The sequence below is a fragment of the Alosa alosa genome, chromosome 1, assembly GCF_017589495.1.
Source record: "Alosa alosa isolate M-15738 ecotype Scorff River chromosome 1, AALO_Geno_1.1, whole genome shotgun sequence".
Classification (NCBI taxonomy): Eukaryota; Metazoa; Chordata; class Actinopteri; order Clupeiformes; family Clupeidae; genus Alosa; species Alosa alosa.
In genome coordinates, this window is record NC_063189.1 from 31825768 (window position 1) to 31897856 (window position 72089).

The window sequence follows — 72089 nt, forward strand, 5'->3', positions numbered from 1 at the left end:
GCACATAAAATTACAGAGGTAGGCTGAGCATGAACATTAGATAACTGATCAAAGCTAAAAATATCTGAAGTGTTGTTCCAGCTTAACAACTCCCATTTCAAGGGCATATTGGACCGGCATTAGTCTGTCAACATTGGCATATATGTAAGAGCAAAATAAAGGGAGTGGCAGTGATGGATTTTTAATCAAGTGCTTGACCGCTGAGCAAATGAAGGCCAGGTGATTCTCAGGCCCTGATTAATAATTAGTCTTAGTGCACTGCCACCCAGTGGTGAGAGTGATGAATAGCAATTCATATTTTTGTGAACTGAAAAGACAAAAACCTTCAGTAGCTAACAGGAACAAGTCAAAGTAAGCTGGTGGACTAGTAGCATAGTCTTTTTCATTTGTACATACTCAGTGGAAGAGTACTTTGTTATAATATCCATCTCTTAAGTATTAGTACGGTATTTTCATGATCTGCAGTATTCTACCTTGTAGAAGTATTTGATTACTGGGCAGTTCACAACTTACTGCAATATCGATTACTTTCAGCTGGTAAATTCTGAGCATGCTCATTTTAGATGACAATGGAATTGCATTGGTTATTAAGGCATGGAGGTCACTGGCTGTGGAAGTAAAAGTTGTTGAATGAGAAACAGAATCAGGCCACAGGGAACCCTCATATTGTATACCAATATTAAAGCAGCGTGTGTGTTACCTCTATGGTTAATGCTGTTAAAACTTCTGGGTGAAACCTTAAATCACCACAAAAGGTTCCATGACTGTAAAAGGCATCTGGTCAGTGGTGGGTTACAGTCTCTACAGTACTGAAGGAAAATGTCATGTTCCGCTTTAATGTTTGTCACAAACACTTTTATTTTATTTTTTTTAAAAATGAGCAAGGGAGAGAGATACCAACTAATTACAAAGTCTCCAGATCCATCAGGGAAGTAGCTTTCCGTCTCTGAAGTATAGTGAGCTGCACAAACAGAGAAAAGGGGAAGTAAGTTGGAAAAGGTCTACAGGTAATTTCACACATTCCATTTACTGTAGATGATTTCATTTCTATAGTTGAGTTTCCATTCAACTCATTTGCATGAGCATTCATGAAAATTCAGCTACGCTAAACATGAGCCTGTGCACGTTTTCATCCATGGTGATATGCAAATGATTAATGTCAAGGAAGGAATTGTGAGCAGCGGTGGGATCAACAAAAACAACAACTACTTGCATTTATATAGCACTTCATCAAGGAACTTCACAATGAAGGGGGAAACTGACTAACCACCACCAATGTGTAACACCCACCTGGGTCATGCCCCAGAATGCTCAACACATAAGGTTGTCATGTCAGGACAACAGTTCTGGAAGCATTTTCCATACATGCTGGCTCTATGTATGATGAGCCCTACCTGCTGTGAAGCTGAAGCCGCTCTCTGCTCCGCTTGAGAGAGCCGTCTCTGCAGACGGCCGTTCCTCTCCTGGTACTCCGACACCTGCCGCTCATACTGCCCAGCCACAGAACAGAGAAACAACGACCAGATGTCACGTCAGCCACAGACACAGTAGGGTGGACTTCCACTAATCAAGCTTGGCAAGTTTGTATTAGATACAAAGATTAGCACATGCAGTATTGAGCTAGTCTAACATGCTCTGCCATAGCCTCAATGCCAAGCCAAAGTCTTGAGGCCTCAACTGGTACACTGCCAATCTAAACCAGACATACTTTATTTTGCTCCTGAGGATGTAACACACAATAGACATGACACTTGCCTCAAGGGTTCTTTCATGGTCTGCTTCTAGCTGATTTTCAAGCTCCTGTGATCGCTGTTTCTGCCTCAGAAGTTCACTCCTGAAACAGAAATGGGTGAGAATGCTGCTGAGTATCAGTGCAACTACAAATGCTAAGTCCCTCCACAATATCCACATTTGAGTGCTCAGAGTCTGAGATACCAATACACTGAATGGGGGGTTGCTCTTACTTGAGATTGCTAAGCTTGCTCTCGAAGGCGTCTGCTAGCTTCTTGGCCTCGTCCTTCCAGCGCCTGGTGGTCTTCTGCTGGGCCAGCAGCAGGCGTGTGAGGTCAGCGCTGGAGCTCTGCCGGCTCTCCTCCAACTCACGTAGACGAGCGTCCAGGCCCTGCTCCTTCACCGAGAACTCCTGCTCCATGTGGGACACCTGGACGGATGGATGGACGGACGGACGGACACACACACACACACACCCTTCTTCAGTGTCCAATGTCCAAATAAATGCTTGTTTAAGAACGTATACCCATTGTGTTGTTGTGGAAAGAGCTACATACACTTTTAATTATATCCTCCGATCTTTATATTTTACATAGATACAAAAATGTATCTTCCTATATTGAAACCTGGAGGTTTGGAAAAAAAAGTTTGGAGGCCATTTGATGTGTAGACAATTGCCAGAGGTGTGTTGGCTTTGGGCAGATATGTCAGTGAGGATGTCCATGTCTGAAATGCACACGCACACACACGCACAAACACACACGCACACACACACACACACACACACACACACACACACCTGCTGCTTGGCCTTCCTCTGCGCGAGCAGGCTGGCTTTACGTTGCTCCTCCATGTCCTTGCGCAGCTGCTGGTTCTCCTGCTGCAGCTGCAGACGCTCCTCGCTGATGGAGCCGCAGTCGTCCCGCGCGCCCGCCAACGCAGCCTGCAGCCGCCGCACCTCCTCCTGGCACCGCGACAGCTCCTCTGTGTAACTACACACACAAGCGCACCTGTGTCCTACAAAGTGTGGGACTCATGTCCTACAAAGTGTGTCCATGCATACGCCCCAAGACTCATTTTCAATGCGGTTTGTTAAAAGCATGTTAAAGTGTTTGAATAGAACTCACTCCATCTCCATCTTCTTCATCTTGGTCTGTGTGGTCTGGAGAGTGAGGTGCATGTCGTCCTTCAGGCGCTCAGCGTTCAGACACCGCTGATGCAGGACCTCCATCTTACGGAACTCTGGCTCTCCGCTCCGCCCTTCTTTGTACATCTACAATACCACACACACACACACACACACACAAAGTAAACTCTACAGTAGTTGGTTCAATTAGTACAGTGGAGAATTGAAATGTGGCTGTGTAAGAGTAGGATCCAGCCCTTTTTGTTTTGAACTGTGCTCTGGGTCAGGTCAGCCAGCCTGCAGGTCAGTCTAACCTCCTCCGCAGGAAGGCCCCCTGGTGCTCACCTTCTCCAGTTCCTCTTCCACTGCCTTCCTTTCGCGATGGGAGCGCTCGATCTGAGCCTCTTTATCAGTACATTCCTGCGGGCAGCCGAGGAGGACACACAATCAGCTGCACGACCCCCTCTGAGGTTCCACATCCCAAAAACACACACCTACCAGACACAACTAGTGGCGCGGCACATACCAGCTGGAGAGCCGAGAGCTCCTCCGCCATCCGATGGATCTGGATGTTACACTGCTTCCTGACGTTCTCCACCTGGAACACAACAAGGCTGTCACCGGCACAGGGACAAACACGACTCGCCTGACTGAGCTACCCATGGCTGACCGTAATCGTTAATCATAAGCAATCAAAAGAATGTGCTATGCATTGACAGGGTAATTACATAAACATTTACAACTGCACAAATTCTTAACTGAGGCCAAAACCTCTGCAGCAACATTAAATTCCAACTACTGCCTTAAAAATGCTGCTTAAACGCTTTTCCAACTACTGCCTTAAAAATGCTGCTTTGGGGCAGCCGTGGCCTACTGGTTAGTGCTTCGGACTTGTAACCAGAGAGTTGCCGGTTCGAACCCCGACCAGTAGGCACGGCTGAAGTGCCCTTGAGCAAGGAACCTAACCCCTCACTGCTCCCCGAGCGCCGCTGTTGTTGCAGGCAGCTCACTGCGCCGGGATTAGTGTGTGCTTCACCTCAATGTGTGTTCACTGTGTGCGGAGTGTGTTTCACTAATTCACGGATTGGGATAAATGCAGAGACCAAATTTCCCCTCACGGGATCAAAAGAGTATATATACTTATACTTATAAACAACCGCTTACTTCACGTTCTACCACCATCATTTCATCTTTGATCAAATATCTCTTGATAAGCATCTGGCATTCCAGACAAGTCTCCCTTTCATGCCATCTTTACATGGATCCCATCTGCAAGACACCACTATGTAAGGGATAATGTATAGAACGCCGGTCATTACTGGGAAAATAAGTCCTGACAGGGCGAACCGGACCCGCAGCGGAGGGGTCTTGTTCCGCCCTGAAGGGACTTATTTTCACAGTAATGACCGGCATTCTATACATTATCCCGCTTATTATACGGCTACTTGCCAAAACGAAATAATAAACTCCCCACAATATCACTTTGGCCTACATAACCTAGCCTATTTATTACCGTTCATCGTGGCATTTGCTGAGAAACAAATAGTTCGCAACAACACGCTGCTGAACTTAAATCAAACACTCTTTAGAACACAGCTGATCAACCGTCTGCTTTCACGTTTGAATGAAGTTCCAGTCCTTGCGTAGTGATATGAAAGACGTATCAGAAGCACAAAACCCGTTGCCATTGACAGCGGTAATTATATGTTTGCAGCGGTAATTACATGAATTTATTTACAGCTAGAACTTTGGGAAATCCCATTAAAGTCAATGGAGCGTTCTACTAGCATTGTGAAGAGCCGTATAATAAAGATTAATACCACTTGCCTGATTCATAGTGGTGCTGTGACTACTTTCTCTACTCAAACAGCTTAAAATGTTTACCAGGCAAACGCAGGTGAAATTTCTGACCTAGGGACTACATAAATACAAATCCAGATTTACAACTGTTATGAGTCTGCTTCCAATGCACAGATCCCAAGGATCTGCAAAAGCTGAACAAGCACTTGAAAAAACAATACTGTAATTAAGCTGTATTATTGCTCGGCATCACAGTCCATATGGTTTCAATTCCAGATATCACAACCCTAGTAACACTGTAGAAACCCCAAGATGTCCTCACTTATATCACATTAGGATGCTGTGGGATAGTACCATTGGTTTGTGCCAAAGTATCGGCCCTTTCCTTACAAGTTACCATTCAATAGGGATGTGATCCTCGAAACTGATGTTTCAAATCAGCGTCGCGTTTTCGAAGCGCAAGTGTTTCGAAACACTGTTGTGTGACGCTGTGTTTGATTGACAGTGTAGAGTGCGCCTTAGTCATAGTCATGATGGTGAAGCGTGGTTGTTTGGCACATTTTCTCAACTGTGTTTCACTTCGCATTTTATTTCAAAGGTATCATTTCAGATAACATCTGACCAACTTTTTACTTTATCACTAACCACACAGTTTCAACCAGAAGCTCTCAGAATGCTAAAAAAAAAAAACAAGCATTGCAACATTGAGAGTTTTCATGAAAGGAAAATAATTCTGAGAACACTAGTGGCAGAAATAAGCCTCATTTCAGTCAGTGTCACTTAATGTGGATCTCTTTGGCACGGACGGGCCGAGCAGGGCTGAACACTGACCTCCTTGTGGGTTCTGATGGCGGCATCCTGGACCAGCTGTCTCATGGCCTCCTTCATCTTCTCCAGCTCCTCCACCTTCTGTTTCTCTCGCAACTGAGCCTAAAGTCACACCACACCACAGTCAGTAACCTCACTCACCTCAACTACAAACTCAGTCACAGGGAGACACTTGAGCTTTTGCAAATCGTCCCATGGATGACACAAACAAAAGAATGGGTTAATAATCTAATCAATATCTAGAATATAACACAACCTTCCTATCATCTTCTGTAAATGAACATCGAACTGTAAGGCTTAAAGCAACACTAAAAAAGATTTGCCCCTTACAGTTGAGAAGCACAATAATAAAGAAACTAAATAGACATAAGTATGAACTTAACTCCGATACAATATAGAGGGAATGCACCGACAGCAGTCTGTAGAAAGAGCTCTCCGAATTCCTGTAGCATAGCAGCTCTTTTCCATTTAGATCCTACCCCCACCAAACTTCCTATGGCTGTTTTACAAGTTATAAGACCTGCTCATTGCGGCAGAAGTGCTGTTTGCCCTATTAAGAGTTTATGTGCTGTTTTGGGGGGCCTTTAATGGTGTCGGAGTTCCCCCTCCCAGTCCAAATGTGTCCTCTCCTGGGCCTTGTCTCTGGTGCTGCTCACCTGCTCCTTCTGTAGCGAGGCCTCCTCGGCCAGCTGGATGGAGTCGCGCACCTTGGCGTAGGCCTCGTACTTCTCCTCCTCCAGCGTGGAGCAGCGGCCCTGCAGCTCGCCCACCTGCCGCTCCCACGTCACGCGCTCCCGACGCACCTGCTCCGCCTCCTGGGTCGCCGCCTTCAGCCTGGCGGAGCCGCCGCGGGAGGCGAAACACACACACCGGTCTCCATTCATTTGCATTTCTGTAGCCAAAGTTTTACGCGTGCCCATAAAGTATGTGAACGCGTGAAACTTCGGCTACAGAAATGCAAATCTGTGGCCGTTTCCATCCACTATGTGAATACGAATGGAAAGAAATGGCCACAGCACACGGCACGCAAACGGCCAACACAGAGCTGAGCACAGAGCTTAAAGTAAGGAGGACGTCTGTGCCTGAAGTCAACAGAAATCTCCCAAAGCAATTATGTATAGCTATCGATTTTCAAATCTTAAATGGACTGGTCCACAGCTGAATGAATGGCAGTGGCAACTGTTACCACCACCATGTGGCGTACTGAAAAGCACTGCAGGTTTTTATTCCAGTCAGCCTATGAGCATGGACGATTCCAGGAAGATCTCAGCCTTTGAGTATCTACTAAGTGGTCATGTGTCTTGAGTGACGAGTGTGTTGGCGGCGGCGTGGGGGCTGGGTCACACACCTGCTCTCCAGCTGCCCCAATGCAGTCTGCAGCTGCTGAAGCCGCCGGTCAGACGTCTCCTCTCTGCCGTGGGCCTCAGCTGCATCGTCCTCCTGAAACACACACACACAGATTTCAGATGGTCTCACTTTCAGACTGTTAAACAACACAAAGAGCTTGGATCCAGCACCTGGGACAAGCCTGCAGGCAGGCTCTTTGTGGAGGGAGGGAGGGAGGGAGTGTAGGGTGTGAAGGAGAGAGTGTAGGGTGTGAAGGAGGGAGTGTAGGGTGTGAAGGAGGGAGTGTAGGGTGTGAAGGAGGGAGTGTAGGGTGTGAAGGAGGGAGTGTAGGGTGTGAAGGAGGGAGTGTAGGGTGTGAAGGAGAGAGTGTAGGGTGTAAAGGAGTGTAGGGTGTGAAGGAGAGAGTGTAGGGTGTGAAGGAGTGTAGGGTGTGAAGGAGAGAGTGTAGGGTGTGAAGGAGAGAGTGTAGGGTGTGAAGGAGGGAGTTTAGGAGAGAGTGTAGGGTGTGAAGGAGAGAGTGTAGGGTGTGAAGGAGGGAGTGTAGGGTGTGAAGGAGGGAGTTTAGGAGAGAGTGTAGGGTGTGAAGGAGGGAGTGTAGGGTGTGAGGTGTGCAGTGCTCAGGGAGCAGGTGTGCCTCCCACCTTCCTCTGCATCTGGTCCTGGACACTCTGCAGGAGGCGAGTCATCTCCTCCACTTTGCCAGTGGCCGTCCTCAGGTCCAGCTTCGCCTGCCTGAGGGAGAGAGAGGCCATCAAAGACGATGTTTTTTTTTTTAAACAGATAACCAACTACGATTTATTTTATCAAAAACATCTGTGTTTCTCCAATGGTATGACAGACAGGAGTTTAACACGAGGTGTTAAATTCCTTGTGCTATAGGTAGGGCATTTCCCACAGCGGCCAATCAACAATCGGGCCTATTTAACATCAAATACGAAATCACCAACAAAGCAACCTTTGTAGGCAAAAAACATCACCAACAGAGCAGGCTCCATGGGCATTTCTGTGGGGTTATAATTACCTGAATATAGATCAATCATCATACCAACTAACATATTCTATCAGGTACTTGTTTTGTTTAACTAGGCATTCATACTGATCCTCACTGTATCAAGTACACTCTGGCCCAGACGATGCTGCTTTGACAGCCTTGACGCGTCTATGTGGGTTAATGACCCCTCTGAGAACAGGTGTGCTCCCGATGGGCTTACCTGAGCTGACCACGCACCTCCTCCAGCTCCGTGCTCTGCTCCGTCACCGTCTTCAGGAACTGCTGGTTCGTCTGTGTTTGGCACGAGAGACACAGGTTCCGGTGAGGCATGATAACTACACAGTCCAGACAAACACCCCCCTCCCCCTACCCACCTCACACACACACAGGTGAGGAGGGCAGTGGAGGGTCAGTGGGGTAATACTTGTGAGAGAAAAAGTAGAGAAGCTAAAAAGGAAAGACCCTCCCCCAGGAGAAATGGAAAAGGGCCTGAGAGACAGCACCACAAGAGGGGAATGACTGCACGCGAGAGGCCCCCACCCACCAGGCCGGTCATCAAACATTCATCAGTACAGGGAGGTGGATAGGGTTTCCCCCTCACCGGCTGCCCTGCGGCAGAGCAGACCTTAGAGGTGGAGCCGCTCGGGTTCTGGGGCGGACAGGCGCTCAGGTGATCAGGGATCGGTCAGAGCATGAGCAGAGGTAACGTTAAGTCTCTGTCGAGGGACGCTGCAGCACATTACCAACAAGCAGCGTTAGGGATTACCTGTCGTCTGAGAACATTATGCAACAGCAGACTTAAAGGAGAGCAAGATGCCTCCGTGTTTAACAAGCCACAGAGGAGGGTTTATGCTGCAAACACACTTACGAGCAAGTTACCTGATGAACAGGGCTCCGTTAAAGGAATTATACACTTCACATATAAGATGGGATCTGGGAAATCCCATCACATGGTTAAATCAAAAATCCTTGATTACTGCTCCGTTTCAACCCTTTCAGGTGAAATGTCACCAACTTAAGAGTCTGATACCATCTTAGCAACATCCTGGATACCGTTCCCTAGCAACATCCTTGACATCATCGGCTAGGATGGTATCAGAATGTTAAGTTTGTGAAATTTCACCATGTCATGGGTTTTCCCAGATCCAATCACATATCTGTGGTAAATACTTAATGACTACACTTAAGTGTTGACTAATCTGTGACGTTGACTAACATGCTGCTCTGCTTCACAGTACTCCTACAGTTAAACTGTTTAAGCTGTAGGAATACCATGTTGAAGATGACCATCTGAAGTGTACTACCTACGTGTAGGACTAATGACCTAGTGGCAACTTGATATAGTCTTTTCCATTGTGTGAATGATACTTGAAAGCATTGAGGACATAACATGTCTTTGAACATTTATCAATATGTTTCATGGACAGAGAAAGCATCTTACCAACTCAAGCTTCTGATTCATGGTTTGCAGTTGCTGTAGGTGCTGCTGGACTTGCACTAGTTGGTTCTATGGAATATGACAAACATAACAAAACACAAGAATGACACAAGAAGCAGACAGCTATTTGACATGTCAGTCATAAAATTCATTATCAAAGAAGTTTGTAGTACAAATCAGTATTATACAGAGCCGTCTATATATATACAGCTCTGTATAATACTGTACACTAGCGCCCTCCAGTGGCCATAAAATATAATAGCAGCTCAGAGGATACAGTATGGATGATGGTACATTCACCAGACAGATTAGGTGAAACAAATGAATGTTATTTATTTTCATTTAAATACATCTCTGTGCTGTACTTGAAAAATGAAATGAAAGATGATGCAGCACAATAACGGTGCAAGTTTCCTGAATTCCATGAACCACCAGTCTGACAAGCAGAGAGAGAGAGAGAGAGAGAGAGAGAGAGAGAGAGAGAGAGAGAGAGAGAGAGAGAGAGAGAGAGAGAGAGAGAGAGAGAGAGAGAGAGAGAGAGAGAGAGAGAGAAATAGAGAGAGAGAGAGAAGAGAGAGAGAGAAGAGAGAGAGAGAGAGAGAGAGAGAGAGAGAGAGAGAAGAGAGAGAAGAGAGAGAGAGAGAGAGAGAGAAGAGAGAGAGAGAGAGAGAGAGAGAGAAAAAGAGAGAGAGAGAGAGAGAGAGAGAGAGAGAGAGAGAGAGAGAGAGAGAGAGAGAGAGAGAGAGAGAGAGAGAGACTTGTGTTGACATCCTGTCTCACTCTGAGCTGTTGGTGCTGGGCAGCCTGTGCCTGGCCATCCGTCACAGAGCTCTGATGCAACTTCTGCAGCCTCTCCAGCTCCTGCACAGCGGTCTGCCACATCTCCATAGCCCACTGCTTCTCCTGCAGGAGAACGCACACACACAAACACACTTTCATGAAAAAAGGCTAATCTGATATGGACTTCACATTAATAGCCGTCAGTTGTCCTTGGCAATCAAGGTGGCGACCATTTCATTATCCCTGGTTGCCTCCTGTAGCAACAGTGTTACCATTCGGTGGTAACAATTTAAACCTTTTTCAATTCAGATTGGTTTAGTCTAACCAATACTGCAGTGCACACGTGCACACACACACAGACGCAGACACACACACACCTCAAAATGAAGGTGAATAATTATGGCAACCATTAGATGGATTTGGAACCAAAAGCTCATGCCTGTTTGTCAAGCTGACAATCACTTTTTCAAGTGAATTCTGCGCCCTGCTGATGAAGGCTACATGATGTGGGCAAAAAACATAGGGTTTCCATGAACTCACATTTCCGGAATGTTCCAGCTGATCCTTTAGGCTCTTTAGGATCACGTCGTCGGCCACGGACTCCCCATCCAAGCCAGACCCCACTGGCAATGCCTGGAGCTGTTTCTCCACTGACGCGCGGAGCTCCGCATGCAGACTTAACCCCATAAACAAACACACTTTAGACAAATGACAACATTGACTGTGACTGTGGAGATGTACCAACAGCTCACTACAGTCTTTGGAGATCAGTGTATGCAGAGGGGCATTTTTACTTTTAAAGATATGCCAAACTTTGAGGTTAACAGGGGAGCAAAGGTCAGTTGGCTTTGAAACCAAACCATTTTGAACCCCATGAGCTGTGTGTCATGAAATGTCCAAATTCAGGTAAGTTGTGAGGGCATTTTAAGGGTTAATCTCCATAATATTTCCCACACTATCAAATATGTGCAAGATGGAGTAAACAATGCATCAATATAAAGACTAGCATGCTGCAGTGTCTAATTAGTATCACTACATCATCATTGCCATGGGCGTGGTGGAGCAGTGGCGGCGACCGATCGATCGATCGATCGATAGATAAATAAATAGATACTTTATTGATCCCCAAGGGGAAATTTAAGTATTACTTGATACTGGTATTTAATACTGTCTGACCATCAGTCAGCCTGGGTTTGGTTCCCAGAAACCTACCATTGCGAGTCCGCGCCACTTTGGATAAAAAAAAAAAGTGTCTGCTAAATACCAGTTAACTTTGACTTTCACCTTAACATCAAGAACAGTACTGCTGAATACACGGCCCATTTGTGACTCATGAAAAAAGACCATAAAATCTGTTTTCCAATGAGAAAAAGAGATTTAAGGCCAGTTTTGTTCTGCCAGTGCAATCTGCCACGACACAAAACAGACTTCTTTAACAGACTTCTATCATTTGCACTCAAACATGATTTTCACTTTCGTTGGTGACATACCGTTCATTTTCTTGAATAACAGTCTCCAGTTTCACTTTGATGTCAGCCATCTGCCTCTGTGCATACAATAAACACATTAAAGCAGAGTCAGTGATGCACATGCGTTTCACTGCCAACCCTTGCAGTATGGAAAATTACAATGTTAAGATGAATGTTTAAATTTAGCCTGTTTGCACCTGATACAGCTGCAGCTGCCTGGTCATGTCATCGATATGGCGGTCATATTCTGCTATAAGTGGAGCCATGATGCTGTCAGGGACATAGAATAATGTGGTCATGCTTGTATCTTTTTTGTGTCAGGCAATGAAACACAAAGGCTGCATCACTAACCTTCTGTCCATTGACCAAGGATCAAGAGGGTCCAAGCCCATGTGCTCACCATGCTTTAGGGGAAAAGGAAGCATTTTAGAGAGACTGAATGGACATAGATAACTGATGTATCTGGGTAAGTTTGCATTTAACTTGTCATTTCAGTGGCCATATGGCAGACTGTCAGCGGTAGTTCCTGACAAGGGTGTGATGATGCACTTGGGATTTATCAAATAGATTACAAAAAATACCTGTGTAAACATTGCAGAAGAGACTTGAGGATCATGGTACCCACTACCAGCAGATTGCTGGGGACCTGGGGAATGCATCAGTAGGAATAAACCGTATGACCGTATGTTCTCAGTAGAACCATTCAAGTACCAAGAGCTAGATAATCCTGTCTGCACGCAATGTCACTACCAACCCCAAGATGCACTGCTGTAACCCCAAGATGCACTGCTCAGTCTTGCATTTAGCATGTTGCAGGCAGGCTAGGGGATGTCGATTCACCTTTTACTAAGTGTTATTAATAGCATGCCAATCAGGTGAATAATACTTACCCTGCCGAAATTCGTTTTCTGTTGACATCCTGCAACCTGCATTAACGTACGATAAATGTTTTATTGATTATCGTCCAGCGTTAGCTAACTAGCCGATAACGTTACAGTTAATCCAGTAACCAAATCCTCACAAAAGCAGATAGTCAAAACAATCTAAGCAGTTGCAATGCAATATCATCCATGTTAAACAAATTGGTTAATCTGGTATTTAGTAACACATTTAGTAACAAAAGTAACAAACCTTAGCTGGATTAAATTAATGACCTAGTGGTTGGACGCGCGGTCGTGTGGAAGTCGTGATTGAACCTCGTTAGTCCGCTGTCTAGCGCTAGAGATGTACAACCACATACGTTATTAGGGAGACCGCAGCATACATAGCTAAGTAGCTACATAACAACAGGTAAAAAACAAACGCCTCTCCAGGGAAATGAGATGGTAGTCTGCATGCATTTACACTTGCCTACATGCATAACAATAGTCAACAACACGCAATTGATGCAAATAACATAACGTTAACCAATGACTACAATACAGTGTAGGAAAAAAGTAACGTTGTCGTTGAAATGTCATTTCTCACCCAAATTGTCAAGAGAGATAGCGTGGTAGCTAACGTTAAGAATAACATGAGTGGACAACACACAAGCTAACATACCTAGCTGGTTATGGTAAATAGACGTCCAACCCGAATAATAAGGATGCGCCTTGCCTTTGCATCACCGCAACGTTAAGATTAGAAATGAAACATTTTACAGAAAAGTCTGTGTGTCAGCATCTTAAATAACCAACCCATATAACGTTAGCTCGAAATGTTAGTAAACAACGCTACATGCTAGCTCTAAAGGTTAATCTAAATGCTAGGCTTCTGTTTGCAGCAGCTAGTTTCTGCTGATTAACTTTTTGTTGTTGTTCACAAATACTGTACTGCAATAAAACTGATTTTAATTACATTAATTTTACAATGGTAACGTTTAATGCACGTCGTTTTACAAAATACCTGGCACCTATCAAACTTTAAGCCAAACATTTAAAACCCTTCCGCCATCGAGTTTGAACTGACCAGGCTCGACCAATCAAAATAGCCCAAATCGACGTTGTGCGTGTGTCTGGAATTCTCAATCACGGAAATGGACCATTTTCTGGTCCACTGACAGAAAATATGTCAACATTTGTAATAGATGTGTCTGCTGAGACGTAACAGAGCCTGCTCTCCCTTTCCGACTGAAGTATAGGACTAAAGTATCTATCGGTAGCATGAAACAAAGGCTATGTCATTTTTGCACAGCCTGTGACATCACGTGCTAGATGTGTGTGAGAGAATTCCGAAACACGATCCCTAGAATGTGAACCTTACCCATTTTTATGGGTTTATGAGTTTGGATTGTCTCCTTGTGATATAAAAGTCGAACAAGATCCCGTTCTCTATGCTTTGCAGATGCTGGCTGTGGACTGAGGTAACGTGAATTAACAAACTCAGAAACTGTCAGATGTAAATGTTTAATTCAAACTCAGTGTTTAATTCAGCCTTTAAGTGCAGTTCTATTCATGTCTTAGATGTAGGCCTCTGCAATAAGGCATACAAATACATAATACAAATATAGTTACTTGTTATAATATTTCCCCCCTGATCAAGCAGATATGAAGTACCAGATTAAGCATACTTGGGACAGTTTACCAGTCAACCATGATCCAGTTAAAATCGGATTTTCATCTGGTGAAGGGGGCTTAAGGATGGAGGTTTCTGCTCCCTTTTTCAATGATCCGCCAGCTCCACCTGGTCCCCCTGGGCAACCTTTCCCTGGACTGTGGGATTATGAAGGTGCGTAAATTGGCTCAGTGGAAGTAAATAAACTCACCAGTGCTATTGGGTTAGGCTATATATGAACCAGTGTCTTTCGTGGTTGTGTAACCCCTTTATATCTGTGTTGTGTTAATTTCCTCAATCTATGAATGGCAAGAAATGTGGCATCAGTTTCACAGTTTAGGTAGGCTATAGGATTTGGGATGGCTGCAGGTTGGGATTAGCACGGCAATACAGTATTGGCTAATCTTCCAGACTGTAATTTTTTTTGATAAAGTGAAAATACAATAGAATGCTTCTAAGAAAGTACATAACAACATGTACCATTGATGACTAACAGTTTGTGATTGTATTAAAAATACAAGGTAAACAGATGGTAGATAGATAGATACTTTATTGATCCCCAAGGGGAAATTCAAGCGAATTTCAGTAGATGCTTTTTGAAGACCCAAAAAGTATTAGGTAAATCATTCCACCATAGGGGAATCGCAGAAGAAAATATTTTGACATTTGACCTCTCGCTCATCAGAGGACCACAGTGGGCAAGATGGAACTTAGAACTGGATCTTTGAAGTGGATCTTTGAAGTAAGATAGCAAGGTGCAGATCCGGGAAATGTCCCATAGGCGAGAGTGAGGAATCTTGAGCTACAAGTGTCTTTGTTCTTTGATTAAAGACCAGACACTACATTTTGAATAAATCCGTAATGGTCTCACTACACAAACAGGTAGGCCAGCATACAGTGCTTTGCAAAAGTCCAGTTTGGAAATAACCATTGCTTGCACAATAAACTGTGTCTTATCTTTCATCAGTATTATGTAGGATAAACCAACATGACTTTGTGACTGAGGCAACATGCACAAAGGAATTTAGTCGGTCGTCAATTATGACACCGAAGTTACATGCCGTTTTAGCAGGGGTCCGTGAAAATAAGCCAGGTTAGATGCTGATCTGTTGGAAAATAGCTGTATTAGAAATACCAGAAGCTCAGTCTTAAACAGATTAAGCTGAGGGTGTTGATCTTTCATCCAGACTGAAATACTCCTGCGGCATGCAGAAATCCAAGCAGAAATGGTATCAGGTGGGACAGACAGGTAAGTTAAGTAGGCTACCATCTGTGTGATAGGCAAATCTATGGGAGCTAATGATCTCGCTAAGTAAGGGGTGTAAATGGAAAACATAAGGGGCCCCAGTACTGATCCCAGAGGTACACCTGTGACAAGGTCGTCAGAGTTTGATACCTGTCCTTGCCAAAACACACTGAATGAACGTCCTGTGAGGTGAACCAATAAGAGCTTTCCCAGAAATTCCTTGCTCAATATAGAGAGGAGAATGTCATGGTTCAATGTGTCAAAGGCTGCAGATAGTCAACTAAAGGTAAAACTTAGTATGCTAGTATGGGAGGGAGAAGAATGAGCTATTCAGACTTTTACATTTCAAACTTTGATGTAAATTGCCTTCAAATATACAAAAACCCTAACAGAAATGACTCTGTTTACATTGATAAAGGAAGTTGACAACACCTCTAGGCTATTAGTGTTGATTTAGAAGAGAGCATTTAGTCGTGAATTCTAAAATAATTGCATGGGAGCACTGCTTATCCTCACCTCTGGCTCTAATGCACCTTATGCACGAAAGGCTCTTTAGCCAAGCTCATTTTTTCCCCGGATGGAGCCAAGTGTGTTTTAGCCGCCACTATTTGTTGTAATCAGTGTCAACACGGACCTGGTTGGGTGTTGCACTTAATGAATCAGCATGTTACAATGTAGAAGCATTTATGTGTGTGTTAAAGGTGCCCTGCCACACAAAACCGTTTGTATTGTATTTTTTGAAATAGGTTAGGTCCATATGTGTTTGTGTTATGTCGTGAATGTGAAAATGAACAGCTACCTCTTCTGTCAGCTCTAGCCACTGAAAAGAAATAAGCTGAGAAATCAGGCCAATTACAAAAGCTGCTCAGTCTGATGTGGAATTGAATGAGCTCATTACTATTCATGAGCTCGCCCAGTTGAGACCGCGCACACAGAATTCGTCTAGCTCAGTGACGGTTTTCGTATGCAAGGATGGCTTAACGTCAACGGGCTTGTGCACTATGCAGGAATAGAACTTCAACAATGCATGTTGCCCAAGAACCCAGACTTGAGGATCAAATGGCTTCAGTTTATTTTTTGGAACAGTGTCAAAGATGGGGCAGTAGGCTACCATCGCGGCTGTCTACGACCAGTGCCCAGTCCGTAAGTGAAACGCTATTGTCAACTCAAGGAAGTGAAATGTTATACAGGTTTAAAGGAGAATTCCGGTGTGATATTGACCTAAAGTGTATTGAAACATGATACTGAGTGTGAACGTATGTCTCATAGCCCATCTCGGCTTGTCCCCTGCACTCCAAAATCTGGCGCTAGTTAGCCGATGCTACCAACAGCTTTTTCAATAGTGGTGCTTCGGCATCGGGCTAGCCATGCAAATAAATCACTGTTTTACACCCATTTACGAGGCTCAATGTATCTCCACACTTCATTGGTAGACTTCCGAGGGCCCTGACATTTAAAACGAGACATTGAGAACTTTGAAAAAGCACTGGTAGTTTACTTACAAGAAGATTTATACAGACAGTATCTTCCGCGAAGTTTAGCGTTTGCAGCCATCTTGAATTTAGTCACGATAAATTCGAGCAACGAGTAAGAATGAACAGCTATGATAAGGGATCAGATTCCAAAAATAATTCAGTGGAAATGCATGGATTCCAGTTGCTGCTACTGGAAGAAACTGGAATCCATGCATTTCCACTGAATTATTTTTGGAATCTGATCCCTTATCATACCAGTTCATTCTTACTGGATTCTCGGCACTCGCGGACTAAATTCAAGATGGCTGCAAACACTAAACTTCATGAAGATACTGTCTGTAAATCGTAAATCGAAACAAGGTAACCAAGGCATTTTTTTCATAAAAAATGTTACAGAGTCCATGGTAGAACTTCAGACATTACCACAAAGTAATGAAATACTTTAGGGCACCTTTAAAGTTGCCATTATTAGGCAAACAAAATATTCAGTGTTGAACTGAACATGTAAGAAGCTGAATATAACAGAAGATGTCGTAACAACACAGCTGCCCAAAGAACCTTCCGTGCATAAGGTCTGGTGGAAGGGCATTACTAAGGTTAAATCTCACTGCAATCACCCAGCTGTGAGATACATCCCATTACAACCCATTGATTCGATTAGTCTTCTTGCCGTCCACTAGGCTATTGCTATGGTGCGAACAAAGCATGACATCATGTGCAAGGCATCAATTGCCACACAGTTCTAGCTGTATAACCACTAGAGGTCAGTAGTATGGCTTATGTCACAGAGCCGTATATGGATCTGTCATGTCACAAAACAGGAATACAGTTCAAAATGGATGCAAAGGCAAGTAACCAAACCCCCACTGATATACAGTAGTTGCACAGATTCTAATGTTGTTCTCTCCCTTTTATCATCCATACCAAGACAAATAAGCATCCATGGCTTTGGTTATCACTATCACAAGTACATTTTGTCTTATCATTACTACATACTTTTTTTACAGTGGTTGAATCATTCTTCTTGAACAGCTCAAATGAGAAGTACCTTGAGGTGGAAGTGTGCCCGTAAGTTATGTTGGCAACACTCTAGAAACACTTACTGATTTATTTTCTCTTGTGTAGAATAACAAATGTGTGTTGAAGAGATGTGAGGCTCTAGTGGTGGTGGTATAATTGTGTTTCCTGTGAATTTATTATTCAAATGTGTGAGTTATTGTTTGATTGCTCCATAGACATGGCCAGCATTTGCTTCTTCTGCTGTCTGGGAAACATAATGCTTTTCAGGTATGCCACAGAATCATCATCCCTCGTTGTTAGAAACAGCTTGCTTGAAATGTATTTGGTAAATTATTTTCTCTGCCCTTTTTATTTTCATGAAGCAAGCACTGCCTCTGACATTCAGTGCCACAATAAAGGAAAATAAATGGACGGGTGAAGCCCTCTTGCCCTGGAGGTATTTTCCACCAGGTGTGGATAAGATGAACTCCTACGCTATTCATGGATCAGGAGATTCTAGGATCTATGAGGCTTTGTACCCAGTACCTAGGGCAGATCTTGTTGAGGGCCAAGGACCAGACTTGTAAGTACAGTATGACCAAGTGGTTGCCCCATTATGGTCGCAATAGAACATATTTCTCCTATGTGTCAGATGTCTATGTTGTAACATTATACAACAACTTTTCACTTTTGAGTTGCTTATTATTGCCAAGTTCTTAATCTTCAAATTCATTATGATAACATGTGAAAGACAGATAAAGGCATCATTGGCCATTCCGTGATGATGGCTAACCGTCATGAAAATGTAAGAAAAGCTTCATAGCACTACTGTTATGGCTGACACCAGTTACCAGTTCAGGTTGTTGATGGGATGATGTTTATGTAGTTATCTGTGTTTTAGACCAAACTTGCTGTTTTAAGCAAACATTGAGGCAGGGCTATCTGTAAATATTGTTATGCATGCATTCTATTAGAAAATAATAAGTTTTTTTGCTCAATAAGGTCATTATCCTCTGTTTGTGTTTATCTGATAGCCACCGACTTGAGTACTTCCAGCCCTTTAGCCTGCAAAGTATCATGGGCGACGGATGGGTGCAGCCCGAATCTGACCTTTGGCAAGGACACCGCTGACTGCTCGAGCCATGATGCTACAGTTCTAAAGTTCGAAAGGCTAATTCTTTATTATCTTATTTGTTATCATTACAATGACAACATAAGCTGTTTATTAGTTCAAATGCATTATTGATCTGTCCTGCCCAGTGCTTTTATCAGATAACTACTTACTGTAACTACACAATAATCATACAAACAAAATATTATTAAATGGCGTGGTGATAAGTAAAAGTGAAACAGTAGAACAGGGTGACTGTAAGTCACTGACAAAATTGCAGTTCATAGATACTTAACAGAAACATAATTGCAATAGTTTATGACTTCCTCTACGCACACAAAAGGGTTATTTTTCCTCAATCGTTGTTCACAAACAAATCTGTCTGTCTGAGCACTAAACCTTTAAATTCAGTTCACAGGGAATAGTTATTGTGGACATTCCTACAGCCAGCTGGCAATTAGCTTTTTAATCAGCATCTTTTAATGCCCGTCAAGTAGATTAATTATCTTAGCAATTTGAGAGAAATACGTCTTTTGGTGTGCATAGAAGAATCTTACTTTGCAGTGTTGTGTTTATTACGTTGAGTATATTTAATGCAGTTGTCACTCTCAAAACAGTTTTTGACTCTCTCTATGTTCCTTGTAAAATGTATGTACAAACCAGGACTATCCCATTACTCCACATTTATAATTCTATAATGATGATTTTATATTGAATGCTGATTATTAAGATGTTTATCATCTGTCTTTTGAATAAAGTTTCTTAAACATCAAAGCATTACATTAAGTATTGACATTAAAAAAACAAAACACCTGGCAACATATGTTCTGCCAAAAAGATCTCCCAGTGTGCATGGGCACGTCAGCCCAACTCTTTCCAAAGTGCTGTCATTATCAGAGTGATGCCATTTGAAACCCTCATTATAAAATTATGATATGTAATCACATGAAAAGATGAGACTTTGTCCACCACCCAATCCATTTTTATATATGCAGAAAAGAAAATGACCAATTTTGCCACTGCATTTAAGATGCATCAAACTTTCCATCAGTAACTTTTCTCAACTTACTTGTATTCTCCAAATGGACTAACTAGGTGTATTTTTTTTTAACCCAACCAGACCTCAAAGCCTTATGAAGACCCCAGTCCTTGCAATGCTCTTGCTATACTGCACCAGAAAAAAAAAAAAAAAAAAAAAAACACTTTGCTCATCCGAGACATGGACCATCGATTTTTGTGTGTGGCTTGTAATCCGTTATTGAGCCCTATCCGTTTTAATTGGTCTTCCTGCTTTGAAATCCGACAGTGATTAGACCTTGAGAACCCCCCAAGCCCCTTATTATCGCTCAGCTTGGCTGTGCTGAGGAGTGGAGGCAAGCAAATTTGGAATTCCGTGTGTCTCCACAGCCATATTGAAAGAATGGTGCCATCACATCAGAGATGCAGCAGTGATTTGGAGCTCATTGAGTGGTGATTAGTCTTGAAGGGGGAGCCCAAAGCGCAGGTGGCTTAACTAGTTTAATAAGAAAAAAAGAATGATAGAAATGCATAAGGTGACTCCTATAAGAGGACATCATTAAAACATTTTGCCATAACCTTGAAGACAAAAGCTTTTCTTCAGATCCCAAAGTTTAAAGGTTTAAAGCATACATCACTTTCATGAGCATCCATCCATTGCATCCATCTAGCTTTGGTAAAAAAATATAACAGGATACCAAAAATATGCAATATTGTTTTTTGCCTTACTACTCAAGGTCTGTCAAATTATAACTAGCATTGGTTGCCCATGTCTGCTAATTATACCAAGCACTACATGTACAGTCTGAATTGTAACTGGGAATAATCCAGTTGACCAAAAAACAGCCTGCACACTACTTAAGCCCCTAATAGTGGCCTAATAAGACACAACATGGCCATGAATTACCCTCTGCAGGCAGTGGGGGAAATGTTAACTGCATCTAATGGCTATCCAATTATTGACTCCCCTTACACTAATGTTGATTGGCAGGGCTTTGCTGACTGTCTATGAATACGGGTATAAATTGTCAGAGAGGGCTGTCATGTTGATGAAGTTGGGGTCTGTGTGTGCTGAATGTATTTTGGCTGGTGGCATGCATGAGGCCTTAGGTCCAGTCTCATCAGGTTGTCAGCTGTGGTTAATGTCTGTCTGTCTGTCTGTCTATCTATCTGTCTGTCTGTGTGTTTGCATGTTGTGTATACATGTATACATCAAACCTACCCATGATTCATAGTTATAGGAATGCTAAGTGGTCGTATTTGCACAATGCCTTGTACATGCACTCTCAATTAAAAGCTGGTATTTCTCCATGTAGATGCAATTCTTCTCCATTTAGCCATGAGAAATGGCAAATGACCTAATTAGTTACACCAAGTCAATAAGAACTACCACTGTTATTAGCTGAAAATAATAATTTGTGTGAATAATTTATTCATGAGAAAAATGACACATATCCATTAAAACCTGGCGGCATAGGTGGTGAAATTATTAATTAAATGTGGTGAAAAGAGAGCCATTAAAAAAAGAATTAAAGCAAAGCAATTGTTGTTCTCTGCTTCCTTTGTAAAAAGAAAATAGTTCATTATTGTTTAGCTAATTGATTCCGTTATGGCTATAACCTGACACTTAAGTCATTACCGTTTTCCTTCATTTAATATTAAAAAGGCTGTACGTGGTGTTTGTTCAAGCACGTCCTTCCTTCATTGTAGAAATAGTCAAATGACTTGACTAAAGGAAATTGTGAAACTTGAATGGCTTTCTTTGTAGGTCATGTGATTGTATGAATAAATAAAGAGCTTTCCTCATATGAAGGTAGCTGTTTTAATACAGCTACCTTCGAATTCCTTTGCTAATCCATAAACTACAGTCTGCATAGCCATAGAGTGTTCTGTCAAGCAAAATATCTGAAGCAGGCCATGAAAACGAGAAGACTGAAGCTCAATGCAATGATGGGAGGCAGACTGAAAGCATAGATCGGTAGCAATCACTGATATTTTGATAAAATTGCCGTTTAATTTACATTATTTTTTCCACCCATAATGGAGTTGTCTGTGGCTGAACAGACATGTTATATCTGGCTTATGATGGCAAACTGCATGGTATTCTAGATGAAAACATATCCATTGTTGGTAAGAGGTTTCAATTTTATCCTCAATACCACACATCTCGCCAGAAACATTTTATATATTTTTTGTTTTGTTTTCTTTGTGTTATTTTGGTTGTCTTAAGAGGTGGTGAGGCTTGTGAGGCTTTTCCAAGGGTTACATATACTTGTTTTTTACAATTTTCTGAAACGGAAAGAAACCAGGTTGCAGTTTGGTAGCCCTACAGTAGGTGTCTACTACACATAAATCAAAAATATTTGATCTGTCCAATATTAGTATATCTGATAAATGCCAACTTTTATTTGGGGGGAGTTGTATTGGATTCCTTAATGTTGAGCCTATTTTAATAAGAACCATCCATCCAACATGACTTTGTTTGTGTGTTTTTCAATTTCCAATTGCAGAACAAACTTACCAAATGGAGCAGTAATATACTACATACATCTGACCTATTGAAAGGGAGGTTTTCACACAGTGTTACGTTTCAGCTATTCAGTCCTTGTTTGTGGTAAATTTAATTAGTAAGCAGGACCCAGTATATTCTCTTTGTTTTAATTATCATGTATTCAATAGCCATTTGGTAAAATCAATCATTAAAGGTTCCAATTACCCGTTAGCTAACGAGATGGGAATGCCCAATGAATACGAAGCAGCAGAGTTACAAGAGTTACAGTACTGTATATTAACACTGTGTGCACAATTCAGAATGTTGTTTTTTTATGGATATGTCTGAAGATGTCAACACCGCACCTCACGATCATCAGCATCTTATTCTAAACACGTCATCATGGCACCTTTACCTGTCAGATCTAAAAGCTTACACTTTATTCCTCTCTTTTACTGCTTCCCACAATTATGCCAATCCACTCTGAAGGCTCACAAGCAGAAGTTGCTTCGGTGCATGAGATGTGTAAAGAAACGTTATTGATCAATGTTACAACTCACTCACACACTCCCTCACTCACTCACTCACTCACACTTTACTCACTTTTCTGAGTGTGATCTTTGCATGTTTTCCATTTGTGAGCTCATGTATTGTGTGTGTGTGTGTGTGTGTTTCTGTCTGTGTGTGGGGGATCTACCAAGATAAAGTTATGTAAAATGCTACAGCCTGGTACACTCAACTGAATGCAGGCACCACTGAAAGGCTCATCACTATGAGTAGAGTGGGTAAAGAAGATGTTTGAAGCCTCAGAGAGGATGTCTGCTATACAGTTACATCAAGCACCCGAGATATGATGCATGCTTGTGAAACACTGGCTCATGCAGACCGAGTGAATGAGTGAGCAAGGCTCTCTGGCTGCCATCAGCTTTCAATTCCGTTACAGTTAAACATCACCTTTCCATTAGCACAACACGTTACTCCTCGACAATACCCCCATCTCAGCGTGGATCTGTCCTCTGGCTGCCTGTTACCTTCTGAGGGCCTGTTGTGTGGGTGCTGCTAAGTGAGACACGGATGGGAAGGAGCAGGAGGATGGGCTGGGATGTCTCTTTCTTTTGTTCACTCTCTATTTGCAGCTGGGTATTGTCTTCTTGTCAGCAGTGACTGTGCTGAGCGGAAAAGTTTACACACACAGACACGCGCCGAGCGAGCGGGGGAGATTATTGAGCTGCCGGGCTTATTTTGAGACGCCACTCAAAGTCAACTGCAAAAGAGTACAGATAAAAATCCTGTCATGCTCTGGCCCAATTAACTGGATTTTACTGGATGGAAGAGATAATGCCACTTTATATGCATTCCCTCTCTCCTTCTCTCTCTCTCTCTCTCTCTCTCTCTGCCTCCCATCCGTGTCTGTTCTTGACTGTGGAATATTGATGTCTGCATGCAGGAGTACTGTCACCGCTTTAAATCCTAGCGGCCCATTGTCTGATCCATCTTCGTGACACACAAAGACATTTTGCAGATAGAAGCCTGTCAGACCAAATGTACTGTACATCACACGTGCATTGTCCATATTATGGCAACATTGCAGACATGGTTTGTCATGAATACCTGTCCACTGTCAGTCTTTGCTCAGTTTGTAAGCAGAACCAGAAGCAATCATATCCCAAAGCATCTCCACACTATGGCTAAGCATGGTCTTTATGCATGTAGGCCTACAGTATTGGGAGGATGCCGTGTAGATCCAGAAGGTCCAACAAAAGAGCCCCAAATAAGCCAACACTGTGTTGCTCGGTGACAGTCAGGCCCTTTGCCAGCAAGCTGTGGGAAGGCAACATGCAGGGGTGGGTCTCTCTCGCTCTCTTTCTCTCTCCCTCCCTATTCCCCTCACTCTCTATCTCTCCTTCCTTCTCTCTCTCTCTCTCTTTTCTTTGCTTGAGAGGAAGTGTGGGCTTCAGTGGGCTAATCCCTCCTTCCCTTCCCCACTTCCCCATAATCAGCATATGCAGAGAGCAGCATGGCACAGGCTCTGCTGATAACAGCTTAGCACAATTCACAGTTGCGATGCCTGAAATATATCACCTTCTGGGGTTAATAAAATGTCACCCAGGACCAGGCTTCAGTCAAATTGAAAGGTTAACTGACACTGAATATAAATGGACTCTAGAAGGAAAGAGTAAGGAGTCTGAAACTCATCTTGGCTGGTTTTTCAACTCATTTTTCACTTTTTTTTATGGCAGTGCTGCGATGTAAGTGATACAGATGACAAAAGCGTCAGAAGTTATGTGCGCATGCGTGTCTGCACACGGAGGGGAGGGGCAAATACTGGCTTTGATGGTGCTGTTCTAATCATATCCTGTGGAAAATCTGATTTTCATATTTATCGGAAGAGAGGATTTTCCCTCTCGTGCGCTATCCTCCTCGCCACCCGCTCACGCTATCTCTCTATGATCCCCCTTTTCCACGGCATTGCTGTCTTGCTTTCCTGCCTGAAGGAAATTGCTCTTCCCACACCACCATGCCTTCTGTACTTGTCTTTTTTCCCCCTCTCAGTTAATACAGCAAAGTCGAACCGTCAACTGCCTCTCTTTTGACAACGGCAACAAGCTGTTAAGTGGTTTCAGGTTTCTCCAGAAAAAAATAAGAAAAAAGAAAATCACACACTCACAAGCACTTGCTGTGTGAGCCTGTCTATTGTATGGCACTTGCCTGTGTAGTAAGACCAGGGAAGTGTAACTAAGACCCACTAATGCAATCCCCTGACACATCTACACATTTTACAAGCAGCCCAAGTCTCCCACTCCTACCTGATGCCTGTGAGTGTGCTGGGCTGGGTCTGCTCTGACTTCAAAGTGAAATGATAAATGAACCTTCAACCTCTTGGTGCAGTATGGGCAGAGGTGGGAAGAAATAGGAATGACTCTGAGTGCTGTAAAGTTTTCCATTACAGTGCTACGGCAGAGAGTGGACACCGCAGGATTCATCACTGCCACGGCCATTAGAGGGTCAATAAAAACGGAGGCTTCAGGTGATGGTGGAACAAGAGAAAGAAAGGGAGTGAATTAACAGTCAACATTAATGTTGTTTGTTCTCTAATGAAAGTTTTATTACATTTCCCCATTTTGCCTCATACCCCCACCCACACACACACACACACACAAACACATACACACACTGCTGCTTTCTTTTTGCAGGGCAAGGTTCTTAAAGTCTGAATCACAATCGCATTACCTCCCGTGGCTAACATCAAAGCTCCCGCAGTAGCCCCACCGACCACTGCTGCCAGGGATCCCGGGCAGACAAACGAAACGCAGCTTGAGAAATCAGTTTGCCGTGAACTGGAATGAAAGAGCGCTCGAAATGACAGTCGACTGCTTAAGAAAATAATGGGGTCAAGCAAGTGGCCTACTGGCTTCAGTGACAGACAGACACATACACTTCATGTTAGGTCATTTCAGTCAGCTGCCAACCGCCATTTGTTTCGATGTTCAATTGTTTTTTTTTTGTTTTGTTTTTTTAAACAGCATTGCAGCAATGGCCGAAACATTTACCCAATAACAAAATTTACCTGAGAGAGAATCAGCTTCAGGGATGGAGAACAGAATGTACTCGCATGTGGATGTGAAAGGGAGGGTCAAGTCTTCTGCACTGAATCAGTGGTTGCTGAGTTATAGTAATAAAGTGATAAGTGATACTAAAGTCATACATATGATAATATACTGTTTGTAAAGCCAGTGATAAGCCACTGATTCGCACGTGTCCTCATGGCAACCCTAAAATGGAAAACCAAGTAAATCCCACTGCACATTGGAGGTACGAGCTACAGTAGCATCCAATGTGATGTGTTCGGAAGTGTGGGGAACTGGCAGCTGCAAAGCACACAAAGAAGAATAAATGTATCAGTCAAACTGTTATCATACACAACTCTTCTTTTCAATGTGCTGTCTCACAAACTGATGAATTATTTCTCCAGAGAACTAAGAGTGCTTGCTGAGCATGACAGCTGATATTCCTTTGAGGAATATAAAAATATGTCATCTCTCATTCAGCTTTGTGCATCTAAGTTGTAATGAAGTCCAGGCCTTCTAAATATTATCACCTTTATAATGTTGATTTTGAGGATTTGATGAGCAGAGTTCAATTAAGCTATATAGAGACAATAGCTTAATTGTCCCCCCATTAATGCACAAATAGACACCAGACATAATTTCACTGCATTTCTTACTTCCAGTAACTATATGCATGTGACAATAAACTTCCTTGTATCCTTGTTTCCTTGTACAAATGTCATAATATAAATGTATTTCTTCTGTGTGCCGGAGCAATGACATGCACATTTCCTTGTTTCAAGAACTTCATATGGGTTGCATCCTTGAAATTCTTTTGTTCTATTAAATCTGAATAAACATTGAGCTTACTACCTAGTAAACAGTCTTTTCCAGTTGGTTTGTTTGTGCATGGATCATCTCAGTATGATTACCTCCCTGTTAGCCAAGAGACAGCTCTAGACTACTCTGTGACTGACTTTATGAATTTCACCTTTATTTGCTCTACAGAAACCTCACCACTTTGGCATCTAAGGTTGTTGATGCAGGTCAAAGGTAATGTGTGGGTCACTTACAAAGTGCAGGTTCACAAATTCACTTATAAGTTCCAACAGCAAGACCATCTAAACTCTCCGGTTTGTGAGCCTTCAGTGAATTGACCCAGCCAAGCATTTTTGATGCCAATACAATGCTTTCCTCCTTCATTACCTGTCTCAGGCCAGTACTGTTCAGAGGACCACTGGTTGTCATGCGAGTACCGAGAGTATCACATCTCCTCCAGTCAGCTTTTACAGAAAGTGCAGATGTGTTTGGAAAACCATTCACAAGGACAAGTAAATCCCACTACACATTGAAGGTAGAGCAAGCATCTAATGTGATGCGCTTGGGATCATGTGATCTAATGTGATGCGCTTGGGATCATGTGATCTGATGTGATGCGTTGGGATCATGTGATCTAATGTGATGCGCTTGGGATCATGTGATCTAATGTGATGCACTTGGGATCATGTGATTTAATGTGATGCGCTTGGGATCATGTGATCTAATGTGATGCGCTTGTGGGCATCTGATGTGATGCGCTTTGGATGGTATGCAGGCGCCCACAGTAGTTGATTTCCGTTGCAGTTCAGTGGATGGACACATCAGAATATGTCAAAATGATACATCATTGAGTGCATGTTATCAACACACCTGTATGAACTATAACTATAATCCATGTGAAATACAATCATTTTAGGAACTATTCCTTTGAGGTAGAGAAATGCATCCATACATTCAAAGTGTTACAGACAAAGTGGATGAAATTGTTGACATGCTTTTCCCTGTGCAGCGCTGGCTCATTGCTGCCTCTTGATGCCTTTTTCCCCTGGTGAGTTTTTTTTTATTTACCCCTGTTCTTCCCACTCTTCTTTAACAGACCGTATAATTTACAACTTTCTACCATTTTACAGCTGTTCTGCCAGAGACAGCACTTAAATATTGACATACAGAAGCTTGTCTCTTAACACACCACCCCCCCTGAGTTCTCTCTGCATCTCCACCCACCCGCTTGACGCTTGTAACACACACTAGCATTTGCACATTCTGTGCAGCCCTACAAAAAGGCACACATATTTTGACATCCATGGTTGGCGGGTAATGAGCTTTGAAATTGTAAGGCCCTCTCCTTCACGAGCCACTTGTTTTAGCCTCCTAATAAAGGCAGTGCACTGTGTGAGGGAAGAGAAGGAGAAAGAGAGAGATAGAGAAAGAGAGAGAGAGAGAGACAGGAGAGTGGGAGAGAGAGAGAAAGAGAGAGAAAGAGAGAGACAGGGAGAGTGGGAGAGAGAGAGAGAAAGAGAGAGAGAGAGAGACAGAGAAATAGAGACCACAGCATACCGAGCTGTTAAGGTTAAACAATAATGGCTGTCTTTTTCAATTGCTTGTTAAACTTGCTTAGTTTCAATTCAATTGTGTTCATTTCAGCTAATGATTCTACAGAATGGGCAAGAATTCCTTGTCAACATTTAACTGATTTTCGACATAAAAATGTCCACTATTGGTTGGTTTGTTTTTTTTGTTGGTTGGTTAATTGGCATACAACCGAGCAAGGTTATCACGTTTAAGCACACACGTAATAAAATGATTGATGACTGTTTACAAGTTGACCAAGCCTCTGTGTCCATGTGTAATTGTTAATTTCAGGCTAAGATGTATGTTGTCTCCTCTGGTTTCTCAATCTCTGTCTGTCTGTCTGTCTGTCTCTCTCTGCATGTTTCCCACTGTTACTAACCCAGAAGCAGGGTGTTATGTGACCCAAGTCAATCACTGTAGATGTAAACTGAAGTGTTTGTCAATGTTTCATATAAACTGAAGCTGAAGTCATGCCAACGAATCAGTAAAGCAATAGCAAATGCTGCCCTTTCTGCGGTAAAGAATGAGAACTTTTTATACCATTATTTTCTCTGATGCAACATTACTGAGAAAGAGATAGAAAAGAATGGCATGCATGAGAAGAAAAGAGTGACACACATCCACACACACAGACAGAGAGAGAGAGAGAGAGAGATAAAAGACACAAAATTCACTTTCTGTCAAAGCTTAAAATGATCAGTAGATGGCACTGTGGTTCTTCCTTCTTTGGTACGTGTGTGTGTGTGTGTGTGTGTGTGTGTGTGTGTGTGTGTGTGTGTGTGTGTGTGTGTGTGTGTGTGTGTGTGTGTGTGTGTGTGTGTGTGTGTGTGTGTGTGTGTGTGTGTGTGTGTGTGTGTGTGTGTGTGTGTGTGTGTGTGTGTGTGTGTGTGTGTGTGAGTGTATGGTATAAGGAGGAATTGTGGCACCCAAACCAGGGCATTTTTCCTGTCCTTTTCTTTCTTTCTTTCTTTCTTTCTTTCTTTCTTTCTTTCTTTCTTCTTTCTCATTCATTCACTCACACTCTCACACAAACTCAGTACAGATACAGCACAAACACTAGGTAACACATACAGCCTAGTGCTTGGGGCTGAGGTAGGCAGACACACACATCTCCCCCCTGTCCATTCTTTCTCTATTAACCTACGCTGACAGATCTTCACTGCAGCCAAGCCCTGCTTCTGCTTCCTCTCACTCCAAAGCGTTTCAGGAGAGCCCGATTTAACCTTCAGCTCCACCGGCATCCTGCGGCCAGAAGCACCCGGTGTGGTAGGCTGAGCCGTAGAAGTCCTCCACACATAGCCACAAGCTCCGCTGCTGGACTGACATCCCTCTGCTGGGCCCAACAATCCACCGCCGAGTCGCATGAAACAACCAACAGCAGCAGGTAGCATCATGTTGGGCCCTGTCTAACATGCTAGTGTGACTTTGCCTCCTAACCACTATTGTGAAACATCGGCATTCGGCATCCATCCATCATCATAGCATTATGAATACGGAGCGATGTTTACAGATATGCTAATGCCTCGTCGCCTCGTAAACACGCCCTAATGACAGAATGTCACCTGTGGCGCAAGGAATCCAGTCATTTGTGGCCTTAATGACTGCTCGGCTCAAAACATGACTTGGGAGGAGATAAACAACCAAATGGGAAGATGCATTTAAAGTTCACTGGGCCTCAGCAGGTGGGGAGCCTAAATGGGTAAACAATTCCAGCCATTAGTTTTTGGTAAACAAATGCTGTCAATATTCACATCTTGGCTGGAAGGTTCTGGGGAGGAGTCTAGTGGGAATGCAGCGCAGCAACGAGGACACGACGCAATGCTTCTGACTCAGGACTAATTACTCATCGGGCGGAGGAGGGTGGAGGGCGACGAGGGAGATAAGTGGCGGAGCAGGGACAGACTGGGTGCAGCCAGCCCCATTATTTAAAAGTCAGACTTTGGTGTGCCAGCATGCCAGGTGAGAGGTGGGGGACTAAACACTGGGACTGGGTTGGGAATGTGTGGGGGTGGGGTGGGGGTTCTGGTGTGTGTGTGTGTGTGTGTGTGTGTGTGTGTGTGTGTGTGTGTGTGTGTGTGTGTGTGTGTGTGTGTGTGTGCGTGCGTGCGTGCGTGCAAGGGCGTGTGTGTGGAGGGAAGGATGGGGTCTGCAGAGGGAAATTTGAAATTCATTGCTGGGTAGCAGAGCTACGTGGGCAATTAAGAGTTGTGCGTGTGCAGATACGTGTGCACTCACTCTCTCTCTCACACACAGACACACACACTCTCTCTCTCTCTCTCATACACACACACACACTCTTTCTCTCTCTCTTTCTCTCCCTCTCTCACACACACACACACTCTTTCTCTCTCTCTCTCTCTCTCTCTCTCTCTCACACACACACACACACTAACTTCAGAGTGGGGGGAATTAAGCATGAGGCAGAGAAGAGAATGGAGTCAGCATAGGCTTTTCACAAATCAACAGGGCACAGTTGCTTTTGAGAGACATGCACCCTCTGAGAGAAATAGAGAAAGAGAGAGAGAGAGAGAGAGAGAGAGAGAGAGATAGAGTTGAAGATGAAGATGAAGATGAAGATGGAGGTTAAGAGGAAGAGAAAAGAAGGGAACTCACAGAGGAGTAACCACATGAGTCAGGCGGATGGAGGGCAAGAGACAAGACAATAGAGGAAGAGAGAGAGAGAGAGAGAGATGAGGGTGTGGTTGAATGATAGACAGAGAGAGAGAGAGAGAGAGAGAGAGAGAGAGAGAGAGAGAGAGAGAGAGAGAGAGAGAGAGAGAGGGGGAGAGAGGAGCACATTTTCACCCTGTCTGGGTCTGGTGTGTGTGAGTGAGGTGGGGGGGGGGGGGTGGAGAGAACGAAGTGAGTGGGACAGTGCATGAACGACTAGAATGAGACTCGGGGGAAGTTAGCTGGAAAATATAGGCAACAAAAGAACAGGGCTGGGGCTGTGGAGAGAGAACAAACTGAAATAGACAGAGAGCCCCAGATAGGACGGGAGGACAGCTTAGCACTGCTTCAAATGGACAAGCCAGACAGAATGGATGGAGGGAGGCAGAGAGAGAGACAGGACAGTCCCTTTAAGAAAAGAGTAGAATGGAAGGGACTGAGTTGTGGGTGAGATTGGTTTTGAGCGAAAACAAGGCAGATGAGAGAATGTGGGAAAAGAGAAATGAAGAGAGAAAGAGAAGGGAGAGGGAAAGAGAATGAAGAGAGAAAAAGATATGAAGGTAGAGAGAAAGAGAATGAAGAGAGAAAGAGATATGAAGGTAGAGAGAAAGAGATATGAAGAGAGAAAGAGATATGAAGGTAGAGAGAAAGAGATATGAAGAGAGAAAGAGATATGAAGGTAGAGAGAAAGAGAATGAAAAGCAGAGAGAAAGGGAGAGATATGAGGGGGCTTGGTGGGTGAACTGTGGAAGTGTGACGGCCTTTCACACAAGCATGACGGCTATGGCACACACACACACACACACACACACACACAATACACTGTCTGGATCAGTAAGGATATGCTGAGATTCAGCCAAGTAAAAGACAAGCCCTAACTGAGACTCCTTATAAGATTATACTGCATGGTTGCAGTCAAGCAGCACACCTCAAAACACAGACCAGTTCCATGATGCCCTATAGCACACACAGCAAACACACACACAGACACACACACACACACACACACACACACACACACACACACACACACAGCTAACAGACACACACACACACACATACACACACACACAGCAAACACACACACACACACACACACACACACACACACACACACACACACACACACACACACACACACACACACACACACAGACACACGCACACACACACACACACACACAGACAGACACACATGCACACAGACACACACATGCACACACGCATACATGCACACACGCATACATGCACACACACACACACACACACACACACACACACACAGACAGACACACATGCACACAGACACACACATGCACACACGCATACATGCACACACGCATACATGCACACACACACACACACACACACACACACACACACACACACACACACACACACTTTATTTTGCACTTTTCATGGCTGTCTGAATACAATGAATGTGATATGTAACCACATTTAAAAAAAAAAAAATAAAAAAATCCTTTGTGGACGCCTGAATATCTCTTGTGATGAAGCATGGACGGCAGGTAACCCTCACCTCACTACCATGCTCTATTCATTAGCATTGATCTCCATCTCCATTACGGCTCCCTACTTTAGAACATCATTCATGCTTTAAACAAACTGAATGAAGTAAAATGCACAGTATAGCATCAACATAATGTCAACCATGTCCTTGTCCATGACACAAACAAAACCTTAGTAACGTCATTATAGAGGCAAAAACTGATAAAGCAAAGACATGATTAACTCTATAAAGACATGATTACTCTCTTCTATCTTTTAGTTTGTGCCTGTTCAAGAGTGGTTTGTGAATACGGGTTCTTTGTGGGGGTGCTAAGTGATATCAGTGGAGACTTATGTCACCATGACCCAAGCAACCAAATTGTGGGTTATTTCAGACTTTTGCTTTAAAGCCAGACAAAACCTCAGTCAGAGATGTGTGACCTCATCCACCTTAAGGGTTTACACCAAGCAGACTTTTTGAATTCAGACTTTGAATTATATGTAGACGTACCTTTCTACTACCCCCACAATGTCTGAGAAAATAAAATCTGACAGGATTCAGGACTGACAGGATTCAGTCAGTTTTGATAGCTATGGCAGAAAACAAGGAAAAAAGAGATAAATACAGCATTGAGGCAAACAGACTTGTTGGAGATGTTTGACTTGCAAACACAGAGTGAAAAGATTAACAGGAACATCCTTCATTTCTGACATTAGCCGGTTTTATGCTGTTTGTGTTGTGGGTATCAGTGAGCAAGCCTTTGAAAAGTAGAACACAGCAAATACGAGCTGTGATAAAAGAAAATGACTCCCTTGGCAGTGGCCCATGTTGTGCTGTTGTCATTAGCTGCTTTTTCCCGCTCTCTCCTGGGGAGGTAAAACTGGGCCATATTTACGTGCACTCTGTTGCTTAGTGCTTTAACGTGACAAGGCCACTGGACTCGCCTAGCCAGCCTGTGAGGCCCCCCCACCCAGCCAATTACCTCTCTCTGTCTCTAGTCCGAGGCTTCATCCTTGAAGAGACAAACCTCTCCTGCTCACCCATGCAGTGCTTTTTCACCCCACCTCTCTCTCTTCTCTCAGGGCCTTCATTTTGATTTTGATTCAGGTGGGGCTTTGAAAGCTTAGCTGGTTAATCTCTGTGGGTCCCTCTCCTGTGTTATTAATATAACATTCTTGGTGTTGGATAGAGAAAAAAAAAAAACGAAAAACAGAAAAAAAAAAAAATCAAGCCAATCTCAGATCACTGGGACCACTGTCATGGTAACTGGAGCATTGAGAATAGCCGGACGGCTGAAACGTCTGCTCTTGCTCCCAAAATTAAATGAAAAACTCCTTTTCTTTCAGTGTGCGAACTACTCCTCTCTCTCTCTTCAACTCTTGGTTTAAACGCACCTGGCTAAACTGTAGATCATCTGAGCGCAACAATACTCCCCTGCATCATGGTAACTGCCCTTGAAATAGAGGCAAGTCAGTCACCCTGACCCCCAATGATTGGAGCCGCCAGAGACTGTTCTCCAGGCACTGACATGGGCTAATTTACCATACAAGAGTACAGCAGGCGTTACACAAACAGCAGCTTCGCTTGCACACCCATAGACAATGTTATTGGGAGAACAAGTGCTATATAGGCTACTTTAGATGACAGTAGGACACATACAGCATGCCACTGAGACTCCAGCACTTGATGAATTCAGTTTGTGGATGAATGAATCCTTGCATGCACAGATGTACTGACACTGTTGTCATGTGTGATACTCTATAGGACTTTTCTGAACATATGGATGCACTTAGATAAAACACTTTATACTGCATACCAAGTGCTCAATGAGACAGCATAAGAATCCAATGCAAAACAGAGTCAATACATTGTGAATCCATTCGCACATGGCACTGAATAAGTCCTTCACACTTCTGTTGCTTGATTTGTTAGACAAATAGACGTGTTTGACATAAGGTGATGTAGAGGCTCTCAGCTCGCCATTCCTCTCTTGTATTTCATGTTCAGCCCTCGGCAGAGAAGAACGCAGGCTTATATCACCCTAACCAAAATGAGTAAAGTGTCCCAGCTGGTGCCGTTCATGCCCCATTCATATCTGCTTCATCTAAATTAAAGGCCTTCTCTCTCTCCCTTCCCTGACATTCACAAGGGCTGTAAGTGACAAGGAGAGACACTGATGGAGCACATATGACATTCTAGTCAATTAAAAAAAAAAAACAGGAATTCATACTAATTAGAACATGTTTTTTTGCATTAACATTCTGCAGCGAGCAGCTTTAACCTCAGACACGGAGCAGCTAATTTCACTTGTTAGTGGCAGTCAGAAATGTCATCAGATCAAAACCTGATGGGTGAAATCTGACTAGCTGTCATTACAGGAAGGTTGCTGTCCTCACTGTCCTCTGCTACCGCTCTGTCCATTGCTCAGCAAGTGAAAAATAGCCCACCATATTAGAGTGGTCCTTGGTTTCCATGGTGGCACTATTTGGGTTAGCCCTGATGGGCTGATGATGGGCCCTTTATGGCATCCAATAGCGGCAGTACAGAGTTTTACAAAAACTAGTCATCTAAGAAAAGGTGTGCAAAACCTTTGGAATCCTGAAAAAACTCCAACGACAGGACTCTCTGCACAAACATGCAAACTCATGTCTTTTGGTGGACGTGCAGATGGTGAACAGAACCCCTATGGAGATACAGCTGTGCCTGTTTACCGCTATAAATTGTAAAGAAACTGTACAACACAAGTGTGTGTGCAGTTAGTGAACTCCTCAATGCTGCACCAATTTTGTTTTTGTCCCAACTTCCCAAAAAACATCTTATAACAGTGCAAGCTAAAGGAAAAAAGCTGGATTTCTCCATTGACTCATAGCATTTCATTATAGTCGCTTGTTGACTTTACGTTGACAAGCAATTGGATGGCACATTTAATATGTAATATGCTCATTTACAGTAGGAAGACCCAACTTCCAACAAAGAACAAAGAAAAAAAGTTTGGTTGTTCACAAGCAGACTTTTTCTCCCAGAGAACACAGGGAAAAAGAATAGAGCACGTTGCAAGGATGTAGTGCCCCTTAGGACACAATGTCTACGAAAACATATGCACTCAAAAAAAGCTGCTGTTAAAAATTAAAGAAAAATGAGCAGGATAAACATCACTTACAGTGGGCAGTGCTTCGACTTGGCCAGCTTCACTCGCGGTCCGCTGCGTGGGATCACGCGGTATCACGCGACTTTAATTTGTATTTTTCCAGTGAGATGCTGCAACAACCCAAACAACCGGTTGATGGCTCAAGTGAGCAGGGTGTCTCGTAAAAAGAAATGGAGCCTGGAAGGCTCTTTTACCTGTAAAGGTGAGGGAATGAACCTTTACAGGTAAAAAAGCCCATGTTCTTCTTCAGATGGAAATACCATTTGACCTCTCTTCCTCTCTGTCTGCCTCTTCCATGGTAGTGTATATTCAATTCTCTATGTGCTACGAGACATCTTTGTATGTGAATGTTCAGCTCTGAAAATCAACCGCTTTATTTTGTGATGTTAATCTTCTAAGCATTAGTTAACGTAATCGAGTCCCGTTGTGTTCTGAAGTCTGCATCAATACTAATTAAAAACAAGACACTTTCTGGGATTGTGTACAACCATTACGGCTCCTGTCTCATAGCAGAGACATGATGATAGGTTTGTATCTCATTTTGGCATTAGTTCTGCATTGCATGCTTGATAACAGTGTAGTATTGCATGTCTGCCCATCAGGCACAGTTCATGCAAAATTCTCTTTAAACTTTTCACCCCACCCCCTTTCACACCCTGCATATTTAAAAAAAAAAAACATAGCTTACAAAAGCTCAGATATGCAACATATAATAAAGGTTTTTTTAAGATATTACCCACATTGCCATAGCTCTAGCCAGTGTTGATGAAAAGTAACATATTGAGCAAGTGAAAGGTACTGTAGGTTGCAAATTCTTTTAAAAATCCTCCGTTGGGGCTGCCCTGGCTTGATTGCTTTATACTGTATGTTATTGCTGTCTGTGTCAAAAGGTGAAAAGACAGATTAAACACCCATTAAACCAACCTGGATTTGAGGTGAAAATGCATCCAGGCTTTAAAATTCCATACTACAATCAAAGTGCGTGGTTTACTCATTAAAAGACCATGGCAATCTTCACAATTAAGATTAGTGGAGTATTTGCATAAAACACTTGGTTATCTGTTCATAATGTCTGTTACCTTGAGCTTCCTTGCACACTTATGGGAAACAATTTTTGCATCGTTGTGTCCTTATCAGTAAATATTAGCATACATTATAAGAGGGTTAAAGGTAGGGTAAACGATGCTGGAAGACATTGCATTGGTCTATGTTTCTGTTTATGCTTCTTAGCAGATGCTTTTGCAGATGCTTCCATAGCAACTTACCTTCTATTTGAACCAAAGACCAAACAAAACACATCATAGAGGTAGCTCACTCTTCCCTTCAGTGCTCCCCAAGAAACTCCACACAGTGTTTTATTATCGTTTGGAGGACAGGCTGTCCCCACTTTGTTTGTTTCCAGTTCACAGAGCCAGGGCTGTCTAAGAAGACCGTGTTCTCAGAGAATGGAGAGCTTTAGCGGATCCTGAGGAGATATTTGCTAAAAGTTACAAAAAGTGCTGTGTTGGAAATCGCTCAGCATTGCTTACTCTAAAAGCACATTGTGAAAAAGCTGTTGTTTTTGTTCTTGAAATAAGAGTGCCACTGACATAACAGTGAGCCTATCTTTGTCTTAGTTGTGGGGGGTAAGAGGGTTAAGGCTGCCAGTCTTATGACGTCATTTTCTATATTTTTGATATGTTGCTGAGTATAACATAAACAGCAAAAGAAAAGTTTGATAATGACTGAACTATTATTGTGTTACATGTTTCAAATGTAAAGCACTTTGAGCTGCATTCTGTGTATGAAAGGTGCTATACAAATAAAGCTTTATTATTATTATTATTATTATTAGTTGTGCTGTCATCAAATTAGCAAATGTTCATTTCTTACCTCGGCATCATGCCGATTTACACCTGGCCCTTCAAGTGAGCTGCCAGTTACTTGTTGATGTGGGCAATCAGTCATTCTTTTTGTATCTAATACATCTGGAGATTTGGAATGAAACTGTATGTTGTGTAGCTAGACATTACTGGGTTTTGCTGTTAGACATTACTGTAAAAGCACATGTGTGTAGAGACACATTTTACTTGAAGTAGCGGCTGACAGGACAATCTGCTGCTGTCAGAAATACAAAGGCTTTCCCTCTCAAGTCAGCTCTCAACTTGACAACTGGTCTCGTCTGTGCTTCCCAAAGGTGTTGTTGAGCAACCACTGGTAACTAAGTGCATTCTCAACGATAGCCCTCTATTTCACAATGGTAGGTGGTAGCTGTTTAGGAAATACATTTCTGTTTTGATAAGATATACATTTCAAGCAGAATTATCTGTGTATGTGTCCCCACAAATATACTTAAAAGATTTAGGTTGCAGAATGAATTGATTGTAAATAGTTAAACCATGTAAAACTGTGGGTGAAAAACGTCATACTGCTCAATTTGGTTCCCCATACTAAATTACCTCCCAAGTCCACCAGACTGTTTGGGAAGTCTTGTTTATTTTGCCTGTGCTCACAAAAGAATAAGAACACTGTGTTCATGTCCCTTGCCTGACTACCGAGGGGATTATTTTCTGGGTAAACTGCAGTACGATTGTTTCCTGAATATCACATTTTGATTCCACAATTCCAAAGGTGACCATGGCAACAGGTGATGGGAGAGGAGTCGATCTTGCTTACAGTAATATGTTTTAAAATGAGATATCCATCTCTGACATAATGTTGCACTGATGATCATAATTATGGCTGCAAGATTATATGTGTTGGAAAAGGTATATGTGGTTAATGATTGTCATGTAATCTGCCGCAGATGGCTTCTTAAGGATACAGTAATGATTGTAGCTCACATTACTCTCATTTGCAACATCAGAGTAAGGATATGTCCCTTTGATTAAATTGACTCAATACATATTACAGTGCAATTGGTTGATATTACTAAAAAAAATAATTGCTGTAATTCAACAAATTCAACAAAACACATTTAGTTCTTATTTTGGCAAAAAGTCAGATTTAATGATGCCATTGGCAGAGGAAAAGACTTGTTAAACTGTAAAATTGAAAGAGTTGTCAAATTCATTGGCAGGGTAGCTCTCTGCAAGGTGCCAGGGCTGGGAGTGTTCAGCTGGAGATTTGGAGATTTGCTTGATGTTACTTTTGCATTTCCACTTGTCTGGTTGTCAGATCAACACACTCTTGCTGGGGAAGGAGTGTCCTAGCCCAATACACTTCACAAACTACCATAGACCTGGCATACATATATTTTTATGCTGAATTGTCTTAGGTCACGTTTAATAAATTATATCACCCGTCTCACCTGCAACATGAATGTGAACAACATTGTATGTTGCTTGCAATTGAAGTTGAGTGCATCTTAATCTGTCCTCTCCTCTTTCTACACAGACTCTGTGTGGAGGAAAGGCAGGCAGGTGACAAGAAGTCAGTGTTATATTTTTAGACCAAAGGTAACCATAATCATGCTAAACAGGCTGAGGATGTGGCGATCATTCATTATCTGTCTTCTGCCTTTGCTCTTTCTTTTTGCTTTTCCCCTTTCTCCCATTTCTCTCTCTCTCTCTTTCTTTTTCTCTCTCTCATACTCTTAGGCAGGTTCCACAGAATCATTCTGGTTGTTATGAACATGAAAGGCAAGAAAAAAAACAAGCCCTGAAATCTGTATGGTAATTCCTCCCCCTCCCTCAGTATGTGTGTGTGTGCGTGTGCGTGGAAGCGTGTGTGTGTGTGTGTATTTGGTTAGGCTTTAAAAAAAAAAAATAGAAAAGCAATATCATATTCCTCATTCGATGTTTTTAAGCTGATGCCGTTCATTCCATTGATTTCAGCTTGCCTGCCGGCCTTCTTTCATGATAGGCTTGTGACAATACTGCACCCCTCTGATGGGCTTTGATGGGCTTTGATGTGCCTGCACTGTCCCTACCTGCCCCAGAAACATCCCCACGCCCTGGGAGCTCAGCAGACAACAGCCCCACCAGTGCGGATGGGGAGGAGACTATTACAGCTGCAGCGGCGAGACTGTGGTGTGCTTGCCACTGCCGCCTCATCGTTGTGATCATAGTGCTTCACTATTCAGGGTGCGCCGCGGTGTCTGATGCAGGCCAGTGTGACCAGTAGAGGACAGAGAACAGAGGACGGCGAAGCCCGCACAGACCGAGACCACTGTACAGCAGTAAGACACAGATACAGCTGTTGCTTACCGAGTGAAACGGAAAGTGAATTGGATCCTAATCTATTCTCACGTGAGCATCACAGTGCAATCAAGTCGTTCATATAGATGTGTTGACTCATGTGACCACTATGAGATTTGCTTTCACTGAAACAAATCATAGGGGAGGTTGGTTGTCACAATTTTTACTCATGCATGAATTGCTCATCTTCAAAAACTCTTTCAGCAGTAATTCCTACATGAAATGAAAGCTTGGGGTCTTGGCTTTAAATGTATATAATTTTTACTTTTAGAATGTATTGTAACAGGGAGCAATTAACCATCAAAGACACTCTGACACAATGGGTATGGGGTTGGTTGTCCCTATAGAGTTTCAATGGGATTTCAGTGAAAAAATGGGATCTTAAAAAATGATGTGTAACTTTTTAGTTTTTTAAGCTAGAAACTGCAAATAAGTTTTAATATGAATACCATACCATGGCTTTTTAATGAGTGTTTTGTTTTTGCTAGTATCTAATAGTTTTGCTAATATCCTACAAGCTCTCAATACAAAAACAACACCAACATGAAAATTTACTCTGACCCATGAAATTTAAAAATTGTCTCCTCACCTCAATGCTGTGTGTCTGCTCAGCAAAATTCCTAGTGCAAATGAGTAAGCTATCAAAGGGTAACAGTTTGATATCAAAATTTTACCACAGCATCACCTAGTGTCAGTGGTGGAATGTAACGAAGTACAAATACTTCGTTACTGTAGGCCTACTTAAGTAAATTTTCCACGTAGGCCTATTTGTACTTTACTTAAGTAGAATTTATAGGGCATACTTTTTACTTCGTTACATGTTACAGCAACTATCTGTACTTTTACTCCGCTACATTTCTACAACACCATCGTTCCTTTTTACAATACATTTTATGATCAGATTTTTTTTCTCTCTGACAAACACGTTTGTTTTACCAGGGGGCGGGCGGGGATGCTATTCTGGAGTGCTACGTGCCCAGCTTCTAAATCTTTGAAACATAAGCTTCTAGTCTAGACCAGGCAAAGCGTGAGCTTGTAGCCATCTGCATTCGGTAGGCTATATTCACCAGACCCATGGCTACACTGGACATGCAACTCTGTTCTGTGCCTTTCTCTGTCTGTTATCTGCAGTGTTAGGGCCTCCTCTCCGATGAGATTGCTATCCGCGGATCAGTGAAGTTACAGGCTATGCCCATGCTTCTGTCACACGTCTGATCATTTGCGGCACAAATGAATGGTAGACTATTATAGAACCGCTGGCCGAAGAAAACGTAGCATTTTCCAGATTAGGAAATATTTCTTAATTATGTGTGATCAAATAAAGAGGCATAGCCTACAATTGGGGGGTAGAAATGTGAGCGCTCATTCAATGTCTATGTGCGTCTGCGCAAGTGAAACTGAACCTAATCATAAAGACACCATTCTCAGCAACTTTTCTGTTCAATCAGCAGAATTGGCATTACGATCCACCAGACGTTTCCCTGGTCTACCCCGTTAAACTTCAGGTTCTCGTGTTTTGCTGAATGATATACTCAGCAGATCACCCTAGTAGATAACTATAATTACAGTCTCTAGAATTGTAGGTCAGAATGTAAACTGGGCCACAGATGGTAAGCACAATTGCATTAGCTTAAAACTATCTAGTCGAGTATAACCTAAAACTAGCTTAATTAAAATGCCACAGCCCATACTAATTTTTCTTTTAGAATATAGATATTAAGAGAATACATCATTATGCAAATACTTTTACTTTTAATACTTAAAAGTACATTTAAAAGCAGGTGCTTTTTACTTTTACTTAAGTAGGGTTGTCATTGTGGTACTTTTACTTTTACTAAAGTAAATATTTCTCTGTGTATTTGTACTTTTACTTAAGTACTGAGATTCAGTACTTCCTCCACCACTGCTAGTGTGCCTGGAATAAGCAATGTGACAACCAACCCGTGAGACAACCAGCCCCAGTCTCCCCTACATCATACATTATTTCACATTATTCTCGTCATGTGCAACAGCCTCTTCTATTTATCCAGACAAAGAAGTTAGACTGAAAGCCACCTTGATTGAAATCCTCTGAGAGGACAGAATGGGCCACTTCTACAACATTTTGTCTTCCTCATTTTCTGATAATTATGCCCCCCCCCAAAAAAAATCTCCTTGGCCTGTCTGCTGCCACAGTAAGCACGTTGAATGTACACTATAGGAATGGCAATTAGCCCAATTATCTTATCTGAAGTGAGTGGTAGGTGATAGCGAAAGGCATGCGTCAATGTGACAGGCAGAAATTCAGATAAACCGCCGGCTGCCGAGGCCTCCTGCATCACAGTGGACCAGCCAGACGGCATCCGAATGGAGAGGAGCAGAAATCTGCAGATACGATTCCTTCTGCATTACAAGTGTAACCTCCTTTTATCTAGTGCATATCTGATGGACAGTGAGTATGACCTGAAATGTTGAGGCGGACAGGGCTGAGGGTGTTTCAACAACCTCTCCTTCTTTTGTCATCAGCTCACTCCATCTGTCTTGTTTTTTTTATTTCTTTACACCGTCCTGGACTAAATAAGAAAGGCTCTGGATAAGTTCTCGTCTCAGAATCCAGTTTAATTGCACTGAAGTGAAAATGTATGTTGCAGACATGCAGTCTCACGATAACACTTGTTATTGTTTATGAAGCTTTGTTATTTTATGAAGAGGCATCTGGCCTTGAGATTTCCTGCCACCATAGTTTGGCCACATTAAAAGTATGATACTGTATATGACAAGAATCCCCAACCATCACACACACACACACACACACACACATTTCTAATAGGATCCCTTTAGCCTCACCCAAATGATCATGTTTTTTTTCTACCCAGCTGCACGAGTAATGAGTAGACGTATGAACAGACCATTTCGTTCTCCCCTTTCAGAGATCCTGGCCATCAGGCTATCTCCGCCCCTCTCTGTGTCACTACCTTAGGGTTCAGATTTTCATCTGAAGAAAATGTTGCAAAAAATATCTCATCTGAGCCACCAATTATGATGCATAATGAGATTTAAATATAGTAGTTAGCCTACCAATGCTCATGAATCTCACCATAAGCTCACTAAAGGACTCTGGAACAAAGCCAATATGGTTGTCGTTTTTCAGACAATTCTATTCTACATTACTGCCACTCAACCTGTAATTTGTGAACTACAAGGGCCCTGTGAGTCATTCAAGTTTTCATTTTAAATGAAGAAGATTCTGTTCAGTTTTCGCAATTGCATTGCATTATGCACTATGATAAGCAAACAATATGTGCTAGCAGAAGCAAATAAATGACAAGAAAGTGATGGACTAGCACTTACAGGCAGAGTGCGAATTACCCCACCATAATTGGGGGGTACTTCTCATTCACCTCTTCTATGACCATCAAGTGCAAAATGTGTTGTGCAACACACATACAAGGTCTAAACATGCAACAAACTGATAATCAGTAGGCTACAGAATATCTCATTGTTATTATCCAAAAGAAAACTGTTTTGATCAACTCCCAAAAGTTAGAAGTTAAGTGCACTGAAATACCATTCTGTATAGTAAAAGAAATACCTTTACAAAAAGCCACCTTTACAAGAGCTATGAAAGAACATAACATGTTAATACATGAAGGTTGTAAAATAGCACATTTTCAACAAGCTAGACGTCTGCTAGCAACTTACATTTACCCATGCACGTCAGCAGAATTTAGCCTACTTGAGGAATTTACCTAGCGTTTTGTCATTCAACGTTGACACTTGCTTGAGAAGTTAAAGTCGTTCTCTATCTCCGTTGCATTGCACCACGGTGGTTAAAAATGGTACGGTCCATAATAGGGGTGTCTGAAATCGCTTTACATTAAAATGTTCCTACAGTGAAAATAGGAGTTGACTTGTATTGTAGCCAACTGTAATGATATTTTTCATAATATCAGAAAAATTATCTGACCCCCAAAACTGATATTTCTGTCTCTTTGGGGGTACTGGGTCTTCATTGGGGGGTATAGTACCCCCCAGTACCCCCTGTAATTCGAACTATGCTTACAGAGAAGGGTTTGTGTTTAGAACGTGGAGCAGAACAACATGCCATTTTCCTCGTTCAGATTAACAGCTGTACTTAATTCATTTTATTATTATTATGATTTATTTTTTGTTTTTATGGAAACACGTGGGCAAAACTGATCATACTCACCCTTTTAAATTTCGTTTACTAGAATTCTAATTCAAATTCAAATTATTGTCAGTGTAATATACATTTACAAAGTACAATATGTAGTGAAATGCCTAGTTCCCTTTTGCAGGAACTGCGACCTATTACTCAATGATCGCCAGATCACATCATCCAACCGAAACTCTCTACAATCACGCCGAATGGCTGATGGACGTGTCAGCGCCAGAGGAGCCCGCCCCCAAGGCGGGGCTATAAAAGCCTATAACAAAGTACAATATGTAGTGAAATGCCTAGTCTTCTGACTTACTTCTTCTAGTCGTACAGTCACCACCATACCTGTCAACACTCCAAAAACGGGAGATTTTTTTTGGGTCAGTGTTTATACCGGATCTGTGTTCTACGTTTCATACACGTGTTTCAACGCTGCATTTCGGTCGTTGCTTTTACCTTACCATTACCTTAGGCATACCAGTTCTCACCAGCTGCCTGCCTGCAGCCTACTTCCAAAACTCCAAAGCTGCTTGCTGTCAGATTTGGTTCCGAGGGCACAAGTTCCGTGTATCAACAACACTCAATAACAGTTTATGTGATGTGTTAATCAATTAAATTCCCAACAATTTCACAACAGCTAGTTCTGGAGTAGGCCATTCAACTAGCCCGCTTGCTTACGACGAGACTCAGGCTGCGCAGTCGGCACCCGCTTCCTTATTTGGGTTTTGGGTTGCCAGGTTTTAGCCTATGACAAAACGGTTGAAATTGAAACTAAGTGATCGTGTATGTGTAGGGTGCATTTCATACACAATCTGGCAACCTGAATGGATCAATGATTTTAAAATGAAGTTTGATGGCCATGCAAATTACGGGAGTTTTCCGGGAGAAATAACAAAACGGGAGGGTGCTGTGAGATGACCTTGAAATACGGGAGAAACCCGGGAAAAACGGGAGTGTTGACAGGTATGGTCACCACACAGAGCTCCTTCCACTTCCATTGGCTGTCTTAAGATAACAGCTGTGTCTCATCCAAATAGGAGCTTGATCGTGCCACTGGTTCCACTCAGCTGGATCCTTTCATTAGCCTTTTCTGCTTGTGTTGGATGGCATCTCACTCATGAGTGACTTTGGACAAAAAAAAAAAAAAACACAGGGCAAATGAATGAATGAAAATGTAGATGTAAATGTCTTAAGGGGGGGCCATCTCTAAACAGCAGGGGTGAGCCTAGATCAAATTGAACTGATTTACTGCTGATTTAAGAGGAGCCTTTAGAACACATTTGTTCCTTAAGTGGCAGCACCAAGCTTTACTTTCATTCTCATGGCAAAGCTCAGTTGTCCCTTTAAAAGCACAGGCTTGTGGCCTCAAAATGTGTGTGTGTTATACACATATTCACACATCTGTAGAGACTATACCAAGTTTTCTCATTGCTAGGCACATGCAGTGTTATTTTTGACTAATTGTGTGTTTTTTTTTTCCTTAAGAAAAGACCTCACATGCGTCTCCCAGCGTAGTCATTTATACACTAAGAGTGTACAGCTTTTCAGTTAATTATGCTATTAATTCAAATCTCAAAGAGACCAAGATATAATTTCTATGCTTTGAAATATCTCTCTATGACCCAAATGATCATCAGTCTCGCTTGACCTCATTGTATTTTCTCCCACAGTGAAACTTTTTTGTTAAATTGGATGTCCCTCTATAATTTGCTTTTTACATGTCATATAATTAGTGGCACATTATCATAAATAATTTTTAGAAAACGTTATCCCCAAGGTCACAGCTTGTGAACATGGCTATTGAATTCATTAAAAATCTCTTCTGTGTAAAACGTTTCATAGTCATTGCAATTATAGCTCAAACAGTCAGCTGCCAAAAAACAGCTTTGATCTGTAGTCTTCCCTCAGGCACAATGAAGACATAGCCAAAGGTTAAGATTGTTAAGCGCAGCACAGAACATATTGACTGCAGTCATTTTATCTAAGGTAACACTGTTTTCAACTCTTTCAAGAACAGAGACAAATTTAGAGATATGAACATGTCTCAGAGATGATGATGATGAATGTCCTGATGCACCACATCAGGAATACTGTATTAATTTAAGATCACTAATGTTGGAGTGTTGGAATCATCTTTTAAACTGTGCCTTTTTTAACTGTGAAGCACTTTGGAAGGAGATGTGATATACAAATTAAAATGTGACCTGATCTGGCAAAATCTGACAAGTCTCACATTCTAATTTTGAGATACAGGACGATTACTTCATAAATCTCAAAATTACTTTACTTCATTGAAAATGTTGATTTTTCTTTTTCGGTGTTATATGAAAAAAGAGGCAATTAAAATGAATTTCCCGAAGTTCCATAGTCAAGACAAGAATGTAAAGTTACAAAAAGTATTATTCAAGCGGACAAATCCTACCTGTACCTGCCTGTAACCTGTAACTTCAAACACGATTTTCTCAGTTTTTCAATTGGAAAAACATGGCAGGAGGCCATAATTCAAAATGCTGTATCTTGACAATTCAAGATATGACTTATACCAGTATACCGTTTTAAAGCTCATGGTGTCCTTTGCCCATTGATACGGAAATCTCAGTTTTAAATTTTGGGTCACTGTGGCTCATTTCCCATGCTGCCTCACGCGCGCAATATTTTTAACGCTGCTAGGCAGCCTAAATTCTATGGACTTCGTTTTCACCTCAACGAAGGAACCAATCACAGAACGGAGGGAGGGCAGCAAGACGATGACGAAACACCGAAGTCGTTATGAGCAAAGATTCTAGAGCGCTCCGCTCTTGAATCTTTGGTTATGAGCTACGTACAGACGCATTTGATAGACATTCGTAGCGCCCAATAAACGGCTCTGGGCATTCGTAAACCACGTTTCAAATACGAGAAAATTAATGTCCCCAGACCCCATCTCAATGAGATGAGGTCTGACGTTAGCCAGGCTATCATTTTGCCAGATCAGGTCACAAATAACTTACTTATTTATTTACTTACTTACAGCCTACTTACTTAGGCTACTTACTTACTTACTTGTATTGCATCATTGTGTATGATGTTGTAGCTAACATATGATCATTTGTCTTTTGTTGCATTTATACAAAATGGGCCATTCAAGATAGATAACCTACCATCTTTGAGCGTCCTTCCGTGCATTTTAAACACAGAGCAAGTAATGGACACAGATGAACCCAAAGCTGTGGGCTGCAATTGCTGCAGCAGGCAGGGAGCAGTTGGAGGTTATAGTCTGAGTCAAAGGCCAGACATTTGGTGAACCTGGTTTTGTCGGTCTTTATTTCGTTAAGTTTTTTCTTTGCTGTTTCTTATTGCCTAGGGGTTATTCAATAAGAGTAGGGAGGGTGCCCAGTGATATCCCTTGGTCAATTCCCGATATTCAGCTGTAAAGCTGACCTAAAGAGCAATTTGTCATCAAAAACACCCATTTCATCACCCTTTTGGAAGGACAGCATGAAATGTGAACCCATTTTTTCTTTTTTTTGTAGTATGCCATTGTGGCCAACTTAAAAACGTTAGATCCAACTTCTCTCTTTTACCATCCACTCAGGACATGTCTGGAGTTGAAAAAAATTAAAAGAAAAGTCAACTGAGGGAGTCAAAATGGTCAACTTTATCACCCTTCTGCAGGGACTTTTTATTATTAATTAAATACATTAATTAATGCACAACACACATTTTTTCATAGGAAGTTTTACATGTTTTCCTGAGAGTCTGAGCTTTCAAACGATGTATAGTATCACTATGGTGCTTTGTGATATGGTGCCTATAATTGATGTACAGTACTAGGGGAGGGGGGCACTGTCATTTGCAGGCTAACGGGTTTATCTTTCACAGCTGTCATATTGTTCAGTTGAAGAGATGGAAATGCTGTACTTATCATCAATAACAATCAATTAACAATATCTTTCACAGTTGTGCAGTTGAAGATACACAAATGCCATCAGGCAGAAGATATAGGGTACCATCCTTGCAAACCAACAGGGCTCGCAAATAATTTATTCAAGCATTATACTACTGAATAAGTTAGGGAAAATAACTTGATCCACTTTCTGTGTGATGATGCTGCACTTTGATATGATATTAAAATGTCACTGATGATGTTGCACCTTACTATTGATGGCACACTGGTGCTGATGATACAGCACTTTACTATTTTATAATGTAGAGATACTTAGTGTTGTGCATGGTTGTTGTGTGGGGGTGAGGGAGGGGTTAGTGGTCCTGTTGTCTGTGGTCTGTCTGTCTATCTGATGGGCTGTATGGCACAAGATGAATTTCCGAAAGGATCAATAAATGTCAACAACAAATGTGTAGTCGTTCAGGCGAAGAACACACAGGAACACATGCAGAGATATCTCACATTACAGAATGCCAATCATAGGTAGTTCTGACGCTTTACATGTTCACCTGACCCCAGGAGGGAATTTCTCTCAAAGTAAAAGGCTCACATTGAGATTTCAGGCTTAACATAGCTTAAGCCTAGCGCTTAGCAAGTCCCTATGAGTTAGTGCATTAGCTTTGAAGCCTTTGTTAGCTGTGAGTAATAAAACTCCTTGGTGTGAGTGACAGGTTGAGCGATTAGCATAGCTGGATAGGGAAGAGTTTAGCAGTGAATATACAAGCTACACACTATGAAAGAGTCTTGATCCCGCCAATGTTCTTATGTGATTTACAAGGCTAATCGCTTCCCTGATTACAGAGTGTTGCGCCATCATAGAGTGTCAGAGGCAGTATAAATTTGCTTGTATTGAGGGCCATGCCATTCTCCGGCACAGTCAGCAGCAGGACTGTATTGAGGGCCATGCCACTCTCCGGCACAGTCAGCAGCAGGACTGTGCATGTCTTTATTCATCATCTCTCCACCCCTTGTACACACAGTGAAATGTGTGTTGAGAACGATGTGCTGTGTGCGCCTTTGGGTTCATGGTGTCCTTTGCCCATTGATACGAAAATCTCAGTTTTGAATTTTGGGTCACTGTGGCTCATTTCCCATGCTGCCTTACGTGCGCAATATTTTTCACGCCAGGCTTTTTGTTTTTTGTTGCATTTATACAAAATGGGCCATTCAAGATAGATAACCTACCATCTTTGAGCGTCCTGAACGACTACACATTTGTTGTTGACATTTATTGATCCTTTCGGAAATTCATGAAATGTGTGTTGAGAACGATGTGCTGTGTGCACCTTTGGGTCAGTATTATTGAAGGATTCATAGCACACTGAAAGATATTTAGCATGTGCCAAATCAGCAGAAAAACACATTCTTAATGTAATTCAAATACCAAGACCCACAGTGGCATATATATTTTTTACATAGCTTTGGGAACAAGAGGACATCATTCAGTACATCCCACAAGGCATATTCTGCGCACTGACATTTTTTTCTCTCCAAATCATAGCATTATTTGTCAGTGTGGAAAAGGCCTTAGACCTCTGTTTAATAAATGGAAGGTCTCAGAGGCTCTGCGCCCATACCAAGCTGAGGCAAAAATACAAACAGAAGGAATCATCGGGCAGGAGATGGGGGTCAGAGACAGCCTTAAATGGCTGAAAACAAAGAATAAGTAGTGTTTACCTAGCATTAATTAATTAGGATAGAAGCCTCCAGCTGTGCCATGTGGGCATTTAGCTTGGATTTAAAAAAAAAAGACACTTTTAGCATTTTTCTTTGAAAAATTAGCGAATTAAATTGACATAGAGATCTTTATACAGTAACATATGAAGGACATTTCTCTTACTGAGAATTGTACATGAGCGGACACATAAGTGACAGGCTGCCTTGAAAATGACCATATTTGAGCCTAATTTGGATGCACCTCATTCTAATTGCCTATCTTGTTAAATTGGCCCTAGCCACTGGGAAAGCGTTCTAAGACTGCTCCCTCGTATGCATCTCTGCTGTTTTGGCGGTGGGCTGATGCTAAATTAATAAGGGAAGGGATAGATAGTGTCTCTTGGCCTCTGCACAGGGCTAATGAACATGCCTGCCGACATCATCTGCTAGGTAGTGGGCGTCTTCGGATACACATCAGAGTGCACTGGTAAGGGCATACCATGTGTCGTGTTCATCTGCAAACAGAAGCAACAGCATAATCAAGGTGCAGGCTAATGGCAGAGTGCTGGGGCAAGGAAGAGATGCGTTTGTCTCACAAACTTGGTTTGTGTTCTTTTACTACTGCAATGTAAATGTCATGCGGACAGAAACAGTCTTTCCATATCATTAAATAGAGAGAGAGAGAGAGAGAGAGACCCTTCAGTACACCAGTGCTACTTCAGCTAAACAAATATGACAGTTCAAAATCAAATATTAGTCATACAGTTGCCTTGACATGCTGAAAACCTGCCAAACAAAGAAAATAATTGTGTCCAGACACAAAGCAATTTTTGTGCTTCCTTTTTGTGCTTCCGAAACTGATAGGATACAAGAGTATAAGATTAAGGCAATACAATCTGAAAACATTTGCTGTCCAAGAAAATAACAAAAACACAGACACACAATATGCCATTCTGTCTGACACTTTTGATGGAGTGCCTTAAAAGAAACAAAGGTGTTTTCTGAGTCTATAGTCTTTTATTAATCTGTTTGTAAGCTTTCAGAATTGGGTGCCAATGCAATGCATATAAAACAATCATTTCTAATTCTGTCACACCACTCCGAATAATCTCAAAAAGAAATGATAGCAAATCAAGCATTAAAACATCATTCATTCTAGTAGAGTTGACCAAAACTGGGAGCAAGTTAAAAATGCAATGTTTGCATGTTTGGGACCACCATACAACTCTGGAAGCTGAACTTGCAATTATCCCATTTGTCTTCGGAGACATGGATAAAGACGATCTTATGATCGCTATTGTTTGGTTGCTATTGATGTTTCTGCAAAAAAACCCCCAAACATTTCTCATCCATTTCCCTTTTGCACTGAGCGCTCTTTTTGTTTCACCTCTGATGCTCATTGGGGTTCTCTGTTTGGCTTTCTTCAGCTTGACATCTCTCTTATAATAACCCAGGGCATATCCCCCCCCCCCCAGCAATTTTCGGGTTAGCAATTCTCTGGACCCTGAAACACCAGGACACATGAAACTTGGTGGGCAGGTAGCCCCATTAGGTCGATAAGAAACAGAAGATTTTGGTTCCCGGGGGCCACTCCCACCCCCTGCACTGGGACCACTGAAAGCCAGGTAGGTCGAAAGCAGATTTTGCTGAATAACTCCCCAACCGTTGCACCCGAGATTTTTATGATATGTTGGTCTCAAGGAGTGCACAGTTATAGACACAGGCACAGACACACAGATATTCACTCATAACCTTGGCCATAATCTTGGGCTTGGTGAATCAAGACATTTAGTTTCTTTTGATACAGATAATAGGGTTTCTGAGTGATTGAAGCAGTGATTTGAGGATATTTACCGGTACTTTTGAAATTATGATTTTTTTTATTTAAAATAACCCACAGTAGATCCGTAATACTGCATAATGTATACACACAAAAACATATATACACACGTGCATTAGAGTGTCACCAAAGTATCGTTTTCATTGTTCTTAGGTAGGTACACCCACTTGCAATCTCTCTCTCTCTTTTCTCTCTCTCTCACACACACACACACACACTTGACCTTGATGTTCAAGCAGTTCAGCCTTGAATGGTTAAACGCTTAAGTTTGAATTGCAGTTTACAAGGAGTTGCGTGGGGTGAATATAGGAGAATATAGGAAATGTGCTTTTTATTTCTTTGTGTAGCAGCTGGCAACGCCATGTGACGGTCATACCATATACTGTGGGGTACATCTAGTTATGTTGCCATCTGGCCTATTCTTATTGTGATAGGGAGGGGAAAGATTTATGTGTGAGTTCTGTATTGAGTGTTTGATTGATTGTATGTGAAATAGATTGTTACTTGCAGCCACAGCTGTTCGAAGGTCATTTAAATGAGCAGGGACGGAATGGATTAGTTGTGGGTTTTTTATTTTATTTTCCGATATCCAATCCAGTAATGTTTAATAATTTAATAATTTAATCAGTAATCGGACTGATATTGATCCTGACTATTGATCCCTACTTGATTGAGTCCCATACTTGTGTCCCTTGTCATCAGTTGTACTGAGAAAATGCAAAGCATAAATGTCTATATAAACAAAAAATGTATCAACAAACACAGTCCTGTTTCGTCCCATGCATTTCTCTCAATGATAATGGTGGTGTGTCATCAGTAGAGAAGAGAAGAGTAACACAGATGTGAATTCAAAAGTGATGAAAGAGCCTGATAAATTATCTCTTCAGCCGTGTGTCCACCCCTATTCCCAGTCCCTGATGTCGGTGTCCAGACCACAAGCAAAGCCTCCCACTCCAACCGCCACTGCCTGCCCTGTCTAGTGGACAGTCTTGGGGCCAGCATTGTACAGATGGTTGGCAGCGCTCCCATGGCACGCCAGTGCTTGGAAATGGATGCCACAGGACGGGCATATGTGGCGGCACACACTCCCGCCCTGGACCCTGGGGCCGTGGTATTGCCAGGCAGCGCTTTCGCTTTGCCCCGCTGTTTTGGGCGCGCACCAAGAGGCTGGCGCGCCGCTGAAATGCCTGGCTGCGCGGCAGAGATAAACGCGGCGACATCGCTCTGGTTCCGCAGCTGCCACAAAAGATGACATTTAAACCTCACGCGGCCATCATCAGACTTCCCCACAGGATCAGGGGCCCCACCACGTGCTGTCTGCAACCCTCCGGCCTGGGCTTTTCATTATGTCACTGGTGAGAATGAAAGTGTTTGTGTGAGTGTGTGTGTGTGTGTGTGTGTGTGTGTGTGTGTTGTATGTGAAAGCATGCAGATTTTTATTTCGGATCAGTTCTTCTCCAGGGAAACTGAGGTGCAGGGAATGGTAGTGTCCTTCCATTGTTTGTCTATTGAGTTGTCAGAGTATTTAATACGTGCAGTATTCAGTTTGCAGTTTCCTTGAGAAGATTGCTCCCATTTTACAAAGATTGTTTACATTTAAGAACTTGGTTCTGGAATAATTAAGACACAACAAATCTGCCCCAGCGCCACCTGAACTTATTAAAGAAAAACCTCCATTGAATGATATGACTAAATAATGAAAAAAGGAAAAAATAACTTGCAATATTTTAAATTGAATTTGAAATGAACTTTCTTGGTAAGTCGTAGCCTACACCATAATAACAGAATAATGAATACAGAGAAAACAGAATAATGTTCTTTTCAATGCTTCTTGTGGAGTGATTGTCATTTTCTGTAGCTCTATTGGGTTTACAGATGTAATGTAATGACATGATTGTTACATTAGGGGAAGATAAGATGTTATAATGTGTAAATGTAAAAAATCAACATTATTGATATTTGTGGTGAACCGCTCCACCAGTCCAACCAGGTTGCAGGAAGATGCACAAAACCACCACCACATGCCGACACATCCGAATGTGTGTGAGGAAGCGTGTGAAGATCCCCCCTGGTTTTTACCTCTCTATAAATACACTCAGTGTGAGCTCTCTGGTGGCTTAGACCCATTACTTGCAGGAGATGGAAAACGCTGCTGAGATTGTCTGATTGAATGTTATTAAAATTCATAAACTGTGAAATATGCTGGTGAGTGAAAGGAGATAAAGGGTGTGTAGAGGGTGGTTTCCCATGTTGGAAACACTGTTTTGGCCCCATGGGGCTTCTGTACATGTGTGGGCCCATCACAGGGAAACACAGAAATAAATATATAAAAAGAGACGGGGAAGCATTTAATCTTTTAGACCGTGCCAACGTGTTGCTTTTGTGGCTCCCCAAATATCACCCCAAAAACCTTGCTACTGTATGGCAACCGCTACCATAACATGGGAGAATTTGAAGAATTTTTTCACTTGCTTTAAAAATGTTGCTTTTTGCGTTTGCTGTTTTGTGAGATTGGACACCAAGTCACAAGAAAATGTGTGTATTGTTCAGTTGTCATTAGAAGTTAGTACATAAACAAAAGCGGCATCCGTTTCTGAGTGTCAGAATAACAGGACCATGTTCCGTCTCTGCTCAGCGTCCTCTTTTGTCATATCCAAACATCTCATGATTGATGGCTCTCTACAAGATGTCACTATAAACTGTTCCTATCAAAACAATTTTTTATATTTGATTTTCCCCCATTTTGGTCCACACAGACACACACACTTGTTCAGTCTTCCTGTGGTGAAAGGAGGATGAATACTAATTAAGTAAAGAAAGCACATTTCAACGTGTTTTGAAAAAGCCAGAGCCTCGCCGTCATCGTCAGCACAGACAGACAGACAGCGGAGGCATCTGCGAGCGCATCAGGAATGTCATTAGACTGTCATCAGCACACCTGAGAACCATTATGAGTTTGCGGAGATTTATTACACATATGCAGACGTGAAGCCATCTCTGCACCACGTTTGGCTCACAGTCACTTACACAAGATGTCCAAATGTTGGATGGGAGGGTGGCATTTTTGTGAGCGAAAGAACAGAAACTGAAAAAACTATATGAGTTTTTATTTATTTTTTTCTATTTAAGAGCCATCAAGGAACACATCAGCTTAATTGGTTATTTTCAGTGTAAATTAGTTATTCAGTTAAAACTGCAGGTTATATATAATGTGGTGATTTGCTTATTATTAAATACTCTTGTTTGATAGCTAATTAAAAAATCTTGTCATGTACCCTGTAAGGTCATTACAATTACATTACAAGGGCAATACAATGTTTCATATGCATAATTAGCTAATAATGATGTTTGGAATAGGTAGGATGTGTTGTGATTTTAGATTATTTGTCACACTTGACTAGTGGAAGTGAAGACCAAAAAGGGAGATGTAAGAACAGAGTGTCTTCATCTTATCAATGGGAGTATACTTCACTGGGTGCAATATGGAGGTCATTTCTAGCCTCTAATTACAGTAAATGAATCCAGCATTTTGCTTGGCAAGAGATTTCTTGCTCTTTGGACGACAAAATGCTCAGATCATGATTGTGTCCCAAGTGACTTCATTACTGTGTGGTGTGTACTTAGAGGAGCTCTGGTGAATGGAATTTCCCCCATATTACACACACAGCCCCATGGTGTGATGGTTATTTCTTTCATTTGATGGCAGTCCTTAGCTGGGCCAAATGAATGGCAGGGGGCCTGGCAGGGCTTAGCCACAGGACCTGCAAGATGACAGGGCCCTGTGTGACAGACAGACGAGGTGCACCAGTTGGTTTTGGGTAGCAGTGTGACATACAGGTGTGTGGAAAGGTAACAGACAGCATGGGTAACACTTTACGGTAAGGGTACATGAATCATCATGAATTTATGCATGAATTAATCCATTATTTATGTATTACTTCATTCCTTAATATCTCATGAATCATCAGGAATTGACATGAGTTCATAGTTTGTCATTTGTGACCTCGTACATGAACAACACATCAAGTAAAGCATTAAATAGGGTGGGCACATCATTATGATTTATGATTTATTAAGAATGATCATAAAGGTTTCTTTTTCTTCCAAAAATGTGGTCATCACTACTCAAATTCCAATTTGATCACAACTTTTACCGTTCTCAGTAACACTTTACGGTAAGGCTACATGAATTATCATGAATTCATGCATGAATTAATTCATGATTTATGTATTACTTCATTCCTTAAAATCTCATGAATCATCAGGAATTTACATGAGTTCATAGTCTGTCATTCATGACCTTTGTAACATCGGAGCTGCGTCCTCTGCTGCTGCTGTTGCAGGGAGAGCAGTCACAGCGACCACGCCCCCTCCAGAGCCGATCGGGCTCACCGGAGTTTTAAACACCTGAAAGTAATGCACTAATGAGCCGTAGACTATTTTAGAGACTCTCCTGGCTGGCCTCAGTGTGAGGTATTTTTGCAACTCGTGTAACGTACTAAGCCGTGATTCTATGTATTTTGGATAATTCGTGTATGACCTAGATTGTTTTCCCGACCGTGATTTTTGGATTCTGTATTTTTGGACTGACGCTTTCGATTTTTCTGAACGACCTGTGCATCGACTAGGACCGTGTTATCTGACCTGCCCTTTTGGATTGTGCTTTGGACACTTTTGCCTGTTTTTTCCCTGCCTGCCTGTATACCTGCCTGCCTGTATAACTTGGACTGTATTGTATTTTACGTCTGTGGATCTTCCCTTTGTACTGTCGCTTATTAAAACTCATTTGCTCCTCGCACCTTGGTCCCTTCTGTAGTCATTACAACCTCATACATGAACAACACATCAACTAAAGCATTGGTGTGTGGCAAGTAAGCAAAGTATGGTGAGCACATCATTATGATTTATGATTTATCAAGAATGATCATGATTTCTTTTTCTGCCAAAAATGTTGTCATCAGTACTCAAATTCAATTCTGATTTGAACACAACTTGTGCAGTTCTCTAAACACATACCATTGTTCACACTTTAGTTGAGGGGCCACAAACATGATGGACTTATGAGTAACCTGACATACATGTAGTCAGGATGATCATGCTTAAGAACAAACATATTGGTCAAGAGAAAATCAACATTACATCAATATTTGCCAGGGGTATGAATAATTTTGTTCTTAACTGTATAAACATATGAAGTAATGCATAAATCATTAATTAATAAATGCATGAATTCATGATAATTCATGTACCCTTACCGTAAAATGTTACCAGCTAGGGTAATACAAGTGTGTGTGTGTGTGTGTACATACTGTATAGTTTTGATGTTATCCTTGTGTCATGTTTGAAATAAAAATAAATTGTTTACTTATCAATCATAATAGCACATACCTTACTTAACATTATACTGTAAAGAGCTCACATTAACTAGACTATTTAGCATGGACTATTGCTATAGCCATAATGTAGTATTTCACTGAGACAGGTAAAAGGTCCTTTTCATGGAAGTCCTGAAAATATTTTGTGATAATGTTTGAGGGGGGCCCTTTGGTGAGGGCTGTGTTATTAATCTGGGCTGGCTCTGAGCATTGATGATTAGGTAAATCATTTTAATGTTGTGTGATTGATTTTTTTCCAAAGGCACACTGATGTGGGGGAACATGGGTTGAACCCCTAACAGAGGTACTGTTTTAAACCCACTTTGAACATTCAGGCATCTTCATCATCATGATTAATTATTCTCACAATTAATTATGTTCAAATCGGTGTCAGCTCCTCTTACCATTTCTTTTAAGAGACTTGGAAACTCCGATTTTGAGGAATGTGAGTTTGAGAAGTGTCTGCAAAAAAGAAACAGTAATCATTACAATAATGTTTCATTGCAGTTTAGTGTCATGCAAACAAATGCCTTTTGTGAACTCCCCTCATCTTAATTCTTTATTGTGAACATTATGCACAGCTTCCGTGTAGCAGCCTGGATGAACTCTAGCAATCTCCCCGAGTTAGATGCTACTGTGTCCTTCCATCTCCATCACAGAGTGAAGAGGGGGTCATGGATAGATTAACCAGTTTGCCTCCAAGCTGAGTGATTTACTTGGTGAAAAGCACAGTATTTCTACCTTTTTCACACAGAACCTTATGCCTACACATTTTGTACCAGGATTAAGTGCACAATATTCAAAGTGACATGGTATGTGCATCATTATGGTTCACACAGAGAGAGAGAGACAAAGAGAGAGAAAGTGAGAGAGAGGGAGAGAGATGCGTTCAATATAAAAAATGGTGTTATAGTGTTGATAATTCTATGATTTTATTCTATTTTCTATTACTTGGCACAACTAATCAGACACAATATCAATATAAAGTCAATTAAAGTGGTCAACTCTCCGTCATAAAATAAAATCTCTCTTTATTATACCATGCACTGATATGACTTCAGCAAATATATATTGATATAATAAACAACCAGTACTGAATGAAATAGGAGGAAGAATATGCTGAATCGTCCCTGAAAATGGATATAGAAACTGTCAGCATTATGAATGGGTGTTATGCAGGCTCCTAACTACAAATAAAAAATAGTCCCTGAGCTACAGCATAAATGCTTCTCACCTTCAAGACCTTTTCAGTTAAATTACTTTATAATCAGATGCGGTTCATCATAGACCCCTTTCCTAGTTTCCATTTTGTCGCCCTGCATCCCATCTGAATAATTGTTAATGTCTATCAGGGCAATCTGTTTATAATGTAAGGACTGTAATTTGCAGCCTTTGCATGGAAATGGCCTGTTGAATCCCCTTGATTATTTATGAAGAAGCATTGGTGTCCATTTGTAGTAGGCTACAATAGACAGGTGCCACGTAATGGTACAACAAAGTAATGCTAATAAATATAACATACAGTACATAGACACAGTACAATCACTCACCCATACTCAAACACACACATTCTTAAGGCACACATTTGCAAAGCATAATCATGTAATTTATATTCAGTATAGCCTTAATTTAGAGTAGAATATTATACCACTCAAAATGTGTTGAAAAATTAACAAGGATTGATGGATGCACGTCTCTCAAAATGTACAACAATAAATTAATACTCTTGTGGTCATAGGGCTTTTTCAATTTGATGGCTTGCAAAGTTTTTGTCCAATTTAACATAATACAGGACATCTTTGGAGTTCACTATGTGCTAGCAAGATCAGTCAGGTGCCTACAGACCCTCATTCCATAATTGGTCAGTTCCACAATCATCCTTACATGGTTCGAGACACACCTTAAATTGTTCGGTGTAGCATGTGCATTTTCCCGATAAATCTCCCCATGAAAGACGCGCTTATGTTGTCCTTCAAATTATCTTGCTGCGCTGTTTATTGTAATCAGGGGCCAGTGAGTCAGGTCTGTTCAAAGTTAACTTAGGACTATGCTAAACACAGCTAAGGTTAGACAAATGCATCAACCTCCATTTTGCACTTACACTGCTTTCATAGATAGATTTTTCATCAAGATATTAATGAATAATTCAGGATTTATATTAAACCAGTATGCTAGTATGGGTTATAAATAGAACAGTTCTATTTAGAATCAGCACAAACTTAACTTAACATATTATTTTATTCTACTGCTGGTGTGCAGCACATGTTAATATAACATAGTATGTTAGTGTACTGCAGGTATAACATACATGATACTGATAATGTGACATGATCTAAAGCTGCGTTTGATGGGCACTAATTAGAGTGTGTTCACCATAGCATCATTATAATCAGTTTGACATCACTCAGCTGGTACAGTATCATATGCAATGTCATTTCAACCCTGATGAGCATCTGTGCATAACTTATGTGCTGGCAACAGTACAAGCTTCTGTTTCTGGCATGTTGTGTTGTGTTTTCAGGGACTGTTTAACACTTATTTGGCAGCCTTAACCACATCAAAACTATACACCACAGATAAAAAAAATCAACAGTTGGGGAAAACTCTCCAATATATGCATCATGCATGTAGAGTAGTTCCCATGCTCAAGGATGGCGTCAGTCTCACTTTGGACCTTGTAATATTCCACAGAAAGTTAACCCGGACCCTTTAGTTACATGTATTACACTTTAAACACAGGCAATATGAAAGCTTAGTAATACTGACACATACTTGAATCGTACAATCTCTGTAAAATAATACCCTGACACTATGTGAGTGTCAGTGGATATAACCTTAACAGCAGACATACCCAACCTATACTGTATGTGCTCTTTCAGTCGAACCATTTCAACGTCACCTGGGAATGCTGCCCTCACCGTATTGCTGCCCTCACCCGCCTGTTAACTAAGCTATGAGCCTAATATATGGGGGCGGGCTATACATGAGAATGTACTGCATATCCATTCTTCTTTTTTATTAAAGCATGTTCTGATTCATTGGGTTAGTGGGCACTACAGTTAATACACAGTGGGATCAATGCATGTTTTTATTTATCTATTTTTATTATTTGCATTAAACACTGTCATGCAGTTTTTACATGATATGGCTAATTCATTGAAAATTACTATAGATCCGATTCATGGTTAGGAAGTTGTGAGGGTTTCCACAATCAAAGGAGAAGAGACAAGTGATTGTGACACTTTGCATTATATAGGCTAGCTGACACAACCATTGCATCACTGTGCTTACCTCTTACAACTGTTGGTTTGAACGGGTTCAGTAAAAACACACACTAAGGGAAGGAGACCCAGAGGTGACATCTCATATTCTCCTTCAGAGAAGTGAGGTTACATATGCAACCATATGTGGTCTGGCCAGATGCACAAATGGATTTTTAGGATGCTAACACGTGGTGCCAATTTAGTAGTACAAAATACATTACATTAGTGATAAGTAATAAGCACAATAGCCGTAACTAATTAGCTTTTCTTACTTAATGGGCATGTTTAAGTTAATCAAATTAAATTGCATGCACAATATTGTGTAAGAAATGGCCGAATCGTGTCGGCAACAAGGAAACACGTCAAGCTATCCTCACATGAAAGAGAGAGCAGGCCCACAGCATCTCTCACGTGGAATGAGAAGTTTGTTGGGCTGTTCTCCTGTTGATCGCGTGTCTGAACAATAGACAGACTGGTGAAGAGTTACCTGGTAAATGTTATTGTTACAAACTTGATTAATATGACTCCATTTAATTAATAACTTGTATCTCGAATCAATTACCAAATAACTAGTTTATCAGCTATGGAAGAGCATTACATGGCATACTACGAGAATTGAAGTATACGATTGGTAGGCAAATGAAACAATTTATTTGGTACTAAGCCTAAGGTAAATGTAACCAATATCACTTCAGTTGGATGTAAAAATAAACTTACAGTCTACTGTAACAAAGTAAAGTAACAAAGAAGCAAACAGTAACAAAGGAAGCTTATCAAAACATAAACTTAAGCTTAATAAAATAACAAGTTATAGAATAACAAGAATAACAGATACACCAGATAAAACAGTACACCAAATAAGAGATTACAACCCAATAAAGATAGAAAGAGGGAGAGAGAGAGGAAGATAGAAAGAAAGAGAGGGAGAAAGAGAGTGAGAGAGAGGGAGCAGGCCAGGCAGAGCCTGCCAGTCAAAGAAAGTGGCAGAAGACAAGAGCCAAAAACACAGGAGCCAAGAGAAGAAGAAAAGACCGAGCTGAGAATATTCTTCTCTTTTATCAATTCACTTGGGCCACCCCCGACTCATCAGGGCCTCTGTTATCTGAGAGGGATGGGCAGGGACGCCAGATCTGCCCTCAGACCAGCTTCTTGCTATGTGCAATTCTACTTTTATTTATTTATTTTTTAGATTTATTTCACACTACTTGGGCCAATGGTAGAATACTCTAAAAGCAACATGGGATTATAGATATTTTATGAAGCCATGAATGAACAAAAGTTCATCATGCATTTGATTCAAACATACTGTACATGATCAAGTAGTTAGGCCTACTTAAATGGTCTGCTATAAACAAAATCAACTCTCCACTACAGTTTGTGTTTGAAGTTAACATGTGTTTGACTACATTTTCAAGGCGCGATTGGATACCTCCGCTGAGTCACATCCGAATTTACTCGGTCCGGGTCCAGAAAGTTGCATATTCGTTTTTTTTTCCGCGGAGAAGCGATAGGGAGAGACGAAGCACCCACCAAACGTCCCAGAAAGTGTTGTAGAACCATCAGAACAACTATCAACCTGCATAATTAAGGTAATTTTTGCTAAAATTGTTGCATAGGTCTTCTTTAATAATATTTTATTATATTGTTGGTTGGATTAATACTGTTGGCAAAGAAAAGTCCTTTTCCTACACCATGGGTCTCCAACACTCAGTCTCAAGCTCATTTGAGCCCTTCGAGCTTGCCAGAGGCTGAAGCATATCTACTACATTTAAGCACAATTGTTGCCATGACTCAAGGCATTCCAGCCTACGAATTTAATAAAAAGTAAATCATGCATAATTAAACAATAACTCAATTTAGGCTTTTTGGCTACGCAAAAAGGTTACCATTACAGCACAGGCACAGTCCCTGTTCAATGAACGGCTGCCTCGTCTCGCAATAAACAGCGGTGGAAATCCCAACACTTTTTCCACTGCATGAAACGTAATAGTGAACCATCAAATACCCACCAAATTTCAGTGCCCATCAGTCCCAACATTTAGCAATACAAACAGTCCAAAAGTAAATTAAATCCCTAATCAAACCAAAAATGTTATGCTTTTGATAGACTACCGGTATGCCGCTCCAAACGAAACGCATGTCTAAAAAAAAAGCCTGCCTCGAATACCAGCCTGCCTCAAATAAAGGTGCTGTGCGCAGCCTAAGTAAATAAAAGACCCCAGCCATAATTTGAGGATTTACGCTAAGCAAGTAGCCTGGATTATTTTATGATGGTTGTTATAGACAAACTGGCTTGATATCCGATAATCCGATGATAACAGAATGAATGCAAGATTGTGCAGTCTTAGATGGCTGTGGTTAGTGATGTGATGCTGTTAATGGGGAGTAGCTAGCTACATAGCTAGCGCAAACCTATAGGTTATTATTAATTTAGCCTACCTATAAGGCTTTTTTTCCTTATTAAAAGTGAGGGGGACGACGGCTGTCTCTGCAGCACTGTCCCCACGTCCCCCGTGCCGCCGGTACAACATATGACCGCCACCCAGTCCAGCACATTGTTATAAGTATAAGTATAAGTATATATACTGTTTTGATCCCGTGAGGGAAATTTGGTCTCTGCATTTATCCCAATCCGTGAATTAGTGAAACACACACAGCACACAGTGTACACACAGTGAGGTGAAGCACACACTAATCCCGGGCGCCAGTGAGGCTGCCTGCATCAACAGCGGTTAGGGGGGGCAGTGAGGGGTTAGGTGCCTTGCTCAAGGGCACTTCAGCCACGCCTACTGGTCGGGATTCGAACCGGCAACCCTCCGGTTACAGGTCCGAAGTGCTAACCAGTAGGCCACGGCTGCCCTAGGAGCTTTTGTGTTTTCCACAAAAAAAAGTCATGCTTGTCAAATTGTGTTCATTTCCTACTTTGTTCCTTTTTTGTGTGTTTGTAATTGAGTGTGTGCAGAGTGTGTGGTTGTTTTTGTGTATATGTGTTTTGTGTGTGTGTGTGTGTGTGTGTGTGTGTGTGTGTGCGTGCTTGTGTTTGTGTATGGGTGTGTTTGTATGGGTGCATGTGTGTGTGTATGTGTGTTTATGTATTTGTGTGTGTGTTTGTGATTTATGACCGCTGCGCTGAGAAGGTCATATAGGTTTAGTCAGATTTTTTTTTTCTTTTTTCTTTTTTCTTTTTCGCATGGCCAATGTTCTGTCAAGGATTCCAGGGACACTGAAAGACCGGGGTGCACGAAACTTGGTGGGCATATTCACTTTCGTTAATGGGGGGCCATACAATAAATTCATTTATGTGTACATTTAGTGACCGTACACCAACAGAGTTTTCTGTGAATATCTATAACCGTAGAGCCAAGGATGACCAATTTTTTGCATGTGTTTGCCTCCCGGGGTCATGTTAACCCATTCCATATGCACACATGTGCATAAACAGATATTCACACACACACATGCATCCACAGTAATCAAACGTATGACACATACACACACAGTAGACATATGTACGCATGCATGCACATGCACACACACACACAGGCACACCCACAAGCACATGCACGCACACACACACACACACACACACACACATAAACACGCACACACACACACACATGTATTTTACATGTGAAATCTATGAACTAATCATGTTTTGGTACTTGTTGTCTAGCAGTGAGAATTAAATGTGCATAATGCATTTCAGTGAGACAGTCAGAATCATATATGCCTTTCACCTTTTGTTTTTAGCCAGCAGCCAGACCAGCAGATACCCTGACTTTGCTGAATTACTGAAGCTAAGCAGGCTTAGTTAGTACTTGGTACATCTAGTTATTTATGTCTGTGTGTGGTATATAGCCTACTCGGGATGCTTACATGCGGATGTCAAAGTTTTTCTATTTTCATATTGATGTGAATTAAAGTGTAGATCCGAAGTTTAGGATCTATAGCTGTGATGTGCAGTCACCTGACATCACCATCAAATGAGAGGATATTTCAGAACTATTAACGTGGACAGCTCCCCTTAAGAGCATCTTAAGAGCAGTGCATGCGTGTTCACGCTACGAGCATGTTCGGGAAACAGTCGGAAAAACCAAACGAACGATCGTAAGATGAATCGTAGAAAACCCTCTTAAGACCGTGTCTCTGTCGTTATCGGGAAACTGGGCCCTGGTGTATATCACACCTTTAGACTATAGTGTAGTTCTTAGTCTACAACTATGCACAGATACATTAAATTGTAATGAAACCATGATCAGACTGTTGCCCACATTACAAGTATTAATTCAAGACCAAACATGAATGTATTATTCTCACAACACACATTTACAGAGATTGAAAGTGATTTTAGAGGTAACCAATATACTGTATGATAATTAGTTTGGCCTGGCACCCTGTGTAGTGGAGGAAAGTCCTTTGAGCAAAACACAAGCAGAATATAATTTCTCCTTTGACACAAATCTTAGAGTTCAGAGTTCAGGTAGACCCAGGATTGAATTAAGCTCTCAACAGGGTGTCGAGAGTGGAGGCCAAATGGCCACCGGATGCATGATGATGTATGAGCGGGGGTGTTGAGAATCTTGGGTGTGTCTGTAATGAAAGTAAAGAAGGTGAAGAATGTAAAATATGAAACATATACTGTTAATATTTCTAGATCTTTGTGTTATGTAAGACTTTCTTTGCCATTTTTCTTGTAGGGTCTGTAGATCAAACTCATGTGGCACCCACATACAGTAATACTTTCACTTGTAGTTTCACTGTTATGATATTTTTGACTCTCCAAGTGCACTTCTAGTTTATTGCTTACATTATTTCTTATTGCACTATGCATTGTTTAACTACAGGGTATAGCTGATGTTGTTCATTCATTCATTCATTCATTCATTCATTCATTCATTCATTCATTCATGCTACTTCCCAGAACATCCCGCACAACACCGCACAGCCCCAAAGAAACTAGCCAAGGAGGCAGAGAAAGGCTGCCTCTGGATGTGGCCAGGTAACCCTTGAGGCATCAGCAGTGTTTCACAGGGGGAGACTCAGGCATTACTCAGTGAATCATCAGTGACTGGTGGTCCCCAGCTCATGACCCGGATAGGCCCTACAGAGGTGTGTGCCCTGCAGATGGATCGAGAGCAGACTGAACAACAACCAATATTGCAACCATTGGTTGTTTCCTTCAGCAAGCTTGTATTGCCTTACACTAATGTTTGCCAAAATGAATCTGCTGGAAGGATATATTTAATTTTGTGTCGCAGGTCAAGGTGATTTAGTTCCAATTGCTTGTTTAATACAATTTATCAGCATTCCTTCCCTGAAGGCTATTCACACAGGAAAAATAATTGTGACATATTTTTTGTCTCAACATTAAGAGTTGGCCACACGATTTCTACACCCCCTTAATTAGTAAAAGCATATGAGAACAATGTATTTGAGACCAATTTGAGGTTCTCACATAGTGTTTGTGTTCCATTTGATATAGAGAGTAATGGTATTTGCAACCACAGTGTTCACAACTCACCACATGATTTACAAACACTGACTTGGAGAGTTTTCTAATGACATGCTGCTAAGATACCCAAAGAGTCTTTGCTGATTTTAACACCTTGAACTTCAGATGAGTAATTTTTTTCTTTGCTCTGCTCATTCACAGGGGAATAAATTAAAGCTTAAACAAGCTGAGCCTCTGCATATCCAACTGGTGGAGGATTTAAGATGGCCCCTGTCTCAGTTCACTAATTAAGCCAGTCATCAAAGGGAACCACTAACACCCTAATGAGTGAATGGATCTCTGTGGCATGAAGGGGCTATGTGCAGGTTACGTTTGCTCCGTGTATTTTCAGTTGAGAGGGGGAGCGAACAGTGCAACTCTATAATCTGTATCAAAAAGCATTTAGCATGTAAAGGTTCTTGGTCCAGAAATAGAACACTTTGAGCCCATCTTTGTGAGCTATATATATATATATATAAGTATATATACTTTTTTGATCCTGTGAGGGAAATTTGGTCTCTGCATTTAACCCAATCAGTGAATTAGTGAAACACAAACAGCACACAGTGAACACACAGTGAGGTGAAGCACACACTAATCCCGGCGCAGTGAGCTGCCTGCTACAATGGCAGCGCTCGGGTAGCAGTGAGGGGTTAGGTGCCTTGCTCAAGGGCACTTCAGCCACAGCCCACTGGTCGGGGCTCGAACCGGCAACTCGACGGTTACAAGTCCAGAGTGCTAACCAGTGGGCCACGGCTGCCCCAAGGTGCTAGGTGTTATCTACACAAAAACAACTGAAAATACAGATCAACTGTCATAGTGATCCATGTCTGAAAGGGAGAACAACATAATCAACAACAACAACAACAAGGTATCCCTCCATTCTTTATCTAAATCCAGCTAGGTTGTAAAGCTGTGTTGACTGGCCCTGAGTGTTCCGTCACATAAATTGTGCGGATCGAAACTTCTCTTTTCTGCATGCTGTTGTGTTTTTTATGGAATGGTCGAGGTGTTATTAGATCAAGGCTGTAAAGTAACGCTGCCATTGTAATTACCGCTGCTGACCTCATAAATCGCCAAGCCTGGCCTGCAACTCGGGTGGCTGCCACGGGGGCATGCGTCGGGTGGTGTGTGCGCTGTATCGACTCGCCCCACTCCCTCAGAATGGGGGATAAATCAGAGCTCATATCAATGACGAACAAGGCTGTGGCTAAGCAAGCTGTAACCGGGTGGTCAGCGAAGAGTCATTCCAGGCAATTGCAAAACGACACTAAATAATGATGGTTCATGGCTTGCTTCTTAAAACAGAAGTTAATCACTATTTGCCATCAATGCAAATCAGACAAATTAAATATTGGATTGTTTTGTGTAGCACTGGGCAAAATAGAATCTGGTTAATCACCCAATATATTAGGTTACTTAATTTTTTGACATTCTATAGGCATATATTTAATGAAATGACCAATTAGTGGCACGACACAAATCCAGCACAACCCAACACCAGTGGGAAGTGTTGGTAGAGAAGAAACTGCTATTGATCATCACTTCCATTCCGCCATTGTCAATATAGCAATCGTCACTATTTTTACTGTGTGCGAGTCATGCACTTTTTCCAGCTCGACGCTTGGTTGGTTGGTTGAAACACATACATTGTATTTTATTTTACGCTCCACACCTGCTTCATTGCAATCCTGTGATGGCTCTCTCCCAGATGCTTTCACTGAATATACGCCACAGCCGCACTAATGCCCAACAATATTAAGACAAGGCTTGATTACGAAAAAAGTGTCTCCTTGTGAGAGTTGGCCACAAACAGGGGAATTACGGCTCAAATAAAGTCCCAGAAGGATTAGTCTTTCACAGCACTTCATATGTCTGATTTACTGTACATGTGGAAAAAAATGACCTGTGGGGAAAATGTCTTTTCCTCCGCTCATTCCAGTTATTTTAACATCCTTCACTGTGAAAAAGAATATGAAATGGAAACAGGGAAATCTGATGTGGATCATGAATTTGCTGTCTCCTCTTAGAAAATATAATAGACCTTTGGGGTCATTGAACATGTTCATAGAGAAAGACAAAACCTTTTTAATTAAATTATATCTCATTTTATTGTTTTTCATGTAAACTGTATTAAACTATGGTTGTTTTCAGTGGCTTACATTAGTAAAAGTCCATTCAAATTAAAGGTTATTTTTACTTTTTGAGAACTTTTGAATCTTGATTAAAGGAAAATGACTTACAAAATGGGTTCATGACATAATCGGATTTAGCTTAATAAACTATTCATTACCATATCATTCTCTTGAACAAAAAATATATAAGAGAATTCATATGAATTATTTTATACAGATATGCTAATTAATATATTCATTAATTGAGTTTGACTCCTTTGATGATACTTTCTGTGAAGTTAGTTGTCTTGATTCTTAAAAATAAACATGTCTATAAAAAAGCTGTTAGAGTTGTTATATTTTTTCTATACAGCGGCCCTCTGTTTACTGTAGGCGTGGACGGATAACCATGACCACGGGCCCTGGGCACAAAATGGAATGGCCCCCACCCTCCGTCCCCGCATGCACACACACACACACACACACACACACACCTACACGCGCACAGGCAAATAGTAGCCTGCATAGTACAGTGGCTAAGCACAATTGTTGATACACCTTCAAAATTAAGCAAGATAAAAAGGTCTTTTAAGTTCTAACACTTCATTTTCAGGGTCAAAAATGATTTCCAAACAAACCTGATGTTTTGAAATCCAAAATAGCGGATACCAAATGTGACAATATTGACCATCTGTATTGTAATTCATGATAGAAATATCATTCAAAAACAATTTCAAAGTTTGAAAAAGTCATTTGATCACATGACAGCCTCAAAAATATCAGAGGTATCAAGTATAATCTGTTAAGATTACAATATGGCGACCACATGTAAGAAAATAAGCCAATATATTCTATGCTATTTTATCATGCTAATTCATTTTCAAGCAGCCTACCTATGAGACTTGCCTCGAGGGAAAAAATAGCAGATCACAACATACCCAAATCACAACATTACAGCATTTCCCCAGCATGCTTTGCCCTTTATAACATTAAAAGAGAAAACATTTAATTAAACTAAGTGAGTAGTAAGAAGAAAAAGCCTAAAATGTACCGGTAATTTCAATAAATTAAATATATATAAATAAAATATGTTGCTTGTGACTTTACACCCTGTCTAATACACATGTAATAAAGGTGGTATATACTACATGGACGATTTACCCCCTAAACTATAGAATTATACCACATGAATATTTCCCTACTCTCTTCCCTTCCCTACTTTTCTCTGTTTTTAATTGTGGGTCATATGAACTGTGGGTTTTATGATCTAAATGAACATTGCTGTATGGCTCGATTTTTATTTAGCTCACATGGCCTTGTCCATGACAAGTAGCAATGCCCATGGTAGCTATTCAAATATATCACTGACTGGTCAGCTTTTTGTTGTTTTGTTGCTGTATGAGAAGCAGTGATGCAGATGTGGTAATGTTTATTTTTGCATGTCTGTGACACACTATCATTTCTGAAAATACCCAAGAGCTTCACTGAGAATGCGGTCTGACACCACCTGATCCCTCGTAGGATTTCACCAGATGAACTTGACCTTTGTCCCAGCCCTCATTCACTGCTGCCAGCTTTGATGGCCTGCTTATACCTTTACTGAACATGAATTGCGTGAACATCAAACTACAAAACTATGTCAACAGAAACAATTACAAAACCATTCTTATGTTATTGCAATGTGTGGGGATTTCACGACCCACTACCTTAGATACAGTAGGCCGTGTGATTTTCAAAGTTGCAACAACATGTGCCAATTTAGGACAATTTAGTGTGTGTCTACACCCTCATGATTCCACAGGGAAAAACATTCAAGAAAACTCAAGAAACATTTAGCTTCATCCAAATCACATCAAGCAATTTTGGTCACATACCAAATGTTGGGACATGCTTCTGTAAACATTTTGCACATTTAATACATAATTAGTAAAGTTTCCATAACATAAATGTCAAAGTGTAGTCCATTTTCCTGACTCGGCTGCATTGATCCCATGCATTTCTTATTTACCATCCCAGACCTGGAAAGGTTGCAAATAGCAGATGTGATTAGAAAAGTAATCCAAATCCTTTTTTTTTTTACTGGATCAGTCTCTCTGTGACTAATTGTGAGACTGTCTCAGAGCATTCCTTCATGATTGTTATGAGATGTTACAAAAAAAACACAAACAAACAGAAAAGTTCTGGGAGATGAAAAAAAAACCTTAATGACAACAGCAACTAAGTTTTAATCCTTACAACCCCAAATCAGAAAAAGTTGGGACGTTGTGTAAAATGCGAATAAAAACAGAATGTAATTATCTGCAAATCTCATAAACTCATATTTATTTACCAAAAGGACACAGACAACATATCAAATGTTGAAAATGACAATGACAGGTATCATCTACAGTACATAATATAATTAAAATATTCAGATAATCCAGAGAAATCTTTGCAAAGGGATAGAGCTGAAAAACAATATTGGATGGCCGTGGTCTTTTGGACCTCAGATGGCACTGCATTAAAACCAGAGCTGTTTCTGTAAAGAAAATCATTGTATGAGCTCAGGATAACCATTGCCTATGAGCACAGTTTGATACTCAATTCAGAAATGCTAGAGTAAACTTTATAATGCAAAAGCCAATTTAGGTCTGAGCTTGTTTAAAATGGACTGAGGTAAAGTGGATAAAGGTCCTGTGGTTAGTTCTGTGGTTAGTAACTTTAACAAGCAAAATTTGCCTTAATATTTGGTTATCATAGACTCATCTAGGCTAAAGAGGAGAGGGCTTATCCAAGCATCCAACCTTTCCTTTTCGTTTTGGTCCTCATATGCATTAGTGCCTACAGCATGGGCATCTTGCACATCTGGCAAGGCACAATCAATTCTGAATGATGTATTCAGGTTTTGAGCAACATTTACTGCCATCCAGGCAATGCTTTTTTCCAGGGAAGACCTTGAATATTTCAGGAAAACAATGGCAAAATTAAATCTGCATATATTTAAACAGTATTTCTCCATAGAGGAAGAGTCCCGGTGCTAAAATGGCCTGTCTGCAGTCCAGACCTGTCAAATTAGGTGCATCATGGTATGAAAAACATGATTAAGAATACCTCATACTGTTGAGCAACTGAAATCCTATATCGGGCAGGAATGGGACATCATTTAATTTTCAAACCTCTAACAACTGGTCTTCTCAGTTGCTAAATATTTACGAAATTGTGTTAAATGAAGAGTAGAAGCAGCACAGTGGTTAACACTCAGCTTCACTTCGCTCGCTTCATGCCTAACAACACCCCTCAGCTGTGCTATATACAGAACGGCCTCAAGTGGAGTAGTTGAGCTCTGTAGAGGCTCAATTTTCTTAGGTAAAAGCTGTGGGTGAATGTGTTGATCTTCTGTGAACGTGTTGATCTTCTGTGTATGGTTGTGGCAAAAATTAATAATGTTATAGATAGATAGATAAATAAATAGATAGATAGATAGATACATATATTATTTAATCTCCCCCAGGGGCTTTCGCACATCACTCCATGTTCAACATCAAAGAATGTGGGCAGAGCACCCCATATAATCACACATATAACATACAGTATAACTATATGTTAGCATGTAATATAGCATGTAACATATATTCCCAACCCCACCCAATACAAACACATCACATCAGAACACACTGAAGAAATAGTGGCCAACTATTATGTCTGTCTGTCTACCTGATTTTATACGTGTGTCTGTACATCCTTTTGATCATCTACACATATGGATCTATAGGAGCCTGATGTAGCCAGACTCAGTAGTGTCAATTGACCCATCCTAGGAGGTGGTGGCCACTGCCCTTGCACCCTGCGTCCAACTGCAGTAATTACTAAAGGAGAGTGCGGAGAGTGGACACGCATGAGCAAACTGGCTTATGCCATAATGAGCCACGAGTCGGCGGAGGCCGCAGTGGGGATGGGTCAAGGCAGTGCCACATGCGGGGGGAGAGGGGCTCCAGAGAGAGGGCAGTAGTGGGCACGGTTCACTGGGTAAGCGGCGGTGGCAACGTGTAAACTAGGCTGAGGGTTAAAGGGGAGGCCGCGTCCCTGTGGTGTCAGACAGCGGAAAGCACAGCTGGTAGGACATGGCCTGCACACAGACACAGACTGACACACACGCATACGGACAGATGGACAAGTGAACACTAGTGCACGCGCACACACACACACACACACACACACACACAATGACACAGTAGTCACACACACACACATACACACGCACACACAGACACATACAGTACAATGTACAGGTACACACACACTGATGCCTTGTAGGAGAGGATGTTCCAGTGATTTCTGTTGTCCACGTGTTGTTGTCGGACATGCTCAGGTGCTGTAAGGCTTGATCACTCCTGATCAAGGGGTGCATACATCCCTGTGGAGCAATGTTTCCGCAAAGTTTGTCCAACTCATAAACGGCCA

The 72089-nt window shown here is 41.6% G+C and overlaps 2 protein-coding genes across 2 annotated transcripts; one reads left to right on the top strand and one right to left on the bottom strand.

The window, feature by feature from the left end:
* Positions 1–838: 838 nt before the first annotated feature.
* On the bottom strand, positions 839–13524 carry sclt1 (sodium channel and clathrin linker 1). Its single transcript, XM_048243697.1, has 24 exons — positions 13458–13524; positions 13053–13106; positions 12642–12728; positions 12401–12436; positions 12092–12156; positions 11862–11914; positions 11708–11780; positions 11532–11587; positions 10582–10717; positions 10042–10164; positions 9265–9330; positions 8044–8114; positions 7474–7564; positions 6834–6925; positions 6142–6319; positions 5489–5587; positions 3384–3455; positions 3203–3277; positions 2859–3004; positions 2531–2723; positions 1965–2161; positions 1756–1834; positions 1395–1490; positions 839–961 (listed from the first exon to the last, which is right to left on the bottom strand). The coding sequence occupies exons 4-24, from the start codon at positions 12426–12428 to the stop codon at positions 905–907; spliced, it is 2046 nt and encodes a 681-aa protein (XP_048099654.1). The 5' UTR covers positions 12429–12436; positions 12642–12728; positions 13053–13106; positions 13458–13524; the 3' UTR covers positions 839–904.
* Positions 13525–13535: 11 nt separating this feature from the next.
* On the top strand, positions 13536–19647 carry c1h4orf33 (chromosome 1 C4orf33 homolog). Its single transcript, XM_048243957.1, has 6 exons — positions 13536–13851; positions 14034–14216; positions 17771–17831; positions 17999–18050; positions 18146–18345; positions 18797–19647. Exons 2-6 carry the CDS (start codon positions 14036–14038, stop codon positions 18891–18893), a joined length of 591 nt encoding a protein of 196 aa, XP_048099914.1. The 5' UTR covers positions 13536–13851; positions 14034–14035; the 3' UTR covers positions 18894–19647.
* The last annotated feature ends 52442 nt before the right edge of the window (positions 19648–72089 follow it).

Bases quoted from the DNA above. Each gene is read 5' to 3' on its own strand.
- sclt1 (XM_048243697.1), bottom strand. From the start codon at position 12,428: ATGTCAACAGAAAACGAATTTCGGCAGG. The intron at 11,915-12,091 runs GTATTTTTTGTA...TTTCCCCTAAAG, and splicing joins CTTCTGCAATGTTTACACAG to CATGGTGAGCACATGGGCTT. The intron at 10,165-10,581 runs GTGAGTTCATGG...GTTCTCCTGCAG, and splicing joins AGCTGGAACATTCCGGAAAT to GAGAAGCAGTGGGCTATGGA.
- c1h4orf33 (XM_048243957.1), top strand. From the start codon at position 14,036: ATGAAGTACCAGATTAAGCATACTTGGGACAGTTTACCAGTCAACCAT. The intron at 14,217-17,770 runs GTGCGTAAATTG...CTTTTTTTACAG, and splicing joins TGGACTGTGGGATTATGAAG to TGGTTGAATCATTCTTCTTG. The intron at 17,832-17,998 runs GTAAGTTATGTT...ATTGCTCCATAG, and splicing joins CTTGAGGTGGAAGTGTGCCC to ACATGGCCAGCATTTGCTTC.